This window comes from Hoplias malabaricus, chromosome 2 (assembly GCF_029633855.1).
Source record: "Hoplias malabaricus isolate fHopMal1 chromosome 2, fHopMal1.hap1, whole genome shotgun sequence".
In the NCBI taxonomy this organism is placed as follows: Eukaryota; Metazoa; Chordata; class Actinopteri; order Characiformes; family Erythrinidae; genus Hoplias; species Hoplias malabaricus.
In genome coordinates, this window is record NC_089801.1 from 49,541,747 (window position 1) to 49,613,835 (window position 72,089).

Below are 72,089 nucleotides of genomic sequence, written 5' to 3' on the forward strand. Positions count from 1 at the left end.
TTGTTTCGTAGAGCTTCCCTGTGGGATGCGGGCTTGTATACAGCTTTTGGAAAAGTTACATAGTTTTTGCACAGTAAGCATTTGAAGTTTCGTGTTTTCTCCCATAGGAATGAATAGAGAAATGTCCATAAACTTTTGTCAAACATTCAAACTGCTGTCAAACGCTCAGTTTTCGAGCTAGAGACACCAGAACTCAAACGGGCAGACCCGAGGGTCCACGGTCCCAGCACGTGAAACTATGGGCCGATAGCCCACCCGCTTCATGACCTTTGACCCCGTTTTCCATTCACGGCCTACAGAGCTCCACAGAGTCCAATGTAAACTGCTGTGGGAGAGAGCTCTCTTAACATCCCACTACCAACAGCTTAGCAGTAAACACCTTCACCATAAGCGTCGCCTAGTGACCCACGCGGGTTTACCGTATCGAGGACCTCGCTTTAAGCGGGAAAGACGCGGATCGGGGGGCGGGGCTTTAGGCGGCGCAACATCTCGCGTTTCCTCCTGGAAATGCAGACCTCTAGTGTTACGTTTGCTGCCCTTCATTCTGAGGATCGTTCATTCTTGTCCGGTTAACTCCGCCCACAGTTTTCGAGATATCGACTCCGTTCAAAGTTTGTTTCGTAGAGCTGCCCTGTGGGATGCGGGCTTGTATACAGCTTTTGGAAAAGTTGCATAGTTTTTGCACAGGAAGCCTTTGAACTTTCATCTTTACTCCCATAGGAATGAATGGAAAAATGTCCATAAACTTTTGTCAAACTTTCAAACTGCTGTCACACGCTCAGTTTTCGAGCTAGAGACACCAGAACTCAAAGGGGCAGACCCGAGGGTCCAAGGTCCCGCCACGTAAAATTATAGGCCGATAACCCACCCGCTTCATGACCTTTGACCCCGTTTTCCATTCACGGCCTACACAGCTCCATAGAGTCCAATGTAAACTGCTGTGGGACAGTGCTCTCTTAACATCCCACTACCAACAGCTTAGCAGTAAACTCCTTCACCATAAGCGTCGCCTAGTGACCCACGCGGGTTTACCGTATCGAGGACCTCGCTTTAAGCGGTAAAGACGCGGATCGGGGGGCGGGGGTTTAGGCGGCGCAACATCTCGCGTTTCCTCCTGGAAATGCAGACCTCTAGTGTTACGTTTGCTGCCCTTCATTCTGAGGATCGTTCGTTCTTGTCCGGTTAACTCCGCCCACAGTTTTCGAGATATCGACTCCGTTCAAAGTTTGTTTCGTAGAGCTTCCCTGTGGGATGCGGGCTTGTATACAGCTTTTGGAAAAGTTGCATAGTTTTCGCACAGTAACCATTTGAAGTTTCATCTTTACTCCCATAGGAATGAATGGAAAAATGTCCATAAACTTTTGTCAAACTTTCAAACTGCTGTCACACGGTCAGTTTTCGAGCTAGAGACACCAGAACTCAAACGGGCAGACCCGAGGGTCCACGGTCCCTCCACGTAAAATTATGGGTCGATAGCCCACCCGCTTCATGACCTTTGACCCCGTTTTCTATTCACGGCCTACAGAGCTCCACATAGTCCAATGTAAACTGCTGTGGGAGAGTGCTCTCTTAACATCCCACTACCGACAGCTTAGCAGTAAACTCCTTCACCATAAGCGTCGCCTAGTGACCCACGCGGGTTTACCGTGTCGAGGACCTCGCTTTAAGCGGGAAAGACGCGGATCGGGGGGCGGGGGTTTAGGCGGCGCAACATCTCGCGTTTCCTCCTGGAAATGCAGACCTCTAGTTATGTTGCGCAAGCTGCTTCAGCAGCGCGCAATATACTGTTCTTCTTAAGTCATATTATTATTATTATTATTATTCTTATTATTCCGCGTTTCCTTGTCCGCCTAACTAGTCCCGCAGCTTTCGAGCTATCGACTCCGTTCCACCTGGAAATCGTGCGTCCTATAGCGACGATGTGGGCTTGTATACAGCTTTCCGATACCCGCACTCGTTCGTCCGCTACACTCGTTTATCGCTCCGTTTTTCCCCAGTCATTTCTATGGAATTAATTTTCTAACTGCTCTAACTCGGTCAATTTTCAAGCTACGGACACGAGATTTCAGACGGTCGGACCCGGGCGCACCGTGACCCGTCACTTCCGTTTTTGGACCTCTCGCACTCATCCTTCTCTTTCTATTCCTCCTTGAATATCCCTCCATTCACTTGTATGGAAGACATTTAGAGTGGGTGACATCATAGACACTCTGGGTTCACTGGCCAAAACCGTTTTTTCACTTTTCAGCCGAACAATTCGCCATAACGTCCTCATACTTTCACCTAGAAACTTCATTTAAATTTTAAATGGTAGATAAACTTGTCCTTTCTAGCATCTGTAAATTTGAACATAATCGAAAATACGGTTTTTGAGTTATGAATTTTTGTTCGGCACTAGGGAGGGTTTTGGCTCCCATAGAGTTCAATGTATTTTTGGAGCGGCTCAGAGTGCGGTTTCTAAATTTTTCTCCTGTTTTTAACTCGTCATAACACGGTCAATTCTCGCTCAAACTGCTAATTTTTTATACCAGCTTCTTCCTTAGACTCTCCTTGTCGCAACGGTATATGCAGTTTAGCCATTTGGGATATCATTTCTGAGCTATAAGCATTTGTTCGGAGGGTGGGTACGCTCCCATAGGAATACATTGAAATGAATATGCCTGTCCTTTTTCGATATTCAACTTTTAGCCGAACATTTTGCCATAACTTCCTTATACTTTCACCTACAGACTTCATTTTACTTTCAAATGGTAGAGAAACTTCTCCTTTCTAAAATATGTAGATTTGAAATCATTTGAAGATACGGTTCTGGAGTTATGAAGATTTGTTTGGCAGTAGGACGTTTCGGCTCCCATAGAGTTCAATGTATTTTCAGAAAGCCAAATTTTCTCAAATTTGCCCTTTTTTAACTCATTTTTACACCATCAATTCTCGCTCAAACTGAAAAAATTTTTACACCATCTCGAGCGCCAGACTCTCCTTGTCGCTACGGTATGCTTCGTTCAATTTTGGTTGGGAAAAGTTTTCGAGCTACGGGTCATTTTTTGAAGGGTCCCCCCGGTCGAAATTCATTGAATCCTGAGTCTGTCAGTTGTATTCTGTGAGCGTGCGTGTGAGAGACAGAGAGGGGGGAGGGGGAGGGGCAGAGGCAGACACTGACGGGGAGAGGTGTGAGGGCCACAGAAATACACAGGCAGTCTGTAACACTTTAAAGGTCATTTTTAAGGGGGACGTCTTAATTATCCAGGGTTTCTTAAGGTGGAATTTTTTAAGAATACCTCATTCACAATATACTGCCTGTCTTTTCGACATTTTAAGCTTTATTTCAAGTGGTCATTTTTAAAGGAGGACGTGTCAATACAACTGTGGGTTTCTTAAGGTGGAATTTTTATTAAGGTGGTATTTAAAATGTATTGGCCATCTTTTTTTGCTTTTAAGACTCTTTTGGCCTGTGATGTGGACATTTCAATACAATTCTGGGTTTCTTAAGGTGGAATTGTTTTTAAAGGTGGAATTCAAAATTTATCGTTTTCTTTTCACGCCCTACTGAGCTCCATAGAGTCCAATGTAAACTGCTGTGGGAGAGTGCTCTCTTAACATCCCACTACCAACAGCTTAGCAGTAAACTCCTTCACCATAAGCGTCGCCTAGTGACCCACGCGGGTTTACCGTATCGAGGACCTCGCTTTAAGCGGGAAAGACGCGGATCGGGGGACGGGGGTTTAGGCGGCGCAACATCTCGCGTTTCCTCCTGGAAATGCAGACCTCTAGTGTTACGTTTGCTGCCCTTCATTCTGAGGATCGTTCATTCTTGTCCGGTTAACTCCGCCCACAGTTTTCGAGATATCGACTCCGTTCAAAGTTTCATTCGTAGAGCTTCCCTGTGGGATGCGGGCTTGTATACAGCTTTTGGAATAGTTACATAGTTTTTGCACAGTAAGCGTTTGAAGTTTCGTGTTTTCTCCCATAGGAATGGATGGAGAAATGTCCATAAACTTTTGTCAAACTTTCAAACTGCTGTCACACGGTCAGTTTTCGAGCTAGAGACACCAGAACTCAAACGGGCAGACCCGAGGGTCCACGGTCCCAGCACGTGAAACTATGGGCCGATAGCCCACCCGCTTCATGACCTTTGACCCCGTTTTCCATTCACGGCCTACAGAGCTCCATAGAGTCCAATGTAAACTGCTGTGGGAGAGTGCTCTCTTAACATCCCACTACCGACAGCTTAGCAGTAAACTCCTTCACCATAAGCGTCGCCTAGTGACCCACGCGGGTTTACCGTATCGAGGACCTCGCTTTAAGCGTGAAAGACGCGGATCGGGGGGCGGGGGTTTAGGCGGCGCAACATCTCGCGTTTCCTCCTGGAAATGCAGACCTCTAGTGTTACGTTTGCTGCCCTTCATTCTGAGGATCGTTCATTCTTGTCCGGTTAACTCCGCCCACAGTTTTCGAGATATAGACTCCGTTCAAAGTTTGTTTCGTAGAGCTTCCTTGTGGGATGCGGGCTTGTATACAGCTTTTGGAAAAGTTGCATAGTTTTCGCACAGTAAGCATTTGAAGTTTCATCTTAACTCCCATAGGAATGAATGGAAAAATGTCCATAAACTTTTGTCAAACTTTCAAACTGCTGTCACACGGTCAGTTTTCGAGCTAGAGACACCAGAACTCAAACGGGCAGACCCGAGAGTCCACGGTCCCACCACGTGAAATTATAGGCCGATACCCCGCCCGCTTCATGACCTTTGACCCCGTTTTCCATTCACGGCCTACAGAGCTCCATAGAGTCCAATGTAAACTGCTGTGGGAGAGTGCTCTCTTAACATCCCACTACCGACAGCTTAGCAGTAAACTCCTTCACCATAAGCGTCGCCTAGTGACCCACGTGGGTTTACCGTATCGAGGACCTCGCTTTAAGCGGGAAAGACGCGGATCGGGGGACGGGGGTTTCGGCGGCGCAACATCTCGCGTTTCCTCCTGGAAATGCAGACCTCTAGTGTTACGTTTGCTGCCCTTCATTCTGAGGATCGTTCGTTCTTGTCCGGTTAACTCCGCCCACAGTTTTCGAGATATCGACTCCGTTCAAAGTTTCATTCGTAGAGCTTCCCTGTGGGATGCGGGCTTGTATACAGCTTTTGGAAAAGTTGCATAGTTTTAGCACAGTAAGCATTTGAAGTTTCATCTTTTGTCCCATAGGAATGAATGGAAATATGTCCATAAACTTTTGTCAAACTTTCAAACTGCTGTCACACGCTCAGTTTTCGAGCTAGAGACACCAGAATTCAAACGGGCAGACCCGAGAGTCCAAGGTCCCACCACGTGAAATTATAGGCCGATACCCCGCCCGCTTCATGACCTTTGACCCCGTTTTCCATTCACGGCCTACAGAGCTCCATAGAGTCCAATGTAAACTGCTGTGGGAGAGTGCTCTCTTAACATCCCACTACCGACAGCTTAGCAGTAAACTCCTTCACCATAAGCGTCGCCTAGTGACCCACGCGGGTTTACCGTATCGAGGACCTCGCTTTAAGCGGGAAAGACGCGGATCGGGGGGCAGGGGTTTAGGCGGCGCAACATCTCGCGTTTTCTCCTGGAAATGCAGACCTCTAGTGTTACGTTTGCTGCCCTTCATTCTGAGGATCGTTCCTTCTTGTCCGGTTAACTCCGCCCACAGTTTTCGAGATATCGACTCCGTTCAAAGTTTGTCTCGTAGAGCTGCCCTATGGGATGCGGGCTTGTATACAGCTTTTGGAAAAGTTGCATAGTTTTCGCACAGTAAGCATTTAAAGTTTCATCTTTACTCCCATAGGAATGAATGGAAAAATGTCCATAAACTTTTGTCAAACTTTCAAACTGCTGTCACACGCTCAGTTTTCGAGCTAGAGACACCAGAACTCAAACGGGCAGACCCGAGGGTCCACGGTCCCAGCACGTGAAATTATGGGCCGATAGCCCACCTGCTTAATGACCTTTGACCCCGTTTTCCTTTCACGGCCTACTGAGCTCCATAGAGTCCAATGTAAACTGCTGTGGGAGACTGCTCTCTTAACATCCCACTACCAACAGCTTAGCAGTCAACTCCTTCACCATAGCGTGGCCTAGTGACCCACGAGGGTTTCCGTACCGAGGACCTCGCTTTAAGCGGAAAAGACGCGGATCGGGGGACGGGGGTTTAGGCGGCGCAACATCTCGCGTTTCCTCCTGGAAATGCAGACCTCTAGTGTTACGTTTGCTGTCCTTCATTCTGAGGATCGTTCATTCTTGTCCGGTTAACTCCGCCCACAGTTTTCGAGATATCGACTCCGTTCAAAGTTTCATTCGTAGAGCTTCCCTGTGGGATGCGGGCTTGTATACAGCTTTTGGAAAAGTTGCATAGTTTTCGCACAGTAAGCATTTGAAGTTTCGTGTTTTCTCCCATAGGAATGAATGAAGAAATGTCCATAAACTTTTGTCAAACTTTCAAACTGCTGTCACACGGTCAGTTTTCGAGCTAGAGACACCAGAACTCAAACGGGCAGACCCGAGAGTCCACGGTCCCACCACGTAAAATTATGGGCCGATAGCCCACCCGCTTCATGACCTTTGACCCCGTTTTCCATTCACGGCCTACAGAGCTCCATAGAGTCCAATGTAAACTGCTGTGGGAGAGTGCTCTCTTAACATCCCACTACCAACAGCTTAGCAGTAAACTCCTTGACCATAAGCGTCGCCTAGTGACCCACGCGGGTTTACCGTATCGAGGACCTCGCTTTAAGCGGGAAAGACGCGGATCGGGGGGCAGGGGTTTAGGCGGCGCAACATCTCGCGTTTCCTCCTGGAAATGCAGACCTCTAGTGTTACGTTTGCTGCCCTTCATTCTGAGGATCGTTCATTTTTGTCCGGTTAACTCCGCCCACAGTTTTCGAGATATCGACTCCGTTCAAAGTTTGTTTCGTAGAGCTGCCCTGTGGGATGCGGGCTTGTATACAGCTTTTGGAAAAGTTGCATAGTTTTTGCACAGGAAGCCTTTGAACTTTCATCTTTACTCCCATAGGAATGAATGGAAAAATGTCCATAAACTTTTGTCAAACTTTCAAACTGCTGTCACACGCTCAGTTTTCGAGCTAGAGACACCAGAACTCAAACGGGCAGACCCGAGGGTCCAAGGTCCCACCACGTAAAATTATAGGCCGATAGCCCACCCGCTTCATGACCTTTGACCCCGTTTTCCATTCACGGCCTACACAGCTCCATAGAGTCCAATGTAAACTGCTGTGGGACAGTGCTCTCTTAACATCCCACTACCAACAGCTTAGCAGTAAACTCCTTCACCATAAGCGTCGCCTAGTGACCCACGCGGGTTTACCGTATCGAGGACCTCGCTTTAAGCGGTAAAGACGCGGATCGGGGGGCGGGGGTTTAGGCGGCGCAACATCTCGCGTTTCCTCCTGGAAATGCAGACCTCTAGTGTTACGTTTGCTGCCCTTCATTCTGAGGATCGTTCGTTCTTGTCCGGTTAACTCCGCCCACAGTTTTCGAGATATCGACTCCGTTCAAAGTTTGTTTCGTACAGCTTCCCTGTGGGATGCGGGCTTGTATACAGCTTTTGGAAAAGTTACATAGTTTTTGCACAGTAAGCATTTGAAGTTTCGTGTTTTCTCCCATAGGAATGAATAGAGAAATGTCCATAAACTTTTGTCAAACATTCAAACTGCTGTCAAACGCTCAGTTTTCGAGCTAGAGACACCAGAACTCAAACGGGCAGACCCGAGGGTCCACGGTCCCAGCACGTGAAACTATGGGCCGATAGCCCACCCGCTTCATGACCTTTGACCCCGTTTTCCATTCACGGCCTACAGAGCTCCACAGAGTCCAATGTAAACTGCTGTGGGAGAGAGCTCTCTTAACATCCCACTACCAACAGCTTAGCAGTAAACACCTTCACCATAAGCGTCGCCTAGTGACCCACGCAGGTTTACCGTATCGAGGACCTCGCTTTAAGCGGGAAAGACGCGGATCGGGAGGCGGGGGTTTAGGCGGCGCAACATCTCGCGTTTCCTCCTGGAAATGCAGACCTCTAGTGTTACGTTTGCTGCCCTTCATTCTGAGGATCGTTCGTTCTTGTCCGGTTAACTCCGCCCACAGTTTTCGAGATATCGACTCCGTTCAAAGTTTCATTCGTAGAGCTTCCCTGTGGGATGCGGGCTTGTATACAGCTTTTGGAAAAGTTGCATAGTTTTAGCACAGTAAGCATTTGAAGTTTCATCTTTTGTCCCATAGGAATGAATGGAAATATGTCCATAAACTTTTGTCAAACATTCAAACTGCTGTCAAACGCTCAGTTTTCGAGCTAGAGACACCAGAATTCAAACGGGCAGACCCGAGAGTCCAAGGTCCCACCACGTGAAATTATAGGCCGATACCCCGCCCGCTTCATGACCTTTGACCCCGTTTTCCATTCACGGCCTACAGAGCTCCATAGAGTCCAATGTAAACTGCTGTGGGAGAGTGCTCTCTTAACATCCCACTACCGACAGCTTAGCAGTAAACTCCTTCACCATAAGCGTCGCCTAGTGACCCACGCGGGTTTACCGTGTCGAGGACCTCGCTTTAAGCGGGAAAGACGCGGATCGGGGGGCGGGGGTTTAGGCGGCGCAACATCTCGCGTTTCCTCCTGGAAATGCAGACCTCTAGTTATGTTGCGCCTGCTGCTTTAAGCAGCGGTGCAATATATTGTTATCCGTAAGTCATATTATTATTATTTTTATTATTATTTTTATTATTCCGCGTTTCCTTGTCCGCTTAACTAGTCCCGCAGCTTTCGAGCTATCGACTCCGTTCCACCTGGAAATCGTGCGTCCTATAGCGACGATGTGGGCTTGTATACAGCTTTCCGATACCCGCACTCGTTCGTCCGCTACACTCGTTTTTCGCTCTGTTTTTCCCCAGTCATTTCTATGGAATTAATTTTCAAAGTGCTCTAACTCGGTCATTTTTCAAGCTACGGACACGGGATTTCAGACGGTCGGACCCGGGCGTACCGGCTCCCATCACTTCCGTTTTCGGAATTTTTGCACTCATCCTTCCCTTTCTTTTCCTCCTTCAAAATCCCTCCATTCATTTCAATGGGAGGCTCTTAGAGTGGGGGTGATGTCATCCACTGTAGTTTCAGTGGCAAAAAGCCGTTTTTTCACTTTTCAGCCGAACAAATCGCCATAACTTCCTCATAGTTTCACCTAGAAACTTCATTTAAATTTTAAATGGTAGAGAAACTTGTCCTTTCTGAGACCTCTAAATTTGAACATTATTGAAAATACGGTTTTTGAGTTATGAATTTTTGTTCGGCACTAGGGACGGTTTCGGCTCCCATAGGGTTCAATGTATTTTTGGAGCAGCTCAGAGTGCGGTTTCTAAAATTTTCTCCTGTTTTTAACTCGTCATAACATGCTCAATTCTCACTTAATCTGCAAATTTTTTATACCATATCGATCCCCAGACTCTCCTTGTCGCAACGGTATATACGGTTAAGTGATGTGAGGAAAACTTTCCGAGCTATAAGCATTTGTTCGGAGGGTGGGTACGCTCCCATAGGAACCCATTGAAATTATTTTTTTTCTTTTTCAATTTTCTGCCGAACATTTCACCATAACTTCCTTATACTTTCACCTACAGACTTCATTTAAATTTTAAATGGTAGAGAAATTTCCCCTTTCTCAAACTTGTAAGTTTCAGACCGTTTGAGAATACCGTTCTTGAGTTATGAATTTTTGTTTGACACTTGGGAGGGTTTTCCTCCCATAGAGCTCAATGTATTTTAAGAGCGGGTCGGCACGCAGATTTTCAAAACTTTGCCTGTTTTTAACTCGTAATTACACCATCAAATCTCGCTCAAAGTGCAAAAATTTTTACACCATCTCGAGCACAAGACTCTCCTTGTCGCTACGGTATGCTTTGTTCATTTTTGGTTGGGAAAAGTTTTCGAGCTACGGGTGATTTTTTGGAGGGTGCTCCCCGGTCGAAATTCATTGAATCATGAGTCTGTCAGTTGTATTCTGTGAGCATGCGTGTGAGAGAGACAGAGGGGGGAGGGGGAGGGGCAGAGTCAGAGACTGAGGGGAAGAGCTGTGAGGGCCACAGAAATACACAGGCAGTCTGTAACACTTTAAAGGTCATTTTTAAGGGGGACGTCTTAATTATCCAGGGTTTCTTAAGGTGGAATTTTTAAAAAAGACCTCATTCACAATATACTGGCTGTCTTTTCAACATTTTAAGACGCGGATCGGGGGACGGGGGTTTCGGCGGCGCAACATCTCGCGTTTCCTCCTGGAAATGCAGACCTCTAGTGTTACGTTTGCTGCCCTTCATTCTGAGGATCGTTCATTCTTGTCCGGTTAACTCCGCCCACAGTTTTCGAGATATCGACTCCGTTCAAAGTTTCATTCGTAGAGCTTCCCTGTGGGATGCGGGCTTGTATACAGCTTTTGGAAAAGTTACATAGTTTTCGCACAGTAAGCATTTGAAATTTCATCTTTACTCCCATAGGAATGAATGGAAAAATGTCCATAAACTTTTGTCAAACTTTAAAACTGCTGTCACACGCTCAGTTTTCGAGCTAGACACACCAGAACTCAAACGGTCAGACCCGAGAGTCCACGGTCCCACCACCTGAAATTATAGGCCGATAGCCCACCCGCTTCATGACCTTTGACCCCGTTTTCCATTCACGGCCTACACAGCTCCATAGAGTCCAATGTAAACTGCTGTGGGAGAGTGCTCTCTTAACATCCCACTACCGACAGCTTAGCAGTAAACTCCTTCACCATAAGCGTCGCCTAGTGACCCACGCGGGTTTACCGTACCGAGGACCTCGCTTTAAGCGGGAAAGACGCGGATCGGGGGACGGGGGTTTAGGCGGCGCAACATCTCGCGTTTCCTCCTGGAAATGCAGACCTCTAGTGTTACGTTTGCTGCCCTTCATTCTGAGGATCGTTCATTCTTGTCCGGTTAACTCCGCCCACAGTTTTCGAGATATCGACTCCGTTCAAAGTTTGTTTCGTAGAGCTTCCCTGTGGGATGCGGGCTTGTATACAGCTTTTGGAAAAGTTACATAGTTTTTGCACAGTAAGCATTTGAAATTTCAAATTTTCTCCCATAGGAATGAATGGAAAAGTGTCCATAAACTTTTGTCAAACTTTCAAACTGCTGTCACACGGTCAATTTTCGAGCTAGAGACACCAGAACTCAAACGGGCAGACCCGAGGGTCCACGGTCCCACCACGTAAAATTATGGGCCGATAGCCCACCCGCTTCATGACCTTTGACCCTGTTTTCCATTCACGGCCTACAGAGCTCCATAGAGTCCAATGTAAACTGCTGTGGGACAGTGCTCTATTAACATCCCACTAACGACAGCTTAGCAGTAAACTCCTTCACCATAAGCGTCGCCTAGTGACCCACGCGGCTTTACCGTATCGAGGACCTCGCTTTAAGCGGGAAAGACGCGGATCGGGGGCCGGGGGTTTAGGCGGCGCAACATCTCGGGTTTCCTCCTGGAAATGCAGACCTCTAGTTATGTTGCGCAAGCTGCTTCAGCAGCGCGCAATATACTGTTCTTCTTAAGTCATATTATTATTATTATTATTATTATTATTATTCCGCGTTTCCTTGTCCGCCTAACTAGTCCCGCAGCTTTCGAGCTATCGACTCCGTTCCACCTGGAAATCGTGCGTCCTATAGCGACGATGTGGGCTTGTATACAGCTTTCCGATACCCGCACTCGTTCGTCCGCTACACTCGTTTATCGCTCTGTTTTTCCCCAGTCATTTCTATGGAATTAATTTTCGAACTGCTCTAACTCGGTCAATTTTCAAGCTACGGACACGAGATTTCAGACGGTCGGACCCGGGCGCACCGTGACCCGTCACTTCCGTTTTTGGACCTCTCGCACTCATCCTTCTCTTTCTATTCCTCCTTGAATATCCCTCCATTCACTTGTATGGAAGACATTTAGAGTGGGTGACATCATAGACACTCTGGGTTCACTGGCCAAAACCGTTTTTTCACTTTTCAGCCGAACAATTCGCCATAACGTCCTCATACTTTCACCTAGAAACTTCATTTAAATTTTAAATGGTAGATAAACTTGTCCTTTCTAGCATCTGTAAATTTGAACATAATCGAAAATACGGTTTTTGAGTTATGAATTTTTGTTCGGCACTAGGGAGGGTTTTGGCTCCCATAGAGTTCAATGTATTTTTGGAGCGGCTCAGAGTGCGGTTTCTAAATTTTTCTCCTGTTTTTAACTCGTCATAACACGGTCAATTCTCGCTCAAACTGCTAATTTTTTATACCAGCTTCTTCCTTAGACTCTCCTTGTCGCAACGGTATATGCAGTTTAGCCATTTGGGATATCATTTCTGAGCTATAAGCATTTGTTCGGAGGGTGGGTACGCTCCCATAGGAATACATTGAAATGAATATGCCTGTCCTTTTTCGATATTCAACTTTTAGCCGAACATTTTGCCATAACTTCCTTATACTTTCACCTACAGACTTCATTTTACTTTCAAATGGTAGAGAAACTTCTCCTTTCTAAAATATGTAGATTTGAAATCATTTGAAGATACGGTTCTGGAGTTATGAAGATTTGTTTGGCAGTAGGACGTTTCGGCTCTTAAAGAATTCTTAAATTCTTAAAAAATTCCATCTTAAGAAACCCTGGATAATTAAGACGTCCCCCTTAAAAATGACCTTTAAAGTGTTACAGACTGCCTGTGTATTTCTGTGGCCCTCACAGCTCTTCCCCTCAGTCTCTGCTTCTGCCCCTCCCCCTCCCCCCTCTGTCTCTCTCACACGCACGCTCACAGAATACAACTGACAGACTCATGATTCAATGAATTTCGACCGGGGAGCACCCTCCAAAAAATCACCCGTAGCTCGAAAACTTTTCCCAACCAAAATTGAACGAAGCATACCGTAGCGACAAGGAGAGTCTTGTGCTCGAGATGGTGTAAAGATTTTTTCAGTTTGAGCGAGAATTGATGGTGTAAAGATGAGTTAAAAAAGGGCAAATTTGAGAAAATTTGGCTTTCTGAAAATACATTGAACTCTATGGGAGCCGAAACGTCCTACTGCCAAACAAATCTTCATAACTCCAGAACCGTATCTTCAAATGATTTCAAATCTACATATTTTAGAAAGGGGAAGTTTCTCTACCATTTGAAAGTAAAATGAAGTCTGTAGGTGAAAGTATAAGGAAGTTATGGCAAAATGTTCGGCTAAAAGTTGAATATCGAAAAAGGACAGGCATATTCATTTCAATGTATTCCTATGGGAGCGTACCCACCCTCCGAACAAATGCTTATAGCTCAGAAAAGATATCCCAAATGGCTAAACTGCATATACCGTTGCGACAAGGAGAGTCCAAGGAAGAAGCTGGTATAAAAAATTAGCAGTTTGAGCGAGAATTGACCATGTTATGACGAGTTAAAAACAGGAGAAAAATTTAGAAACCGCACTCTGAGCCGCTCCAAAAATACATTGAACTCTATGGGAGCCAAAACCCTCCCTAGTGCCGAACAAAAATTCATAACTCAAAAACCGTATTATCGATTACGTTCAAATTTACAGATGCTAGAAAGGACAAGTTTCTCTATCATTTAAAATTTAAATGAAGTTTTTAGGTGAAAGTATGAGAACGTTATGGTGAATTGTTCGGGTGAAAAGTGAAAAAACGGTTTTGGCCAGTGAACCCAGAGTGTCTATGATGTCACCCACTCTAAATGTCTTCCATACAAGTGAATGGAGGGATATTCAAGGAGGAATAGAAAGAGAGGGATGAGTGCGAGAGGTCCGAAAACGGAAGTGACGGGTCACGGTGCGCCCGGGTCCGACCGTCTGAAATCTCGTGTCCGTAGCTTGAAAATTGACCGAGTTAGAGCAGTTTGAAAATTAATTCCATAGAAATGACTGGGGAAAAACAGAGCGAAAAACGAGTGTAGCGGACGAACGAGTGCGGGTATCGGAAAGCTGTATACAAGCCCACATCGTCGCTATAAGACGCACGAATTCCAGGTGGAACGGAGTCGATAGCTCGAAAGCTGCGGGACTAGTTAGGCGGACAAGGAAACGCGGAATAATAAAAATAATAATAAAAATAATAATAATAACTAGAGGTCTGCATTTCCAGGAGGAAACGCGAGATGTTGCGCCGCCTAAATCCCTGCCCCCCGATCCGCGTCTTTCCCGCTTAAAGCAAGGTCCTCGATACGGTAAACCCGCGTGGGTCACTAGGCGACGCTTATGGTGAAGGAGTTTACTGCTAAGCTGTTGGTAGTGGGATGTTAAGAGAGCACTCTCCCACAGCAGTTTACATTGGACTCTATGGAGCTCTGTAGGCCGTGAATGGAAAACGGGGTCAAAGGTCATGAAGCGGGTGGGCTATCGGCCCATAAATTCACGTGGTGGGACCGTGGACTCTCGGGTCTGCCCGTTTGAATTCTGGTGTCTCTAGCTCGAAAACTGACCGTGTGACATCAGTTTGAAAGTTTGACAAAAGTTTATGGACATTTTTCCATTCATTCCTATGGGAGAAAACACGAAACTTCAAATGCTTACTGTGCGAAAACTATGTAACTTTTCCAAAAGCTGTATACAAGCCCGCATCCCACAGGGAAGCTCTACGAATGAAACTTTGAACGGAGTCGATATCTCGAAAACTGTGGGCGGAGTTAACCGGACAAGAATGAACGATCCTCAGAATTAAGGGCAGCAAACGTAACACCAGGAGGAAACGCGAGATGTTGCGCCGCCTAAACCCCTGCCCCCCGATCCGCGTCTTTCCCGCTTAAAGCGAGGTCCTCGATACGGTAAACCCGCGTGGGTCACTAGGCGACGCTTATGGTGAAGGAGTTTACTGCTAAGCTGTCGGTAGTGGGATGTTAAGAGAGCACTCTCCCACAGCAGTTTACATTGGACTCTATGGAGCTCAGTAGGGCGTGAATAGAAAACGATACATTTTGAATTCCACCTTTAAAAACAATTCCACCTTAAGAAACCCAGAATTGTATTGAAATGTCCACATCACAGGCCAAAAGAATCTTAAAAGCAAAAAAGATGGCCAATACATTTTAAATACCACCTTAATAAAAATTCCACCTTAAGAAACCCACAGTTGTATTGACACGTCCACCTTTAAAAATGACCACTTTAAATAAAGCTTAAAATGTCGAAAAGACAGGCAGTATATTGTGAATGAGGTATTCTTAAAAAATTCCACCTTAAGAAACCCTGGATAATTAAGATGTCCCCCTTAAAAATGACCTTTAAAGTGTTACAGACTGCCTGTGTATTTCTGTGGCCCTCACACCTCTTCCCCGTCAGTCTCTGCCTCTGCCCCTCCCCCTCCCCCCTCTCTCTCTCTCACACGCACGCTCACAGAATACAACTGACAGACTCAGGATTCAATGAATTTCGACCGGTTGCGCACCTTCCAAAAAACCTCAAATATCTCAAAAACTTTTCCAGGTCCAAAAATGAACGAAGCATACCGTAGCGACAAGGAGAGTCTGGTGCTCGAGATGGTGTAAAAATTTTTGCACTTTGAGCGAGATTTGATGGTGTAATTACGAGTTAAAAACAGGCAAAGTTTTGAAAATCTGCGTGCCGAGCCGCTCTTAAAATACATTGAGCTCTATGGGAGGAAAACCCTCCCAAGTGTCAAACAAAAATTCATAACTCAAGAACGGTATTCTCAAACGGTCTGAAACTTACAAGTTTGAGAAAGGGGAAATTTCTCTACCATTTAAAATTTAAATGAAGCCTGTAGGTGAAAGTATAAGGAAGTTATGGTGAAATGTTCGGCAGAAAATTGAAAAAGAAAAAAAATAATTTCAATGGGTTCCTATGGGAGCGTACCCACCCTCCGAACAAATGCTTATAGCTCGGAAAGTTTTCCTCACATCACTTAACCGTATATACAGTTGCGACAAGGAGAGTCTGGGGATCGATATGGTATAAAACATTTGCAGATTAAGTGAGAATTGAGCATGTTATGACGAGTTAAAAACAGGAGAAAATTTTAGAAACCGCACTCTGAGCTGCTCCAAAAATACATTGAACCCTATGGGAGCCGAAACCGTCCCTAGTGCCGAACAAAAATTCATAACTCAAAAACCGTATTTTCAATAATGTTCAAATTTAGAGGTCTCAGAAAGGACAAGTTTCTCTACCATTTAAAATTTAAATGAAGTTTCTAGGTGAAACTATGAGGAAGTTATGGCGATTTGTTCGGCTGTAAAGTGAAAAAACGGCATTTTGCCACTGAAACTACAGTGGATGACATCACCCCCACTCTAAGAGCCTCCCATTGAAATGAATGGAGGGATTTTGAAGGAGGAAAAGAAAGGGAAGGATGAGTGCAAAAATTCCGAAAACGGAAGTGATGGGAGCCGGTACGCCCGGGTCCGACCGTCTGAAATCCCGTGTCCGTAGCTTGAAAAATGACCGAGTTAGAGCACTTTGAAAATTAATTCCATAGAAATGACTGGGGAAAAACAGAGCGAAAAACGAGTGTAGCGGACGAACGAGTGCGGGTATCGGAAAGCTGTATACAAGCCCACATCGTCGCTATAGGACGCACGATTTCCAGGTGGAACGGAGTCGATAGCTCGAAAGCTGCGGGACTAGTTAAGCGGACAAGGAAACGCGGAATAATAAAAATAATAATAAAAATAATAATAATATGACTTACGGATAACAATATATTGCGCCGCTGCTTAAAGCAGCAGGCGCAACATAACTAGAGGTCTGCATTTCCAGGAGGAAACGCGAGATGTTGCGCCGCCGAAACCCCCGTCCCCCGATCCGCGTCTTTCCCGCTTAAAGCGAGGTCCTCGATACGGTAAACCCGCGTGGGTCACTAGGCGACGCTTATGGTGAAGGAGTTTACTGCTAAGCTGTTGGTAGTGGGATGTTAAGAGAGCACTCTCCCACAGCAGTTTACATTGGACTCTATGGAGCTCTGTAGGCTGTGAATGGAAAACGGGGTCAAAGGTCATGAAGCGGGCGGGGTATCGGCCTATAATTTCACGTGGCGGGACCGTGGACTCTCGGGTCTGCCCGTTTGAATTCTGGTGTCTGTAGCTCGAAAACTGAGCGTGTGACAGCAGTTTGAAAGTTTGACAAAAGTTTATGGACATTTTTCCATTCATTCCTATGAGAGTAAAGATGAAACTTCAAATGCTTACTGTGCAAAAACTATGTAACTTTTCCAAAAGCTGTATACAAGCCCGCATCCCACAGGGAAGCTCTACGAATGAAACTTTGAACGGAGTCGATATCTCGAAAACTGTGGGCGGAGTTAACCGGACAAGAATGAACGATCCTCAGAATGAAGGGCAGCAAACGTAACACGAGATGTTGCGCCGCCTAAACCCCCGCCCCCCGATCCGCGTCTTTCCCGCTTAAAGCGAGGTCCTCGATACGGTAAACCCGCGTGGGTCACTAGGCGACGCTTATGGTGAAGGAGTTTACTGCTAAGCTGTCGGTAGTGGGATGTTAAGAGAGCACTCTCCCACAGCAGTTTACATTGGACTCTATGGAGCTCTGTAGGCCGTGAAAGGAAAACGGGGTCAAAGGTCATGAAGCGGGTGGGCTATCGGCCTATAATTTCAGGTGGTGGGACCGTGGACCCTCGGGTCTGACCGTTTGAATTCTGGTGTCTGTAGCTCGAAAAATGACCGTGTGACAGCAATTTAAAAGTTTGACAAAAGTTTATGGACATTTTTCCATTCATTCCTATGAGAGAAAAGATGAAACTTCAAATGCTTACTGTGCGAAAACTATGCAACTTTTCCAAAAGCTGTATACAAGCCCGCATCCCACAGGGAAGCTCTACGAATGAAACTTTGAACGGAGTCGATATCTCGAAAACTGTGGGCGGAGTTAACCGGACAAGAATGAACGATCCTCAGAATGAAGGGCAGCAAACGTAACACTAGAGGTCTGCATTTCCAGGAGGAAACGCGAGATGTTGCGCCGCCTAAACCCCTGCCCCCCGATCCGCGTCTTTCCCGCTTAAAGCGAGGTCCTCGACACGGTAAACCCGCGTGGGTCACTAGGCGACGCTTATGGTGAAGGAGTTTACTGCTAAGCTGTCGGTAGTGGGATGTTAAGAGAGCACTCTCCCACAGCAGTTTACATTGGACTCTATGGAGCTCTGTAGGCCGTGAAAGGAAAACGGGGTCAAAGGTCATGAAGCGGGTGGGCTATCGGCCCATAAATACACGTGGTGGGACCGTGGACTCTCGGGTCTGCCCGTTTGAATTCTGGTGTCTGTAGCTCGAAAACTGACCGTGTGACAGCAGTTTGAAAGTTTGACAAAAGTTTATGGACATTTTTCCATTCATTCCTATGGGAGTAAAGATGAAAGTTCAAATGCTTACTGTGCGAAAACTATGTAACTTTTCCAAAAGCTGTATACAAGCCCGCATCCCACAGGGCAGCTCTACAAAACAAAGTTTGAACGGAGTCGATATCTCGAAAACTGTGGGCGGAGTTAACCGGACAAGAATGAACGATCCTCAGAATGAAGGGCAGCAAACGTAACACTAGAGGTCTGCATTTCCAGGAGGAAACGCGAGATGTTGCGCCGCCTAAACCCCTGCCCCCCGATCCGCGTCTTTCCCGCTTAAAGCGAGGTCCTCGATACGGTAAACCCGCGTGGGTCACTAGGCGACGCTTATGGTGAAGGAGTTTACTGCTAAGCTGTCGGTAGTGGGATGTTAAGAGAGCACTCTCCCACAGCAGTTTACATTGGACTCTATGGAGCTCTGTAGGCCGTGAATGGAAAACGGGGTCAAAGGTCATGAAGCGGGTGGGCTATCGGCCTATAATTTCACGTGGTGGGACCTTGGACTCTCGGGTCTGCCCGTTTGAATTCTGGTGTCTCTAGCTCGAAAACTGAGCGTGTGACAGCAGTTTGAAAGTTTGACAAAAGTTTATGGACATTTTCCCATTCATTCCTATGGGAGTAAAGATGAAACTTCAAATGCTTCCTGTGCGAAAACTATGCAACTTTTCCAAAAGCTGTATACAAGCCCGCATCCCACAGGGAAGCTCTACGAAACAAACTTTGAACGGAGTCGATATCTCGAAAACTGTGGGCGGAGTTAACCGGACAAGAATGAACGATCCTCAAAATGAAGGGCAGCAAACGTAACACTAGAGGTCTGCATTTCCAGGAGGAAACGCGAGATGTTGCGCCGCCTAAACCCCCGTCCCCCGATCCGCGTCTTTCCCGCTTAAAGGGAGGTCCTCGATACGGTAAACCCGCGTGGGTCACTAGGCGACGCTTATGGTGAAGGAGTTACCTGCTAAGCTGTTGGTAGTGGGATGTTAAGAGAGCACTCTCCCACAGCAGTTTACATTGGACTCTATGGAGCTCTGTAGGCCGTGAATGGAAAACGGGGTCAAAGGTCATGAAGCGGGTGGGCTATCGGCCCATAATTTCACGTGGCGGGACCGTGGACTCTCGGGTCTGCCCGTTTGAATTCTGGTGTGTCTAGCTCGAAAACTGACCGTGTGACAGCAGTTTGAAAGTTTGACAAAAGTTTATGGACATTTTTCCATTCATTCCTATGGGAGAAAACACGAAACTTCAAATGCTTACTGTGCGAAAACTATGCAACTTTTCCAAAAGCTGTATACAAGCCCGCATCCCACAGGGAAGCTCTACGAATGAAACTTTGAACGGAGTCGATATCTCGATAACTGTGGGCGGAGTTAACCGGACAAGAATGAACGATCCTCAGAATGAAGGGCAGCAAACGTAACACTAGAGGTCTGCATTTCCAGGAGGAAACGCGAGATGTTGCGCCGCCTAAACCCCCGTCCCCCGATCCGCGTCTTTCCCGCTTAAAGCGAGGTCCTCGATACGGTAAACCCGCGTGGGTCACTAGGCGACGCTTATGCTGAAGGAGTTTACTGCTAAGCTGTCGGTAGTGGGATGTTAAGAGAGCACTCTCCCACAGCAGTTTACATTGGACTCTATGGAGCTCTGTAGGCCGTGAATGGAAAACGGGGTCAAAGGTCATGAAGCGGGTGGGCTATCGGCCCATAATTTCACGTGGCGGGACCGTGGACTCTCGGGTCTGCCCGTTTGAATTCTGGTGTCTCTAGCTCGAAAACTGAGCGTGTGACAGCAGTTTGAAAGTTTGACAAAAGTTTATGGACATTTTTCCATTCATTCCTATGGGAGAAAAGATGAAACTTCAAATGCTTACTGTGCAAAAACTATGCAACTTTTCCAAAAGCTGTATACAAGCCCGCATCCCACAGGGCAGCTCTACGAAACAAACTTTGAACGGAGTCGATATCTCGAAAACTGTGGGCGGAGTTAACCGGACAAGAACGAACGATCCTCAGAATGAAGGGCAGCAAACGTAACACTAGAGGTCTGCATTTCCAGGAGGAAACGCGAGATGTTGCGCCGCCTAAACCCCTGCCCCCCGATCCGCGTCTTTCCCGCTTAAAGCGAGGTCCTCGATACGGTAAACCCGCGTGGGTCACTAGGCGACGCTTATGGTGAAGGAGTTTACTGCTAAGCTGTTGGTAGTGGGATGTTAAGAGAGCACTCTCCCACAGCAGTTTACATTGGACTCTATGGAGCTCTGTAGGCCGTGAATGGAAAACGGGGTCAAAGGTCATGAAGCGGGCGGGGTATCGGCCTATAATTTCACGTGGTGGGACCGTGGACCCTCGGGTCTGCCCGTTTGAGTTCTGGTGTCTCTAGCTCGAAAACTGACCGTGTGACAGCAGTTTGAATGTTTGACAAAAGTTTATGGACACTTTTCCATTCATTCCTATGGGAGAAAACACGAAAATTCAAATGCTTACTGTGCGAAAACTATGTAACTTTTCCAAAAGCTGTATACAAGCCCGCATCCCACAGGGAAGCTCTACGAAACAAACTTTGAACGGAGTCGATATCTCGAAAACTGTGGGCGGAGTTAACCGGACAAGAATGAACGATCCTCAGAATGAAGGGCAGCAAACGTAACACCAGGAGGAAACGCGAGATGTTGCGCCGCCTAAACCCCTGCCCCCCGATCCGCGTCTTTCCCGCTTAAAGCGAGGTCCTCGATACGGTAAACCCACGTGGGTCACTAGGCGACGCTTATGGTGAAGGAGTTTACTGCTAAGCTGTCGGTAGTGGGATGTTAAGAGAGCACTCTCCCACAGCAGTTTACATTGTACTCTATGGAGCTGTGTAGGCCGTGAATGGAAAACGGGGTCAAAGGTCATGAAGCGGGTGGGCTATCGGCCTATAGTTTCACGTGGTGGGACCGTGGAGTCTCGGGTCTGCCCGTTTGAGTTCTGGTGTCTGTAGCTCGAAAACTGACCGTGTGACAGCAGTTTGAAAGTTTGACAAAAGTTTATGGACATTTTTCCATTCATTCCTATGGGAGAAAAGATGACACTTCAAATGCTTACTGTGCAAAAACTATGTAACTTTTCCAAAAGCTGTATACAAGCCCGCATCCCACAGGGAAGCTCTACGAATGAAACTTTGAACGGAGTCGATATCTCGAAAACTGTGGGCGGAGTTAACCGGACAAGAACGAACGATCCTCAGAATGAAGGGCAGCAAACGTAACACTAGAGGTCTGCATTTCCAGGAGGAAACGCGAGATGTTGCGCCGCCTAAACCCCTGCCCCCCGATCCGCGTCTTTCCCGCTTAAAGCGAGGTCCTTGACACGGTAAACCCGCGTGGGTCACTAGGCGACGCTTATGGTGAAGGAGTTTACTGCTAAGCTGTTGGTAGTGGGATGTTAAGAGAGCACTGTCCCACAGCAGTTTACATTGGACTATGTGGAGCTGTGTAGGCCGTGAATGGAAAACGGGGTCAAAGGTCATGAAGCGGGTGGGCTATCGGCCCATAATTTCACGTGGTGGGACCTTGGACTCTCGGGTCTGCCCGTTTGAGTTCTGGTGTCTCTAGCTCGAAAACTGACCGTGTGACAGCAGTTTGAAAGTTTGACAAAAGTTTATGGACATTTTTCCATTCATTCCTATGGGAGAAAAGATGAAACTTCAAATGCTTACTGTGCGAAAACTATGCAACTTTTCCAAAAGCTGTATACAAGCCCGCATCCCACAGGGAAGCTCTACGAATGAAACTTTGAACGGAGTCGATATCTCGAAAACTGTGGGCGGAGTTAACCGGACAAGAATGAACGATCCTCAGAATGAAGGGCAGCAAACGTAACACTAGAGGTCTGCATTTCCAGGAGGAAACGCGAGATGTTGCGCCGCCTAAACCCCCGTCCCCCGATCCGCGTCTTTCCCGCTTAAAGAGAAGCCGTCGGTACGGTAAACCCTCGTGGGTCACTAGGCGACGCTTATGGTGAAGGAGTTTACTGCTAAGCTGTTGGTAGTGGGATGTTAAGAGAGCAGTCTCCCACAGCAGTTTACATTGGACTCTATGGAGCTCTGTAGGTCGTGAATGGAAAACGGGGTCAAAGGTCATGAAGCGGGTGGGCTATCAGCCTATAATTTCAGGTGGTGGGACCGTGGACCCTCGGGTCTGACCGTTTGAATTCTGGTGTCTGTAGCTCGAAAAATGACCGTGTGACAGCAATTTGAAAGTTTGACAAAAGTTTATGGACATTTTTCCATTCATTCCTATGAGAGAAAAGATGAAACTTCAAATGCTTACTGTGCGAAAACTATGCAACTTTTCCAAAAGCTGTATACAAGCCCGCATCCCACAGGGAAGCTCTACGAATGAAACTTTGAACGGAGTCGATATCTCGAAAACTGTGGGCGGAGTTAACCGGACAAGAACAAACGATCCTCAGAATGAAGGGCAGCAAACGTAACACTAGAGGTCTGCATTTCCAGGAGGAAACGCGAGATGTTGCGCCGCCTAAACCCCTGCCCCCCGATCCGCGTCTTTCCCGCTTAAAACGAGGTCCTCGATACGGTAAACCCACGTGGGTCACTAGGCGACGCTTATGGTGAAGGAGTTTACTGCTAAGCTGTTGGTAGTGGGATGTTAAGAGAGCACTCTCCCACAGCAGTTTACATTGGACTCTATGGAGCTCTGTAGGCCGTGAAAGGAAAACGGGGTCAAAGGTCATGAAGCGGGTGGGCTATCGGCCCATAATTTCACGTGGTGGGACCGTGGACCCTCGGGTCTGCCCGTTTGAGTTCTGGTGTCTCTAGCTCGAAAACTGAGCGTGTGACAGCAGTTTTAAAGTTTGGCAAAAGTTTATGGACATTTTTCCATTCATTCCTATGGGAGTAAAGATGAAAGTTCAAATGCTTACTGTGCGAAAACTATGTAACTTTTCCAAAAGCTGTATACAAGCCCGCATCCCACAGGGCAGCTCTACGAAACAAACTTTGAACGGAGTCGATATCTCGAAAACTGTAGGCGGAGTTAACCGGACAAGAACGAACGATCCTCAGAATGAAGGGCAGCAAACGTAACACTAGAGGTCTGCATTTCCAGGAGGAAACGCGAGATGTTGCGCCGCCTAAACCCCCGTCCCCCGATCCGCGTCTTTCCCGCTTAAAGCGAGGTCCTCGATACGGTAAACCCGCGTGGGTCACTAGGCGACGCTTATGGTGAAGGAGTTTACTGCTAAGCTGTCGGTAGTGGGATGTTAAGAGAGCACTCTCCCACAGCAGTTTACATTGGACTCTATGGAGCTCTGTAGGCCGTGAAAGGAAAACGGGGTCAAAGGTCATGAAGCGGGTGGGCTATCGGCCCATAAATTCACGTGGTGGGACCGTGGACTCTCGGGTCTGCCCGTTTGAATTCTGGTGTCTCTAGCTCGAAAACTGACCGTGTGACAGCAGTTTTAAAGTTTGACAAAAGTTTATGGACATTTTTCCATTCATTCCTATGGGAGAAAAGATGAAACTTCAAATGCTTCCTGTGCGAAAACTATGTAACTTTTCCAAAAGCTGTATACAAGCCCGCATCCCACAGGGCAGCTCTACGAGACAAACTTTGAACGGAGTCTATATCTCGAAAACTGTGGGCGGAGTTAACCGGACAAGAATGAACGATCCTCAGAATGAAGGGCAGCAAACGTAACACTAGAGGTCTGCATTTCCAGGAGGAAACGCGAGATGTTGCGCCGCCTAAACCCCTGCCCCCCGATCCGCGTCTTTCCCGCTTAAAGCGAGGTCCTCGACACGGTAAACCCGCGTGGGTCACTAGGCGACGCTTATGGTGAAGGAGTTTACTGCTAAGCTGTTGGTAGTGGGATGTTAAGAGAGCACTGTCCCACAGCAGTTTACATTGGACTATGTGGAGCTGTGTAGGCCGTGAATGGAAAACGGGGTCAAAGGTCATGAAGCGGGTGGGCTATCGGCCCATAATTTCACGTGGCGGGACCGTGGACTGTCGGGTGTGCCCGTTTGAATTCTGGTGTCTGTAGCTCGAAAACTGACCGTGTGACAGCAGTTTGAAAGTTTGACAAAAGTTTATGGACATTTTTCCATTCATTCCTATGGGAGTAAAGATGAAACTTCAAATGCTTCCTGTGCGAAAACTATGCAACTTTTCCAAAAGCTGTATACAAGCCCGCATCCCATAGGGAAGCTCTACGAAACAAACTTTGAACGGAGTCGATATCTCGAAAACTGTGGGCGGAGTTAACCGGACAAGAATGAACGATCCTCAGAATGAAGGGCAGCAAACGTAACACTAGAGGTCTGCATTTCCAGGAGGAAACGCGAGATGTTGCGCCGCCTAAACCCCTGCCCCCCGATCCGCGTCTTTTCCGCTTAAAGCGAGGCCCTCGATACGGTAAACCCGCGTGGGTCACTAGGCGACGCTTATGGTGAAGGAGTTTACTGCTAAGCTGTTGGTAGTGGGATGTTAAGAGAGCACTCTCCCACAGGAGTTTACATTGGACTCTATGGAGCTCAGTAGGGCGTGAATGGAAAACGGGGTCAAAGGTCATGAAGCGGGTGGGCTATCGGCCCATAATTTCACGTGGTGGGACCGTGGACTCTCGGGTCTGCCCGTTTGAGTTCTGGTGTCTCTAGGTCGAAAACTGACCGTGTGACAGCAGTTTGAAAGTTTGACAAAAGTTTATGGACATTTTTCCATTCATTCCTATGGGAGTAAGGATGAAACTTCAAATGCTTACTGTGCGAAAACTATGCAACTTTTCCAAAAGCTGTATACAAGCCCGCATCCCACAGGGAAGGTCTACGAAACAAACTTTGAACGGAGTCGATATCTCGAAAACTGTGGGCGGAGTTAACCGGACAAGAACAAACGATCCTCAGAATGAAGGGCAGCAAACGTAACACTAGAGGTCTGCATTTCCAGGAGGAAACGCGAGATGTTGCGCCGCCTAAACCCCCGTCCCCCGATCCGCGTCTTAAAATGTTGAAAAGACAGCCAGTATATTGTGAATGAGGTCTTTTTTAAAAATTCCACCTTAAGAAACCCTGGATAATTAAGACGTCCCCCTTAAAAATGACCTTTAAAGTGTTACAGACTGCCTGTGTATTTCTGTGGCCCTCACAGCTCTCCCCGTCAGTGTCTGCCTCTGCCCCTCCCCCTCCCCCCTCTCTGTCTCTCTCACACGCACGCTCACAGAACACAACTGACAGACTCATGATTCAATGAATTTCGACCGGGGAGCACCCTCCAAAAAATCACCCGTAGCTCGAAAACTTTTCCCAACCAAAATTGAACGAAGCATACCGTAGCGACAAGGAGAGTCTTGTGCTCGAGATGGTGTAAAAATTTTTGCACTTTGAGCGAGATTTGATGGTGTAATTACGAGTTAAAAACAGGCAAAGTTTTGAAAATCTGCGTGCCGACCCGCTCTTAAAATACATTGAGCTCTATGGGAGGAAAACCCTCCCAAGTGTGGAACAAAAATTCATAACTCAAGAACGGTATTCTCAAACGGTCTGAAACTTACAAGTTTGAGAAAGGGGACATTTCTCTACCATTTAAAATTTAAATGAAGTCTGTAGGTGAAAGTATAAGGAAGTTATGGTGAAATGTTCGGCAGAAAATTGAAAAAGAAAAAAAATAATTTCAATGGGTTCCTATGGGAGCGTACCCACCCTCCGAACAAATGCTTATAGCTCGGAAAGTTTTCCCCACATCACTTAACCGTATATACCGTTGCGACAAGGAGAGTCTGGGGATCGATATGGTATAAAAAAAATTCAGATTAAGTGAGAATTGAGCATGTTATGACGAGTTAAAAACAGGAGAAAATTTTAGAAACCGCACTCTGAGCTGCTCCAAAAATACATTGAACCCTATGGGAGCCGAAACCGTCCCTAGTGCCGAACAAAAATTCATAACTCAAAAACCGTATTTTCAATAATGTTCAAATTTAGAGGTCTTAGAAAGGACAAGTTTCTCTACCATTTAAAATTTAAATGAAGTTTCTAGGTGAAAGTATGAGGAAGTTATGGTGATTTGTTCGGCTGAAAAGTGAAAAAACGGCTTTTTGCCACTGAAACTACAGTGGATGACATCACCCCCACTCTAAGAGCCTCCCATTGAAATGAATGGAGGGATTTTGAAGGAGGAAAAGAAAGGGAAGGATGAGTGCAAAAATTCCGAAAACGGAAGTGATGGGAGCCGGTACGCCCGGGTCCGACCGTCTGAAATCCCGTGTCCGTAGCTTGAAAAATGACCGAGTTAGAGCACTTTGAAAATTAATTCCATAGAAATGACTGGGGAAAAACAGAGCGAAAAACGAGTGTAGCGGACGAACGAGTGCGGGTATCGGAAAGCTGTATGCAAGCCCACATCGTCGCTATAGGACGCACGATTTCCAGGTGGAACGGAGTCGATAGCTCGAAAGCTGTGGGACTAGTTAAGCGGACAAGGAAACGCGGAATAATAAAAATAATAATAAAAATAATAATAATATGACTTACGGATAACAATATATTGCGCCGCTGCTTAAAGCAGCAGGCGCAACATAACTAGAGGTCTGCATTTCCAGGAGGAAACGCGAGATGTTGCGCCGCCGAAACCCCCGTCCCCCGATCCGCGTCTTTCCCGCTTAAAGCGAGGTCCTCGATACGGTAAACCCGCGTGGGTCACTAGGCGACACTTATGGTGAAGGAGTTTACTGCTAAGCTGTCGGTAGTGGGATGTTAAGAGAGCACTCTCCCACAGCAGTTTACATTGGACTCTATGGAGCTCTGTAGGCCGTGAATGGAAAACGGGGTCAAAGGTCATGAAGCGGGTGGGGTATCGGCCTATAATTTCACGTGGTGGGACCGAGGACTCTCGGGTCTGCCCGTTTGAGTTCTGGTGTCTCTAGCTCGAAAACTGACCGTGTGACAGCAGTTTGAAAGTTTGACAAAAGTTTATGGACATTTTTCCATTCATTCCTATGGGAGTTAAGATGAAACTTCAAATGCTTACTGTGCGAAAACTATGTAACTTTTCCAAAAGCTGTATACAAGCCCGCATCCCACAGGGAAGCTCTACGAAACAAACTTTGAACGGAGTCGATATCTCGAAAACTGTGGGCGGAGTTAACCGGACAAGAATGAACGATCCTCAGAATGAAGGGCAGCAAACGTAACACTAGAGGTCTGCATTTCCAGGAGGAAACGCGAGATGTTGCGCCGCCTAAACCCCTGCCCCCCGATCCGCGTCTTTCCCGCTTAAAGCGAGGTCCTCGATACGGTAAACCCGCGTGGGTCACTAGGCGACGCTTATGGTGAAGGAGTTTACTGCTAAGCTGTTGGTAGGTGGATGTTAAGAGAGCACTCTCCCACAGCAGTTTACATTGGACTCTATGGAGCTCTGTAGGCCGTGAATGGAAAACGATACATTTTGAATTCCACCTTTAAAAACAATTCCACCTTAAGAAACCCAGAATTGTATTGAAATGTCCACATCACAGGCCAAAAGCAAAAAAAGATGGACAATACATTTTAAATACCACCTTAATAAAAATTCCACCTTAAGAAACCCACAGTTGTATTGACACGTCCACCTTTAAAAATGACCACTTTAAATAAAGCTTAAAATGTCGAAAAGACAGCCAGTATATTGTGAATGAGGTATTCTTTAAAAATTCCACCTTAAGAAACCCTGGATAATTAAGACGTCCCCCTTAAAAATGACCTTTAAAGTGTTACAGACTGCCTGTGTATTTCTGTGGCCCTTACAGCTCTTCCCCTCAGTCTCTGCCTCTGCCCCTCCCCCTCCCCCCTCTGTCTCTCTCACACGCATGCTCACAGAATACAACTGACAGACTCATGATTCAATGAATTTCGACCGGGGAGCACCCTCCAAAAAATCACCCGTAGCTCGAAAACTTTTCCCAACCAAAATTGAACGAAGCATACCGTAGCGACAAGGAGAGTCTTGTGCTCGAGATGGTGTAAAAATTTTTGCACTTTGAGCGAGATTTGATGGTGTAATTACGAGTTAAAAACAGGCAAAGTTTTGAAAATCTGCGTGCCGACCCGCTCTTAAAATACATTGAGCTCTATGGGAGGAAAACCCTCCCAAGTGTCAAACAAAAATTCATAACTCAAGAACGGTATTCTCAAACGGTCTGAAACTTACAAGTTTGAGAAAGGGGAAATTTCTCTACCATTTAAAATTTAAATGAAGTCTGTAGGTGAAAGTATAAGGAAGTTATGGTGAAATGTTCGGCAGAAAATTGAAAAAGAAAAAAAATAATTTCAATGGGTTCCTATGGGAGCGTACCCACCCTCCGAACAAATGCTTATAGCTCGGAAAGTTTTCCTCACATCACTTAACCGTATATACCGTTGCGACAAGGAGAGTCTGGGGATCGATATGGTATAAAAAATTTGCAGATTAAGTGAGAATTGAGCATGTTATGACGAGTTAAAAACAGGAGAAAATTTTAGAAACCGCACTCTGAGCTGCTCCAAAAATACATTGAACCCTATGGGAGCCGAAACCGTCCCTAGTGCCGAACAAAAATTCATAACTCAAAAACCGTATTTTCAATAATGTTCAAATTTAGAGGTCTCAGAAAGGACAAGTTTCTCTACCATTTAAAATTTAAATGAAGTTTCTAGGTGAAACTATAAGGAAGTTATGGCGATTTGTTCGGCTGAAAAGTGAAAAACCCGTTTTCTGAGAAGGAATCTACAGTGTATGACGTCACCCACTGTAAGAGCCTCCCATTGAAATGAATGGAGGGATTTTGAAGGAGTGATAGAAAGGGAAGGATGAGTGCAAAAATTCCGAAAACGGAAGTGATGGGAGCCGGTACGCCCGGGTCCGACCGTCTGAAATCCCGTGTCCGTAGCTTGAAAATTGACCGAGTTAGAGCACTTTGAAAATTAATTCCATAGAAATGACTGGGGAAAAACGGAGCGATAAACGAGTGTAGCGGACGAACGAGTGCGGGTATCGGAAAGCTGTATACAAGCCCACATCGTCGCTATAGGATGCACGATTTCCAGGTGGAACGGAGTCGATAGCTCGAAAGCTGCGGGACTAGTTAGGCGGACAAGGAAACGCGGAATAATAAGAATAATAATAATAATAATAATAATATGACTTAAGAAGAACAATATATTGCGCGCTGCTGCTTAAAGCAGCAGGCGCAACATAACTAGAGGTCTGCATTTCCAGGAGGAAACGCGAGATGCTGCGCCGCCGAAACCCCTGCCCCCCGATCCGCGTCTTTCCCGCTTAAAACGAGGTCCTCGATACGGTAAACCCACGTGGGTCACTAGGCGACGCTTATGGTGAAGGAGTTTACTGCTAAGCTGTTGGTAGTGGGATGTTAAGAGAGCACTCTCCCACAGCAGTTTACATTGGACTCTATGGAGCTCTGTAGGCCGTGAAAGGAAAACGGGGTCAAAGGTCATGAAGCGGGTGGGCTATCGGCCCATAATTTCACGTGGTGGGACCGTGGACCCTCGGGTCTGCCCGTTTGAGTTCTGGTGTCTCTAGCTCGAAAACTGAGCGTGTGACAGCAGTTTTAAAGTTTGGCAAAAGTTTATGGACATTTTTCCATTCTTTCCTATGGGAGTAAAGATGAAATTCAAATGCTTCCTGTGCGAAAACTATGCAACTTTTCCAAAAGCTGTATACAAGCCCGCATCCCACAGGGCAGCTCTACGAAACAAACTTTGAACGGAGTCGATATCTCGAAAACTGTGGGCGGAGTTAACCGGACAAGAAGGAACGATCCTCAGAATTAAGGGCAGCAAACGTAACACTAGAGGTCTGCATTTCCAGGAGGAAACGCGAGATGTTGCGCCGCCTAAACCCCTGCCCCCCGATCCGCGTCTTTCCCGCTTAAAGCGAGGTCCTCGATACGGTAAACCCGCGTGGGTCACTAGGCGACGCTTATGGTGAAGGAGTTTACTGCTAAGCTGTCGGTAGTGGGATGTTAAGAGAGCACTCTCCCACAGCAGTTTACATTGGACTCTATGGAGCTCTGTAGGCCGTGAATGGAAAACGGGGTCAAAGGTCATGAAGCGGGTGGGGTATCGGCCTATAATTTCACGTGGTGGGACCTTGGACTCTCGGGTCTGCCCGTTTGAATTCTGGTGTCTCTAGCTCGAAAACTGAGCGTGTGACAGCAGTTTGAAAGTTTGACAAAAGTTTATGGACATATTTCCATTCATTCCTATGGGACAAAAGATGAAACTTCAAATGCTTACTGTGCTAAAACTATGCAACTTTTCCAAAAGCTGTATACAAGCCCGCATCCCACAGGGAAGCTGTACGAATGAAACTTTGAACGGAGTCGATATCTCGAAAACTGTGGGCGGAGTTAACCGGACAAGAATGAACGATCCTCAGAATGAAGGGCAGCAAACGTAACACTAGAGGTCTGCATTTCCAGGAGGAAACGCGAGATGTTGCGCCGCCTAAACCCCCGTCCCCCGATCCGCGTCTTTCCCGCTTAAAGGGAGGTCCTCGATACGGTAAACCCGCGTGGGTCACTAGGCGACGCTTATGGTGAAGGAGTTACCTGCTAAGCTGTTGGTAGTGGGATGTTAAGAGAGCACTCTCCCACAGCAGTTTACATTGGACTCTATGGAGCTCTGTAGGCCGTGAATGGAAAACGGGGTCAAAGGTCATGAAGCGGGTGGGCTATCGACCCATAATTTCACGTGGGGGGACCGTGGACTCTCGGGTCTGACCGTTTGAGTTCCGGTGTCTCTAGCTCGAAAACTGACCGTGTGACAGCAGTTTGAAAGTTTGACAAAAGTTTATGGACATTTTTCCATTCATTCCTATGGGAGTAAAGATGAAAGTTCAAATGCTTACTGTGCGAAAACTATGTAACTTTTCCAAAAGCTGTATACAAGCCCGCATCCCACAGGGCAGCTCTACGAAACAAACTTTGAACGGAGTCGATATCTCGAAAACTGTGGGCGGAGTTAACCGGACAAGAACGAACGATCCTCAGAATGAAGGGCAGCAAACGTAACACTAGAGGTCTGCATTTCCAGGAGGAAACGCGAGATGTTGCGCCGCCGAAACCCCCGTCCCCCGATCCGCGTCTTTCCCGCTTAAAGCGAGGTCCTCGATACGGTAAACCCGCGTGGGTCACTAGGCGACACTTATGGTGAAGGAGTTTACTGCTAAGCTGTCGGTAGTGGGATGTTAAGAGAGCACTCTCCCACAGCAGTTTACATTGGACTCTATGGAGCTCTGTAGGCCGTGAATGGAAAACGGGGTCAAAGGTCATGAAGCGGGCGGGGTATCGGCCTATAATTTCACGTGGTGGGACCGTGGACTCTCGGGTCTGCCCGTTTGAGTTCTGGTGTCTCTAGCTCGAAAACTGACCGTGTGACAGCAGTTTGAAAGTTTGACAAAAGTTTATGGACATTTTTCCATTCATTCCTATGGGAGTAAAGATGAAAGTTCAAATGCTTACTGTGCGAAAACTATGTAACTTTTCCAAAAGCTGTATACAAGCCCGCATCCCACAGGGCAGCTCTACGAAACAAACTTTGAACGGAGTCGATATCTCGAAAACTGTGGGCGGAGTTAACCGGACAAGAATGAACGTTCCTCAGAATGAAGGGCAGCAAACGTAACACTAGAGGTCTGCATTTCCAGGAGGAAACGCGAGATGTTGCGCCGCCTAAACCCCTGCCCCCCGATCCGCGTCTTTCCCGCTTAAAGCGAGGTCCTCGATACGGTAAACCCGCGTGGGTCACTAGGCGACGCTTATGGTGAAGGAGTTTACTGCTAAGCTGTTGGTAGGTGGATGTTAAGAGAGCACTCTCCCACAGCAGTTTACATTGGACTCTATGGAGCTCTGTAGGCCGTGAATGGAAAACGATACATTTTGAATTCCACCTTTAAAAACAATTCCACCTTAAGAAACCCAGAATTGTATTGAAATGTCCACATCACAGGCCAAAAGCAAAAAAAGATGGACAATACATTTTAAATACCACCTTAATAAAAATTCCACCTTAAGAAACCCACAGTTGTATTGACACGTCCACCTTTAAAAATGACCACTTTAAATAAAGCTTAAAATGTCGAAAAGACAGCCAGTATATTGTGAATGAGGTATTCTTTAAAAATTCCACCTTAAGAAACCCTGGATAATTAAGACGTCCCCCTTAAAAATGACCTTTAAAGTGTTACAGACTGCCTGTGTATTTCTGTGGCCCTTACAGCTCTTCCCCTCAGTCTCTGCCTCTGCCCCTCCCCCTCCCCCCTCTGTCTCTCTCACACGCATGCTCACAGAATACAACTGACAGACTCATGATTCAATGAATTTCGACCGGGGAGCACCCTCCAAAAAATCACCCGTAGCTCGAAAACTTTTCCCAACCAAAATTGAACGAAGCATACCGTAGCGACAAGGAGAGTCTTGTGCTCGAGATGGTGTAAAAATTTTTGCACTTTGAGCGAGATTTGATGGTGTAATTACAAGTTAAAAACAGGCAAAGTTTTGAAAATCTGCGTGCCGACCCGCTCTTAAAATACATTGAGCTCTATGGGAGGAAAACCCTCCCAAGTGTCAAACAAAAATTCATAACTCAAGAACGGTATTCTCAAACGGTCTGAAACTTACAAGTTTGAGAAAGGGGAAATTTCTCTACCATTTAAAATTTAAATGAAGTCTGTAGGTGAAAGTATAAGGAAGTTATGGTGAAATGTTCGGCAGAAAATTGAAAAAGAAAAAAAATAATTTCAATGGGTTCCTATGGGAGCGTACCCACCCTCCGAACAAATGCTTATAGCTCGGAAAGTTTTCCCCACATCACTTAACCGTATATACCGTTGCGACAAGGAGAGTCTGGGGATCGATATGGTATAAAAAAAATTCAGATTAAGTGAGAATTGAGCATGTTATGACGAGTTAAAAACAGGAGAAAATTTTAGAAACCGCACTCTGAGCTGCTCCAAAAATACATTGAACCCTATGGGAGCCGAAACCGTCCCTAGTGCCGAACAAAAATTCATAACTCAAAAACCGTATGTTCAATAATGTTCAAATTTAGAGGTCTTAGAAAGGACAAGTTTCTCTACCATTTAAAATTTAAATGAAGTTTCTAGGTGAAAGTATGAGGAAGTTATGGTGATTTGTTCGGCTGAAAAGTGAAAAAACGGCTTTTTGCCACTGAAACTACAGTGGATGACATCACCCCCACTCTAAGAGCCTCCCATTGAAATGAATGGAGGGATTTTGAAGGAGGAAAAGAAAGGGAAGGATGAGTGCAAAAATTCCGAAAACGGAAGTGATGGGAGCCGGTACGCCCGGGTCCGACCGTCTGAAATCCCGTGTCCGTAGCTTGAAAAATGACCGAGTTAGAGCACTTTGAAAATTAATTCCATAGAAATGACTGGGGAAAAACAGAGCGAAAAACGAGTGTAGCGGACGAACGAGTGCGGGTATCGGAAAGCTGTATGCAAGCCCACATCGTCGCTATAGGACGCACGATTTCCAGGTGGAACGGAGTCGATAGCTCGAAAGCTGTGGGACTAGTTAAGCGGACAAGGAAACGCGGAATAATAAAAATAATAATAAAAATAATAATAATATGACTTACGGATAACAATATATTGCGCCGCTGCTTAAAGCAGCAGGCGCAACATAACTAGAGGTCTGCATTTCCAGGAGGAAACGCGAGATGTTGCGCCGCCGAAACCCCCGTCCCCCGATCCGCGTCTTTCCCGCTTAAAGCGAGGTCCTCGATACGGTAAACCCGCGTGGGTCACTAGGCGACACTTATGGTGAAGGAGTTTACTGCTAAGCTGTCGGTAGTGGGATGTTAAGAGAGCACTCTCCCACAGCAGTTTACATTGGACTCTATGGAGCTCTGTAGGCCGTGAATGGAAAACGGGGTCAAAGGTCATGAAGCGGGTGGGGTATCGGCCTATAATTTCACGTGGTGGGACCGAGGACTCTCGGGTCTGCCCGTTTGAGTTCTGGTGTCTCTAGCTCGAAAACTGACCGTGTGACAGCAGTTTGAAAGTTTGACAAAAGTTTATGGACATTTTTCCATTCATTCCTATGGGAGTTAAGATGAAACTTCAAATGCTTACTGTGCGAAAACTATGTAACTTTTCCAAAAGCTGTATACAAGCCCGCATCCCACAGGGAAGCTCTACGAAACAAACTTTGAACGGAGTCGATATCTCGAAAACTGTGGGCGGAGTTAACCGGACAAGAATGAACGATCCTCAGAATGAAGGGCAGCAAACGTAACACTAGAGGTCTGCATTTCCAGGAGGAAACGCGAGATGTTGCGCCGCCTAAACCCCTGCCCCCCGATCCGCGTCTTTCCCGCTTAAAGCGAGGTCCTCGATACGGTAAACCCGCGTGGGTCACTAGGCGACGCTTATGGTGAAGGAGTTTACTGCTAAGCTGTTGGTAGGTGGATGTTAAGAGAGCACTCTCCCACAGCAGTTTACATTGGACTCTATGGAGCTCTGTAGGCCGTGAATGGAAAACGATACATTTTGAATTCCACCTTTAAAAACAATTCCACCTTAAGAAACCCAGAATTGTATTGAAATGTCCACATCACAGGCCAAAAGCAAAAAAAGATGGACAATACATTTTAAATACCACCTTAATAAAAATTCCACCTTAAGAAACCCACAGTTGTATTGACACGTCCACCTTTAAAAATGACCACTTTAAATAAAGCTTAAAATGTCGAAAAGACAGCCAGTATATTGTGAATGAGGTATTCTTTAAAAATTCCACCTTAAGAAACCCTGGATAATTAAGACGTCCCCCTTAAAAATGACCTTTAAAGTGTTACAGACTGCCTGTGTATTTCTGTGGCCCTTACAGCTCTTCCCCTCAGTCTCTGCCTCTGCCCCTCCCCCTCCCCCCTCTGTCTCTCTCACACGCATGCTCACAGAATACAACTGACAGACTCATGATTCAATGAATTTCGACCGGGGAGCACCCTCCAAAAAATCACCCGTAGCTCGAAAACTTTTCCCAACCAAAATTGAACGAAGCATACCGTAGCGACAAGGAGAGTCTTGTGCTCGAGATGGTGTAAAAATTTTTGCACTTTGAGCGAGATTTGATGGTGTAATTACGAGTTAAAAACAGGCAAAGTTTTGAAAATCTGCGTGCAGACCCGCTCTTAAAATACATTGAGCTCTATGGGAGGAAAACCCTCCCAAGTGTCAAACAAAAATTCATAACTCAAGAACGGTATTCTCAAACGGTCTGAAACTTACAAGTTTGAGAAAGGGGAAATTTCTCCACCATTTAAAATTTAAATGAAGTCTGTAGGTGAAAGTATAAGGAAGTTATGGTGAAATGTTCGGCAGAAAATTGAAAAAGAAAAAAAATAATTTCAATGGGTTCCTATGGGAGCGTACCCACCCTCCGAACAAATGCTTATAGCTCGGAAAGTTTTCCTCACATCACTTAACCGTATATACCGTTGCGACAAGGAGAGTCTGGGGATCGATATGGTATAAAAAATTTGCAGATTAAGTGAGAATTGAGCATGTTATGACGAGTTAAAAACAGGAGAAAATTTTAGAAACCGCACTCTGAGCTGCTCCAAAAATACATTGAACCCTATGGGAGCCGAAACCGTCCCTAGTGCCGAACAAAAATTCATAACTCAAAAACCGTATTTTCAATAATGTTCAAATTTAGAGGTCTCAGAAAGGACAAGTTTCTCTACCATTTAAAATTTAAATGAAGTTTCTAGGTGAAACTATGAGGAAGTTATGGCGATTTGTTCGGCTGAAAAGTGAAAAAACGGCTTTTTGCCACTGAAACTACAGTGGATGACATCACCCCCACTCTAAGAGCCTCCCATTGAAATGAATGGAGGGATTTTGAAGGAGGAAAAGAAAGGGAAGGATGAGTGCAAAAATTCCGAAAACGGAAGTGATGGGAGCCGGTACGCCCGGGTCCGACCGTCTGAAATCCCGTGTCCGTAGCTTGAAAAATGACCGAGTTAGAGCACTTTGAAAATTAATTCCATAGAAATGACTGGGGAAAAACAGAGCGAAAAACGAGTGTAGCGGACGAACGAGTGCGGGTATCGGAAAGCTGTATACAAGCCCACATCGTCGCTATAGGACGCACGATTTCCAGGTGGAACGGAGTCGATAGCTCGAAAGCTGCGGGACTAGTTAAGCGGACAAGGAAACGCGGAATAATAAAAATAATAATAAAAATAATAATAATATGACTTACGGATAACAATATATTGCGCCGCTGCTTAAAGCAGCAGGCGCAACATAACTAGAGGTCTGCATTTCCAGGAGGAAACGCGAGATGTTGCGCCGCCTAAACCCCTGCCCCCCGATCCGCGTCTTTCTCGCTTAAAGCGAGATCCTCGATACGGTAAACCCGCGTGGGTCACTAGGCGACGCTTATGGTGAAGGAGTTTACTGCTAAGCTGTTGGTAGTGGGATGTTAAGAGAGCACTCTCCCACAGCAGTTTACATTGGACTCTATGGAGCTGTGTAGGCCGTGAATGGAAAACGGGGTCAAAGGTCATGAAGCGGGTGGGCTATCGGCCTATAGTTTCACGTGGTGGGACCTTGGACTCTCGGGTCTGCCCGTTTGAATTCTGGTGTCTCTAGCTCGAAAACTGAGCGTGTGACAGCAGTTTGAAAGTTTGACAAAAGTTTATGGACATTTTCCCATTCATTCCTATGGGAGTAAAGATGAAACTTAAAATGCTTACTGTGCAAAAACTATGCAACTTTTCCAAAAGCTGTATACAAGCCCGCATCCCACAGGTAAGCTCTACGAAACAAACTTTGAACGGAGTCGATATCTCGAAAACTGTGGGCGGAGTTAACCGGACAAGGAATGAAGATCCTCAGAATGAAGGGCAGCAAACGTAACACTAGAGGTCTGCATTTCCAGGAGGAAACGCGAGATGTTGCGCCGCCTAAACCCCCGTCCCCCGATCCGCGTCTTTCCCGCTTAAAGCGAGGTCCTCGATACGGTAAACCCGCGTGGGTCACTAGGGGACGCTTATGGTGAAGGAGTTTACTGCTAAGCTGTCGGTAGTGGGATGTTAAGAGAGCACTCTCCCACAGCAGTTTACATTGGACTCTATGGAGCTGTGTAGGCCGTGAAAGGAAAACGGGGTCAAAGGTCATGAAGCGGGTGGGCTATCGGCCCATAAATTCACGTGGTGGGACCGTGGACTCTCGGGTGTGCCCGTTTGAATTCTGGTGTCTCTAGCTCGAAAACTGACCGTGTGACAGCAGTTTTAAAGTTTGACAAAAGTTTATGGACATTTTCCCATTCATTCCTATGGGAGAAAAGATGAAACTTCAAAGGCTTACTGTGCGAAAACTATGCAACTTTTCCAAAAGCTGTATACAAGCCCGCATCCCACAGGGAAGCTCTACGAAACAAACTTTGAACGGAGTCGATATCTCGAAAACTGTGGGCGGAGTTAACCGGACAAGAATGAACGATCCTCAGAATGAAGGGCAGCAAACGTAACACTAGAGGTCTGCATTTCCAGGAGGAAACGCGAGATGTTGCGCCGCCTAAACCCCCGTCCCCCGATCCGCGTCTTTCCCGCTTAAAGCGAGGTCCTCGATACGGTAAACCCGCGTGGGTCACTAGGCGACGCTTATGGTGAAGGAGTTTACTGCTAAGCTGTTGGTAGTGGGATGTTAAGAGAGCACTCTCCCACAGCAGTTTACATTGGACTCTATGGAGCTCTGTAGGCCGTGAATGGAAAACGGGGTCAAAGGTCATGAAGCGGGCGGGGTATCGGCCCATAATTTCACGTGGTGGGACCGTGGACCCTCGGGTATACCCGTTTGAGTTCTGGTGTCTCTAGCTCGAAAACTGACCGTGTGACAGCAGTTTGAAAGTTTGACAAAAGTTTATGGACATTTTTCCATTCATTCCTATGGGAGAAAAGTTGAAATTTCAAATGCTTACTGTGCTAAAACTATGTAACTTTTCCAAAAGCTGTATACAAGCCCGCATCCCACAGGGAAGCTGTACGAAACAAACTTTGAACGGAGTCGATATCTCGAAAACTGTGGGCGGAGTTAACCGGACAAGAACGAACGATCCTCAGAATGAAGGGCAGCAAACATAACACTAGAGGTCTGCATTTCCAGGAGGAAACGCGAGATGTTGCGCCGCCTAAACCCCCGTCCCCCGATCCGCGTCTTTCCCGCTTAAAGCGAGGTCCTCGATACGGTAAACCCGCGTGGGTCACTAGGCGACGCTTATGGTGAAGGAGTTTACTGCTAAGCTGTCGGTAGTGGAATGTTAAGAGAGCACTCTCCCACAGCAGTTTACATTGGACTCTATGGAGCTGTGTAGGCCGTGAATGGAAAACGGGGTCAGAGGTCATGAAGCGGGTGGGCTATCGGCCAATAATTGTACGTGGTGGGACCGTGGACCCTCGGGTCTGCCCGTTTGAGTTCTGGTGTCTCTAGCTCGAAAACTGACCGTGTGACAGCAGTTTGAAAGATTGACAAAAGTTTATGGACATTTTTCCATTCATTCCTATGGGAGTAAAGATGAAACTTCAAATGGTTACTGTGCGAAAACTATGCAACTTTTCCAAAAGCTGTATACAAGCCCGCATCTCACAGGGAAGCTCTACGAGACAAACTTTGAACGGAGTCGATATCTCGAAAACTGTGGGCGGAGTTAACCGGACAAGAACGAACGATCCTCAGAATGAAGGGCAGCAAACGTAACACTAGAGGTCTGCATTTCCAGGAGGAAACGCGAGATGTTGCGCCGCCTAAACCCCCGCCCCCCGATCCGCGTCTTTCCCGCTTAAAGCGAGGTCCTCGATACGGTAAACCCGCGTGGGTCACTAGGCGACGCTTATGGTGAAGGAGTTTACTGCTAAGCTGTCGGTAGTGGGATGTTAAGAGAGCACTCTCCCACAGCAGTTTACATTGGACTCTATGGAGCTGTGTAGGCCGTGAATGGAAAACGGGGTCAAAGGTCATGAAGCGGGTGGGCTATCGGCCTATAGTTTCACGTGGTGGGACCTTGGACTCTCGGGTCTGCCCGTTTGAATTCTGGTGTCTCTAGCTCGAAAACTGAGCGTGTGACAGCAGTTTGAAAGTTTGACAAAAGTTTATGGACATTTTCCCATTCATTCCTATGGGAGTAAAGATGAAACTTCAAATGCTTACTGTGCAAAAACTATGCAACTTTTCCAAAAGCTGTATACAAGCCCGCATCCCACAGGTAAGCTCTACGAAACAAACTTTGAACGGAGTCGATATCTCGAAAACTGTGGGCGGAGTTAACCGGACAAGGAATGAAGATCCTCAGAATGAAGGGCAGCAAACGTAACACTAGAGGTCTGCATTTCCAGGAGGAAACGCGAGATGTTGCGCCGCCTAAACCCCCGCCCCCCGATCCGCGTCTTTCCCGCTTAAAGCGAGGTCCTCGGTACGGAAAAACCCGCGTGGGTCACTAGGCGACGCTTATGGTGAAGGAGTTTACTGCTAAGCTGTCGGTAGTGGGATGTTAAGAGAGCACTCTCCCACAGCAGTTTACATTGGACTCTATGGAGCTCTGTAGGCCGTGAATGGAAAACGGGGTCAAAGGTCATGAAGCGGGTGGGCTATCGGCCCATAAATTCACGTGGTGGGACCTTGGACTCTCGGGTCTGCCCGTTTGAATTCTGGTGTCTCTAGCTCGAAAACTGACCGTGTGACATCAGTTTGAAAGTTTGACAAAAGTTTATGGACATTTTTCCATTCATTCCTATGGGAGAAAACACGAAACTTCAAATGCTTACTGTGCGAAAACTATGTAACTTTTCCAAAAGCTGTATACAAGCCCGCATCCCACAGGGAAGCTCTACGAATGAAACTTTGAACGGAGTCGATATCTCGAAAACTGTGGGCGGAGTTAACCGGACAAGAATGAACGATCCTCAGAATTAAGGGCAGCAAACGTAACACCAGGAGGAAACGCGAGATGTTGCGCCGCCTAAACCCCTGCCCCACGATCCGCGTCTTTCCCGCTTAAAGCGAGGTCCTCGATACGGTAAACCCGCGTGGGTCACTAGGCGACGCTTATGGTGAAGGAGTTTACTGCTAAGCTGTCGGTAGTGGGATGTTAAGAGAGCACTCTCCCACAGCAGTTTACATTGGACTCTATGGAGCTCAGTAGGGCGTGAATAGAAAACGATACATTTTGAATTCCACCTTTAAAAACAATTCCACCTTAAGAAACCCAGAATTGTATTGAAATGTCCACATCACAGGCCAAAAGAATCTTAAAAGCAAAAAAGATGGCCAATACATTTTAAATACCACCTTAATAAAAATTCCACTTTAAGAAACCCACAGTTGTATTGACACGTCCACCTTTAAAAATGACCACTTTAAATAAAGCTTAAAATGTCGAAAAGACAGGCAGTATATTGTGAATGAGGTATTCTTAAAAAATTCCACCTTAAGAAACCCTGGATAATTAAGATGTCCCCCTTAAAAATGACCTTTAAAGTGTTACAGACTGCCTGTGTATTTCTGTGGCCCTCACACCTCTTCCCCGTCAGTCTCTGCCTCTGCCCCTCCCCCTCCCCCCTCTCTCTCTCTCACACGCACGCTCACAGAATACAACTGACAGACTCAGGATTCAATGAATTTCGACCGGTTGCGCACCTTCCAAAAAACCTCAAATATCTCAAAAACTTTTCCAGGTCCAAAAATGAACAAAGCATACCGTAGCGACAAGGAGAGTCTGGTGCTCGAGATGGTGTAAAAATTTTTGCACTTTGAGCGAGATTTGATGGTGTAATTACGAGTTAAAAACAGGCAAAGTTTTGAAAATCTGCGTGCCGAGCCGCTCTTAAAATACATTGAGCTCTATGGGAGGAAAACCCTCCCAAGTGTCAAACAAAAATTCATAACTCAAGAACGGTATTCTCAAACGGTCTGAAACTTACAAGTTTGAGAAAGGGGAAATTTCTCTACCATTTAAAATTTAAATGAAGTCTGTAGGTGAAAGTATAAGGAAGTTATGGTGAAATGTTCGGCAGAAAATTGAAAAAGAAAAAAAATAATTTCAATGGGTTCCTATGGGAGCGTACCCACCCTCCGAACAAATGCTTATAGCTCGGAAAGTTTTCCTCACATCACTTAACCGTATATACCGTTGCGACAAGGAGAGTCTGGGGATCGATATGGTATAAAACATTTGCAGATTAAGTGAGAATTGAGCATGTTATGACGAGTTAAAAACAGGAGAAAATTTTAGAAACCGCACTCTGAGCTGCTCCAAAAATACATTGAACCCTATGGGAGCCGAAACCGTCCCTAGTGCCGAACAAAAATTCATAACTCAAAAACCGTATTTTCAATAATGTTCAAATTTAGAGGTCTCAGAAAGGACAAGTTTCTCTACCATTTAAAATTTAAATGAAGTTTCTAGGTGAAACTATGAGGAAGTTATGGCGATTTGTTCGGCTGAAAAGTGAAAAAACGGCTTTTTGCCACTGAAACTACAGTGGATGACATCACCCCCACTCTAAGAGCCTCCCATTGAAATGAATGGAGGGATTTTGAAGGAGGAAAAGAAAGGGAAGGATGAGTGCAAAAATTCCGAAAACGGAAGTGATGGGAGCCGGTACGCCCGGGTCCGACCGTCTGAAATCCCGTGTCCGTAGCTTGAAAAATGACCGAGTTAGAGCACTTTGAAAATTAATTCCATAGAAATGACTGGGGAAAAACAGAGCGAAAAACGAGTGTAGCGGACGAACGAGTGCGGGTATCGGAAAGCTGTATACAAGCCCACATCGTCGCTATAGGACGCACGATTTCCAGGTGGAACGGAGTCGATAGCTCGAAAGCTGCGGGACTAGTTAAGCGGACAAGGAAACGCGGAATAATAAAAATAATAATAAAAATAATAATAATATGACTTACGGATAACAATATATTGCGCCGCTGCTTAAAGCAGCAGGCGCAACATAACTAGAGGTCTGCATTTCCAGGAGGAAACGCGAGATGTTGCGCCGCCTAAACCCCCGTCCCCCGATCCGCGTCTTTCCCGCTTAAAGCGAGGTCCTCGATACGGTAAACCCGCGTGGGTCACTAGGCGACGCTTATGGTGAAGGAGTTTACTGCTAAGCTGTTGGTAGTGGGATGTTAAGAGAGCACTGTCCCACAGCAGTTTACATTGGACTCTATGGAGCTGTGTAGGCCGTGAATGGAAAATGGGGTCAAAGGTCATGAAGCGGGTGGGCTATCGGCCTATAGTTTCACGTGGTGGGACCGTGGACTCTCGGGTCTGCCCGTTTGAGTTCTGGTGTCTCTAGCTCGAAAACTGACCGTGTGACAGCAGTTTAAAAGTTTGACAAAAGTTTATGGACATTTTTCCATTCATTCCTATGGGACAAAAGGTGAAACTTCAAACGCTTACTGTGCGAAAACTATGTAACTTTTCCAAAAGCTGTATACAAGCCCGCATCCCACAGGGAAGCTCTACGAAACAAACTTTGAACGGAGTCGATATCTCAAAAACTGTGGGCGGAGTTAACCGGACAAGAATGAACGATCCTCAGAATGAAGGGCAGCAAACGTAACATAGAGGTCTGCATTTCCAGGAGGAAACGCGAGATGTTGCGCCGCCTAAGCCCCCGCCCCCCGATCCGCGTCTTTCCCGCTTAAAGCGAGGTCCTCGATACGGTAAACCCGCGTGGGTCACTAGGCGACGCTTATGGTGAAGGAGTTTACTGCTAAGCTGTCGGTAGTGGGATGTTAATAGAGCACTGTCCCACAGCAGTTTACATTGGACTCTATGGAGCTGTGTAGGCCGTGAATGGAAAACGGGGTCAAAGGTCATGAAGCGGGCGGGCTATCGGCCCATAATTTTACGTGGTGGGACCGTGGACACTCGGGTCTGCCCGTTTGAGTTCTGGTGTCTCTAGCTCGAAAACTGACCGTGTGACAGCACTTTGAAAGTTTGACAAAAGTTTATGGACATTTTTCCATTCATTCCTATGGGAGAAAAGTTGAAACTTCAAATGCTTACTGTGCTAAAACTATGTAACTTTTCCAAAAGCTGTATACAAGCCCGCATCCCACAGGGAAGCTCTACAAATGAAACTTTGAACGGAGTCGATATCTCGAAAACTGTGGGCGGAGTTAACCGGACAAGAATGAACGATCCTCAGAATGAAGGGCAGCAAACGTAACACTAGAGGTCTGCATTTCCAGGAGGAAACGCGAGATGTTGCGCCGCCTAAACCCCCGTCCCCCGATCCGCGTCTTTCCCGCTTAAAGCGAGGTCCTCGATACGGTAAACCCGCGTGGGTCACTAGGCGACGCTTATGGTGAAGGAGTTTACTGCTAAGCTGTTGGTAGTGGGATGTTAAGAGAGCACTCTCCCACAGCAGTTTACATTGGACTCTATGGAGCTCAGTAGGGCGTGAATAGAAAACGATACATTTTGAATTCCACCTTTAAAAACAATTCCACCTTAAGAAACCCAGAATTGTATTGAAATGTCCACATCACAGGCCAAAAGAATCTTAAAAGCAAAAAAGATGGCCAATACATTTTAAATACCACCTTAATAAAAATTCCACCTTAAGAAACCCACAGTTGTATTGACACGTCCACCTTTAAAAATGACCACTTTAAATAAAGCTTAAAATGTCGAAAAGACAGGCAGTATATTGTGAATGAGGTATTCTTAAAAAATTCCACCTTAAGAAACCCTGGATAATTAAGATGTCCCCCTTAAAAATGACCTTTAAAGTGTTACAGACTGCCTGTGTATTTCTGTGGCCCTCACACCTCTTCCCCGTCAGTCTCTGCCTCTGCCCCTCCCCCTCCCCCCTCTCTCTCTCTCACACGCACGCTCACAGAATACAACTGACAGACTCAGGATTCAATGAATTTCGACCGGTTGCGCACCTTCCAAAAAACCTCAAATATCTCAAAAACTTTTCCAGGTCCAAAAATGAACAAAGCATACCGTAGCGACAAGGAGAGTCTGGTGCTCGAGATGGTGTAAAAATTTTTGCACTTTGAGCGAGATTTGATGGTGTAATTACGAGTTAAAAACAGGCAAAGTTTTGAAAATCTGCGTGCCGAGCCGCTCTTAAAATACATTGAGCTCTATGGGAGGAAAACCCTCCCAAGTGTCAAACAAAAATTCATAACTCAAGAACGGTATTCTCAAACGGTCTGAAACTTACAAGTGTGAGAAAGGGGAAATTTCTCTACCATTTAAAGTTTAAATGAAGTCTGTAGGTGAAAGTATAAGGAAGTTATGGTGAAATGTTCGGCAGAAAATTGAAAAAGAAAAAAAATAATTTCAATGGGTTCCTATGGGAGCGTACCCACCCTCCGAACAAATGCTTATAGCTCGGAAAGTTTTCCCCACATCACTTAACCGTATATACCGTTGCGACAAGGAGAGTCTGGGGATCGATATGGTATAAACAATTTGCAGATTAAGTGAGAATTGAGCATGTTATGACGAGTTAAAAACAGGAGAAAATTTTAGAAACCGCACTCTGAGCTGCTCCAAAAATACATTGAACCCTATGGGAGCCGAAACCCTCCCTAGTGCCGAACAAAAATTCATAACTCAAAAACCGTATTCTCAATAATGTTGAAATTTAGAGGTGTTAGAAAGGACAAGTTTCTCTACCATTTAAAATTTAAATGAAGTTTCTAGGTGAAAGTATGAGGAAGTTATGGTGAATTGTTCGGCTGAAAAGTGAAAAACCCGTTTTCTGAGAAGGAATCTACAGTGTATGATGTCACCCACTCTAAGAGCCTCCCATTGAAATGAATGGAGGGATTTTGAAGGAGTGATAGAAAGGGAAGGATGAGTGCAAAAATTCCGAAAACGGAAGTGATGGGAGCCGGTACGCCCGGGTCCGACCGTCTGAAATCCCGTGTCCGTAGCTTGAAAAATGACCGAGTTAGAGCACTTTGAAAATTAATTCCATAGAAATGACTGGGGAAAAACGGAGCGATAAACGAGTGTAGCGGACGAACGAGTGCGGGTATCGGAAAGCTGTATACAAGCCCACATCGTCGCTATAGGACGCACGATTTCCAGGTGGAACGGAGTCGATAGCTCGAAAGCTGCGGGACTAGTTAGGCGGACAAGGAAACGCGGAATAATAAGAATAATAATAATAATAATATGACTTACGGATAACAATATATTGCGCCGCTGCTTAAAGCAGCAGGCGCAACATAACTAGAGGTCTGCATTTCCAGGAGGAAACGCGAGATGTTGCGCCGCCTAAACCCCTGCCCCCCGATCCGCGTCTTTCCCGCTTAAAGCGAGGTCCTCGATACGGTAAACCCGCGTGGGTCACTAGGCGACGCTTATGGTGAAGGAGTTTACTGCTAAGCTGTCGGTAGTGGGATGTTAAGAGAGCACTCTCCCACAGCAGTTTACATTGGACTCTATGGAGCTGTGTAGGCCGTGAATGGAAAACGATACATTTTGAATTCCACCTTTAAAAACAATTCCACCTTAAGAAACCCAGAATTGTATTGAAATGTCCACATCACAGGCCAAAAGCAAAAAACGATGGCCAATACATTTTAAATACCACCTTAATAAAAATTCCACCTTAAGAAACCCACAGTTGTATTGACACGTCAACCTTTAAAAATGACCACTTTAAATAAAGCTTAAAATGTCGAAAAGACAGCCAGTATATTGTGAATGAGGTATTCTTTAAAAATTCCACCTTAAGAAACCCTGGATAATTAAGACGTCCCCCTTAAAAATGACCTTTAAAGTGTTACAGACTGCCTGTGTATTTCTGTGGCCCTCACAGCTCTTCCCCTCAGTCTCTGCCTCTGCCCCTCCCCCTCCCCCCTCTGTCTCTCTCACACGCATGCTCACAGAATACAACTGACAGACTCATGATTCAATGAATTTCGACCGGGGAGCACCCTCCAAAAAATCACCCGTAGCTCGAAAACTTTTCCCAACCAAAATTGAACGAAGCATACCGTAGCGACAAGGAGAGTCTTGTGCTCGAGATGGTGTAAAAATTTTTGCACTTTGAGCGAGATTTGATGGTGTAATTACGAGTTAAAAACAGGCAAAGTTTTGAAAATCTGCGTGCCGACCCGCTCTTAAAATACATTGAGCTCTATGGGAGGAAAACCCTCCCAAGTGTCAAACAAAAATTCATAACTCAAGAACGGTATTCTCAAACGGTCTGAAACTTACAAGTGTGAGAAAGGGGAAATTTCTCTACCATTTAAAGTTTAAATGAAGTCTGTAGGTGAACGTATAAGGAAGTTATGGTGAAATGTTCGGCAGAAAATTGAAAAAGAAAAAAAATAATTTCAATGGGTTCCTATGGGAGCGTACCCACCCTCCGAACAAATGCTTATAGCTCGGAAAGTTTTCCTCACATCACTTAACCGTATATACCGTTGCGACAAGGAGAGTCTGGGGATCGATATGGTATAAAAAATTTGCAGATTAAGTGAGAGTTGTGACGAGTTAAAAACAGGAGAAAATTTTAGAAACCGCACTCTGAGCTGCTCCAAAAATACATTGAACCCTATGGGAGCCGAAACCGTCCCTAGTGCCGAACAAAAATTCATAACTCAAAAACCGTATTTTCAATAATGTTCAAATTTAGAGGTCTTAGAAAGGACAAGTTTCTCTACCATTTAAAATTTAAATGAAGTTTCTAGGTGAAAGTATGAGGAAGTTATGGCAATTTGTTTGGCTGAAAAGTGAAAAAACGGCTTTTTGCCACTGAAACTACAGTGGATGACATCACCCCCACTCTAAGAGCCTCCCATTGAAATGAATGGAGGGATTTTGAAGGAGGAAAAGAAAGGGAAGGATGAGTGCAAAAATTCCGAAAACGGAAGTGATGGGAGCCGGTAGGCCCGGGTCCGACCGTCTGAAATCCCGTGTCCGTAGCTTGAAAAATGACCGAGTTAGAGCACTTTGAAAATTAATTCCATAGAAATGACTGGGGAAAAACGGAGCGAAAAACGAGTGTAGCGGACGAACGAGTGCGGGTATCGGAAAGCTGTATACAAGCCCACATCGTCGCTATAGGACGCACGATTTCCAGGTGGAACGGAGTCGATAGCTCGAAAGCTGCGGGACTAGTTAGGCGGACAAGGAAACGCGGAATAATAAGAATAATAATAATAATAATAATAATAATATGACTTAAGAAGAACAATATATTGCGCGCTGCTGCTTAAAGCAGCAGGCGCAACATAACTAGAGGTCTGCATTTCCAGGAGGAAACGCGAGATGTTGCGCCGCCTAAACCCCTGCCCCCCGATCCGCGTCTTTCCCGCTTAAAGTGAGGTCCTCGACACGGTAAACCCGCGTGGGTCACTAGGCGACGCTTATGGTGAAGGAGTTTACTGCTAAGCTGTCGGTAGTGGGATGTTAAGAGAGCACTCTCCCACAGCAGTTTACATTGGACTCTATGGAGCTGTGAAGGCCGTGAAAGGAAAACGGGGTCAAAGGTCATGAAGCGGGCGGGCTATCGGCCCATAATTTTACGTGGTGGGACCGTGGACCCTCGGGTCTACCCGTTTGAATTCTGGTGTCTGTAGCTCGAAAACTGACCGTGTGACAGCACTTTGAAAGTTTGACAAAAGTTTATGGACATTTTTCCATTCATTCCTATGGGAGTAAAGATGAAACTTCAAATGGTTACTGTGCGAAAACTATGCAACTTTTCCAAAAGCTGTATACAAGCCCGCATCCCACAGGGCAGCTCTACGAAACCAACTTTGAACGGAGTCGATATCTCGAAAACTGTGGGCGGAGTTAACCGGACAAGAATGAACGATCCTCAGAATGAAGGGCAGCAAACGTAACACTAGAGGTCTGCATTTCCAGAAGGAAACGCGAGATGTTGCGCCGCCTAAACCCCTGCCCCCCGATCCGCGTCTTTACCGCTTAAAGCGAGGCCCTCGATACGGTAAACCCGCGTGGGTCACTAGGCGACGCTTATGGTGAAGGAGTTTACTGCTAAGCTGTTGGTAGGTGGATGTTAAGAGAGCACTCTCCCACAGCAGTTTACATTGGACTCTATGGAGCTCAGTAGGGTGTGAATAGAAAACGATACATTCTGAATTCCACCTTTAAAAACAATTCCACCTTAAGAAACCCAGAATTGTATTGAAATGTCCACATCACAGGCCAAAAGAGTCTTAAAAGCAAAAAAAGATGGCCAATACATTTTAAATACCACCTTAATAAAAATTCCACCTTAAGAAACCCACAGTTGTATTGACACGTCCACCTTTAAAAATGACCACTTGAAATAAAGCTTAAAATGTCGAAAAGACAGGCAGTATATTGTGAATGAGGTATTCTTAAAAAATTCCATCTTAAGAAACCCTGGATAATTAAGACGTCCCCCTTAAAAATGACCTTTAAAGTGTTACAGACTGCCTGTGTATTTCTGTGGCCCTCACAGCTCTTCCCCTCAGTCTCTGCTTCTGCCCCTCCCCCTCCCCCCTCTGTCTCTCTCACACGCACGCTCACAGAATACAACTGACAGACTCATGATTCAATGAATTTCGACCGGGGAGCACCCTCCAAAAAATCACCCGTAGCTCGAAAACTTTTCCCAACCAAAATTGAACGAAGCATACCGTAGCGACAAGGAGAGTCTTGTGCTCGAGATGGTGTAAAGATTTTTTCAGTTTGAGCGAGAATTGATGGTGTAAAGATGAGTTAAAAAAGGGCAAATTTGAGAAAATTTGGCTTTCTGAAAATACATTGAACTCTATGGGAGCCGAAACGTCCTACTGCCAAACAAATCTTCATAACTCCAGAACCGTATCTTCAAATGATTTCAAATCTACATATTTTAGAAAGGGGAAGTTTCTCTACCATTTGAAAGTAAAATGAAGTCTGTAGGTGAAAGTATAAGGAAGTTATGGCAAAATGTTAGGCTAAAAGTTGAATATCGAAAAAGGACAGGCATATTCATTTCAATGTATTCCTATGGGAGCGTACCCACCCTCCGAACAAATGCTTATAGCTCAGAAAAGATATCCCAAATGGCTAAACTGCATATACCGTTGCGACAAGGAGAGTCCAAGGAAGAAGCTGGTATAAAAAATTAGCAGTTTGAGCGAGAATTGACCATGTTATGACGAGTTAAAAACAGGAGAAAAATTTAGAAACCGCACTCTGAGCCGCTCCAAAAATACATTGAACTCTATGGGAGCCAAAACCCTCCCTAGTGCCGAACAAAAATTCATAACTCAAAAACCGTATTATCGATTACGTTCAAATTTACAGATGCTAGAAAGGACAAGTTTCTCTATCATTTAAAATTTAAATGAAGTTTTTAGGTGAAAGTATGAGAACGTTATGGTGAATTGTTCGGGTGAAAAGTGAAAAAACGGTTTTGGCCAGTGAACCCAGAGTGTCTATGATGTCACCCACTCTAAATGTCTTCCATACAAGTGAATGGAGGGATATTCAAGGAGGAATAGAAAGAGAGGGATGAGTGCGAGAGGTCCGAAAACGGAAGTGACGGGTCACGGTGCGCCCGGGTCCGACCGTCTGAAATCTTCTCGTGTCCGTAGCTTGAAAATTGACCGAGTTAGAGCAGTTCGAAAATTAATTCCATAGAAATGACTGGGGAAAAACAGAGCGAAAAACGAGTGTAGCGGACGAACGAGTGCGGGTATCGGAAAGCTGTATACAAGCCCACATCGTCGCTATAGGACGCACGAATTCCAGGTGGAACGGAGTCGATAGCTCGAAAGCTGCGGGACTAGTTAGGCGGACAAGGAAACGCGGAATAATAAAAATAATAATAAAAATAATAATAATAATAATATGACTTAAGAAGAACAATATATTGCGCGCTGCTGCTTAAAGCAGCAGGCGCAACATAACTAGAGGTCTGCATTTCCAGAAGGAAACGCGAGATGTTGCGCCGCCTAAACCCCCGTCCCCCGATCCGCGTCTTTACCGCTTAAAGCGAGGTCCTCGGTACGGTAAACCCGCGTGGGTCACTAGGCGACGCTTATGGTGAAGGAGTTTACTGCTAAGCTGTTGGTAGGTGGATGTTAAGAGAGCACTCTCCCACAGCAGTTTACATTGGACTCTATGGAGCTCAGTAGGGTGTGAATAGAAAACGATACATTCTGAATTCCACCTTTAAAAACAATTCCACCTTAAGAAACCCAGAATTGTATTGAAATGTCCACATCACAGGCCAAAAGAGTCTTAAAAGCAAAAAAAGATGGCCAATACATTTTAAATACCACCTTAATAAAAATTCCACCTTAAGAAACCCACAGTTGTATTGACACGTCCACCTTTAAAAATGACCACTTGAAATAAAGCTTAAAATGTCGAAAAGACAGGCAGTATATTGTGAATGAGGTATTCTTAAAAAATTCCACCTTAAGAAACCCTGGATAATTAAGACGTCCCCCTTAAAAATGACCTTTAAAGTGTTACAGACTGCCTGTGTATTTCTGTGGCCCTCACAGCTCTTCCCCTCAGTCTCTGCTTCTGCCCCTCCCCCTCCCCCCTCTGTCTCTCTCACACGCACGCTCACAGAATACAACTGACAGACTCATGATTCAATGAATTTCGACCGGGGAGCACCCTCCAAAAAATCACCCGTAGCTCGAAAACTTTTCCCAACCAAAATTGAACGAAGCATACCGTAGCGACAAGGAGAGTCTTGTGCTCGAGATGGTGTAAAAATTTTTTCAGTTTGAGCGAGAATTGATGGTGTAAAGATGAGTTAAAAAAGGGCAAATTTGAGAAAATTTGGCTTTCTGAAAATACATTGAACTCTATGGGAGCCGAAACGTCCTACTGCCAAACAAATCTTCATAACTCCAGAACCGTATCTTCAAATGATTTCAAATCTACATATTTTAGAAAGGGGAAGTTTCTCTACCATTTGAAAGTAAAATGAAGTCTGTAGGTGAAAGTATAAGGAAGTTATGGCAAAATGTTCGGCTAAAAGTTGAATATCGAAAAAGGACAGGCATATTCATTTCAATGTATTCCTATGGGAGCGTACCCACCCTCCGAACAAATGCTTATAGCTCAGAAAAGATATCCCAAATGGCTAAACTGCATATACCGTTGCGACAAGGAGAGTCCAAGGAAGAAGCTGGTATAAAAAATTAGCAGTTTGAGCGAGAATTGACCATGTTATGACGAGTTAAAAACAGGAGAAAAATTTAGAAACCGCACTCTGAGCCGCTCCAAAAATACATTGAACTCTATGGGAGCCAAAACCCTCCCTAGTGCCGAACAAAAATTCATAACTCAAAAACCGTATTATCGATTACGTTCAAATTTACAGATGCTAGAAAGGACAAGTTTCTCTATCATTTAAAATTTAAATGAAGTTTTTAGGTGAAAGTATGAGAACGTTATGGTGAATTGTTCGGGTGAAAAGTGAAAAAACGGTTTTGGCCAGTGAACCCAGAGTGTCTATGATGTCACCCACTCTAAATGTCTTCCATACAAGTGAATGGAGGGATATTCAAGGAGGAATAGAAAGAGAGGGATGAGTGCGAGAGGTCCGAAAACGGAAGTGACGGGTCACGGTGCGCCCGGGTCCGACCGTCTGAAATCTCGTGTCCGTAGCTTGAAAATTGACCGAGTTAGAGCAGTTCGAAAATTAATTCCATAGAAATGACTGGGGAAAAACAGAGCGAAAAACGAGTGTAGCGGACGAACGAGTGCGGGTATCGGAAAGCTGTATACAAGCCCACATCGTCGCTATAGGACGCACGAATTCCAGGTGGAACGGAGTCGATAGCTCGAAAGCTGCGGGACTAGTTAGGCGGACAAGGAAACGCGGAATAATAAAAATAATAATAAAAATAATAATAATAATAATATGACTTAAGAAGAACAATATATTGCGCGCTGCTGCTTAAAGCAGCAGGCGCAACATAACTAGAGGTCTGCATTTCCAGGAGGAAACGCGAGATGTTGCGCCGCCTAAACCCCCGTCCCCCGATCCGCGTCTTTACCGCTTAAAGCGAGGTCCTCGGTACGGTAAACCCGCGTGGGTCACTAGGCGACGCTTATGGTGAAGGAGTTTACTGCTAAGCTGTTGGTAGGTGGATGTTAAGAGAGCACTCTCCCACAGCAGTTTACATTGGACTCTATGGAGCTCAGTAGGGTGTGAATAGAAAACGATACATTCTGAATTCCACCTTTAAAAACAATTCCACCTTAAGAAACCCAGAATTGTATTGAAATGTCCACATCACAGGCCAAAAGAGTCTTAAAAGCAAAAAAAGATGGCCAATACATTTTAAATACCACCTTAATAAAAATTCCACCTTAAGAAACCCACAGTTGTATTGACACGTCCACCTTTAAAAATGACCACTTGAAATAAAGCTTAAAATGTCGAAAAGACAGGCAGTATATTGTGAATGAGGTATTCTTAAAAAATTCCACCTTAAGAAACCCTGGATAATTAAGACGTCCCCCTTAAAAATGACCTTTAAAGTGTTACAGACTGCCTGTGTATTTCTGTGGCCCTCACAGCTCTTCCCCTCAGTCTCTGCTTCTGCCCCTCCCCCTCCCCCCTCTGTCTCTCTCACATGCACGCTCACAGAATACAACTGACAGACTCATGATTCAATGAATTTCGACCGGGGAGCACCCTCCAAAAAATCACCCGTAGCTCGAAAACTTTTCCCAACCAAAATTGAACGAAGCATACCGTAGCGACAAGGAGAGTCTTGTGCTCGAGATGGTGTAAAAATTTTTTCAGTTTGAGCGAGAATTGATGGTGTAAAGATGAGTTAAAAAAGGGCAAATTTGAGAAAATTTGGCTTTCTGAAAATACATTGAACTCTATGGGAGCCGAAACGTCCTACTGCCAAACAAATCTTCATAACTCCAGAACCGTATCTTCAAATGATTTCAAATCTACATATTTTAGAAAGGGGAAGTTTCTCTACCATTTGAAAGTAAAATGAAGTCTGTAGGTGAAAGTATAAGGAAGTTATGGCAAAATGTTCGGCTAAAAGTTGAATATCGAAAAAGGACAGGCATATTCATTTCAATGTATTCCTATGGGAGCGTACCCACCCTCCGAACAAATGCTTATAGCTCAGAAAAGATATCCCAAATGGCTAAACTGCATATACCGTTGCGACAAGGAGAGTCCAAGGAAGAAGCTGGTATAAAAAATTAGCAGTTTGAGCGAGAATTGACCATGTTATGACGAGTTAAAAACAGGAGAAAAATTTAGAAACCGCACTCTGAGCCGCTCCAAAAATACATTGAACTCTATGGGAGCCAAAACCCTCCCTAGTGCCGAACAAAAATTCATAACTCAAAAACCGTATTATCGATTACGTTCAAATTTACAAATGCTAGAAAGGACAAGTTTCTCTATCATTTAAAATTTAAATGAAGTTTTTAGGTGAAAGTATGAGAACGTTATGGTGAATTGTTCGGGTGAAAAGTGAAAAAACGGTTTTGGCCAGTGAACCCAGAGTGTCTATGATGTCACCCACTCTAAATGTCTTCCATACAAGTGAATGGAGGGATATTCAAGGAGGAATAGAAAGAGAGGGATGAGTGCGAGAGGTCCGAAAACGGAAGTGACGGGTCACGGTGCGCCCGGGTCCGACCGTCTGAAATCTCGTGTCCGTAGCTTGAAAATTGACCGAGTTAGAGCAGTTCGAAAATTAATTCCATAGAAATGACTGGGGAAAAACAGAGCGAAAAACGAGTGTAGCGGACGAACGAGTGCGGGTATCGGAAAGCTGTATACAAGCCCACATCGTCGCTATAGGACGCACGAATTCCAGGTGGAACGGAGTCGATAGCTCGAAAGCTGCGGGACTAGTTAGGCGGACAAGGAAACGCGGAATAATAAAAATAATAATAAAAATAATAATAATAATAATATGACTTAAGAAGAACAATATATTGCGCGCTGCTGCTTAAAGCAGCAGGCGCAACATAATAATATGACTTAAGAAGAACAATATATTGCGCGCTGCTGCTTAAAGCAGCAGGCGCAACATAACTAGAGGTCTGCATTTCCAGGAGGAAACGCGAGATGTTGCGCCGCCTAAACCCCCGTCCCCCGATCCGCGTCTTTACCGCTTAAAGCGAGGTCCTCGATACGGTAAACCCGCGTGGGTCACTAGGCGACGCTTATGGTGAAGGAGTTTACTGCTAAGCTGTCGGTAGTGGGATGTTAAGAGAGCACTCTCCCACAGCAGTTTACATTGGACTCTATGGAGCTCAGTAGGCCGTGAATGGAAAACGGGGTCAAAGGTCATGAAGCGGGCGGGGTATCGGCCTATAATTTCACGTGGGTGGACCGTGGACTCTCGGGTCTGACCGTTTGAGTTCTGGTGTCTCTAGCTCGAAAACTGACCGTGTGACAGCAGTTTGAAAGTTTGACAAAAGTTTATGGACATTTTTCCATTCATTCCTAAGGGAGTTAAGATGAAACTTCAAATGCTTACTGTGCGAAAACTATGTAACTTTTCCAAAAGCTGTATACAAGCCCGCATCACACAGGGCAGCTCTACGAAACAAACTTTGAACGGAGTCGATATCTCGAAAACTGTGGGCGGAGTTAACCGGACAAGAACGAACGATCCTCAGAATGAAGGGCAGCAAACGTAACACTAGAGGTCTGCATTTCCAGGAGGAAACGCGAGATGTTGCGCCGCCTAAACCCCCGTCCCCCGATCCGCGTCTTTCCCGCTTAAAGCGAGGTCCTCGATACGGTAAACCCGCGTGGGTCACTAGGCGACGCTTATGGTGAAGGAGTTTACTGCTAAGCTGTTGGTAGTGGGATGTTAAGAGAGCACTGTCCCACAGCAGTTTACATTGGACTCTATGGAGCTGTGTAGGCCGTGAATGGAAAACGGGGTCAAAGGTCATGAAGCGGGTGGGCTATCGGCCTATAGTTTCACGTGGTGGGACCGTGGACTCTCGGGTCTGCCCGTTTGAGTTCTGGTGTCTCTAGCTCGAAAACTGACCGTGTGACAGCAGTTTGAAAGTTTGACAAAAGTTTATGGACATTTTTCCATTCATTCCTATGGGAGAAAAGATGAAATTTCAAATGCTTACTGTGCAAAAACTATGCAACTTTTCCAAAAGCTGTATACAAGCCCGCATCCCACAGGGCAGCTCTACGAAACAAACTTTGAACGGAGTCGATATCTCGAAAACTGTGGGCGGAGTTAACCGGACAAGAACGAACGATCCTCAGAATGAAGGGCAGCAAACGTAACACTAGAGGTCTGCATTTCCAGGAGGAAACGCGAGATGTTGCGCCGCCTAAAGCCCCGCCCCCCGATCCGCGTCTTTCCCGCTTAAAGCGAGGTCCTCGATACGGTAAACCCGCGTGGGTCACTAGGCGACGCTTATGGTGAAGGAGTTTACTGCTAAGCTGTCGGTAGTGGGATGTTAAGGGAGCACTCTCCCACAGCAGTTTACATTGGACTCTATGGAGCTCTGTAGGCCGTGAAAGGAAAACGGGGTCAAAGGTCATGAAGCGGGTGGGCTATCGGCCCATAAATTCACGTGGTGGGACCGTGGACTCTCGGGTCTGCCCGTTTGAATTCTGGTGTCTCTAGCTCGAAAACTGACCGTGTGACAGCAGTTTTAAAGTTTGACAAAAGTTTATGGACATTTTTCCATTCATTCCTAAGGGAGAAAAGATGAAACTTCAAATGCTTACTGTGCGAAAACTATGTAACTTTTCCAAAAGCTGTATACAAGCCCGCATCCCACAGGGCAGCTCTACGAGACAAACTTTGAATGGAGTCTATATCTCGAAAACTGTGGGCGGAGTTAACCGGACAAGAATGAACGATCCTCAGAATGAAGGGCAGCAAACGTAACACTAGAGGTCTGCATTTCCAGGAGGAAACGCGAGATGTTGCGCCGCCTAAACCCCTGCCCCCCGATCCGCGTCTTTCCCGCTTAAAGTGAGGTCCTCGATACGGTAAACCCGCGTGGGTCACTAGGCGACGCTTATGGTGAAGGAGTTTACTGCTAAGCTGTTGGTAGTGGGATGTTAAGAGAGCAGTCTCCCACAGCAGTTTACATTGGACTCTATGGAGCTCTGTAGGCCGTGAATGGAAAACGGGGTCAAAGTTCATGAAGTGGGTGGGCTATCGGCCTATAGTTTCACGTGGTGGGACCGTGGACCCTCGGGTCTGCCCGTTTGAGTTCTGGTGTCTCTAGCTCGAAAACTGAGCGTGTGACAGCAGTTTTAAAGTGTGACAAAAGTTTATGGACATTTTTCCATTCATTCCTATGGGAGTAAAGATGAAACTTCAAATGCTTACTGTGCGAAAACTATGTAACTTTTCCAAAAGCTGTATACAAGCCCGCATCCCACAGGGAAGCTCTACGAATGAAACTTTGAACGGAGTCGATATCTCGAAAACTGTGGGCGGAGTTAACCGGACAAGAACGAACGATCCTCAGAATGAAGGGCAGCAAACGTAACACTAGAGGTCTGCATTTCCAGGAGGAAACGCGAGATGTTGCGCCGCCTAAACCCCCGCCCCCCGATCCGCGTCTTTACCGCTTAAAGCGAGGTCCTCGATACGGTAAACCCGCGTGGGTCACTAGGCGACGCTTATGGTGAAGGAGTTTACTGCTAAGCTGTCGGTAGTGGGATGTTAAGAGAGCACTCTCCCACAGCAGTTTACATTGGACTCTATGGAGCTGTGTAGGCCGTGAATGGAAAACGGGGTCAAAGGTCATGAAGCGGGTGGGCTATCGGCCTATAATTTTACGTGGTGGGACCTTGGACCCTCGGGTCTGCCCGTTTGAGTTCTGGTGTCTCTAGCTCGAAAACTGAGCGTGTGACAGCAGTTTGAAAGTTTGACAAAAGTTTATGGACATTTTTCCATTCATTCCTATGGGAGTAAAGATGAAAGTTCAAAGGCTTCCTGTGCAAAAACTATGCAACTTTTCCAAAAGCTGTATACAAGCCCGCATCCCACAGGGCAGCTCTACGAAACAAACTTTGAACGGAGTCGATATCTCGAAAACTGTGGGCGGAGTTAACCGGACAAGAATGAACGATCCTCAGAATGAAGGGCAGCAAACGTAACACCAGGAGGAAACGCGAGATGTTGCGCCGCCTAAACCCCTGCCCCCCGATCCGCGTCTTTCCCGCTTAAAGCGAGGTCCTCGACACGGTAAACCCGCGTGGGTCACTAGGCGATGCTTATGGTGAAGGAGTTTACTGCTAAGCTGTTGGTAGTGGGATGTTAAGAGAGCAGTCACCCACAGCAGTTTACATTGGACTCTATGGAGCTGTGTAGGCCGTGAATGGAAAACGGGGTCAAAGGTCAAGAAGCGGGTGGGCTATCGGCCCATAGTTTCACGTGCTGGGACCGTGGACCCTCGGGTCTGCCCGTTTGAGTTCTGGTGTCTCTAGCTCGAAAACTGACCGTGTGACAGCAGTTTTAAAGTTTGACAAAAGTTTATGGACATTTTTCCATTCATTCCTATGGGAGAAAAGATGAAACTTCAAATGCTTACTGTGCGAAAACTATGTAACTTTTCCAAAAGCTGTATACAAGCCCGCATCCCACAGGGCAGCTCTACGAGACAAACTTTGAATGGAGTCTATATCTCGATAACTGTGGGCGGAGTTAACCGGACAAGAATGAACGATCCTCAGAATGAAGGGCAGCAAACGTAACACTAGAGGTCTGCATTTCCAGGAGGAAACGCGAGATGTTGCGCCGCCTAAACCCCCGTCCCCCGATTCGCGTCTTTCCCGCTTAAAGCGAGGTCCTCGATACGGTAAACCCGCGTGGGTCACTAGGCGACGCTTATGGTGAAGGAGTTTACTGCTAAGCTGTCGGTAGTGGGATGTTAAGAGAGCACTCTCCCACAGCAGTTTACATTGGACTCTGTGGAGCTCAGTAGGCCGTGAATGGAAAACGGGGTCAAAGGTCATGAAGCGGGTGGGCTATCGGCCTATAGTTTCACGTGGTGGGACCGTGGACCCTCGGGTCTGCCCGTTTGAATTCTGGTGTCTGTAGCTCAAAAACTGACCGTGTGACAGCACTTTGAAAGTTTGACAAAAGTTTATGGACATTTTTCCATTCATTCCTATGGGAGAAAAGTTGAAACTTCAAATGCTTACTGTGCTAAAACTATGTAACTTTTCCAAAAGCTGTATACAAGCCCGCATCCCACAGGAAAGCTCTACGAAACAAACTTTGAACAGAGTCGATATCTCGAAAACTGTGGGCGGAGTTAACCGGACAAGAATGAACGATCCTCAGAATGAAGGGCAGCAAACGTAACACTAGAGGTCTGCATTTCCAGGAGGAAACGCGAGATGTTGCGCCGCCTAAACCCCTGCCCCCCGATCCGCGTCTTTCCCGCTTAAAGTGAGGTCCTCGATACGGTAAACCCGCGTGGGTCACTAGGCGACGCCTATGGTGAAGGAGTTTACTGCTAAGCTGTTGGTAGTGGGATGTTAAGAGAGCAGTCTCCCACAGCAGTTTACATTGGACTCTATGGAGCTGTGTAGGCCGTGAATGGAAAACGGGGTCAAAGGTCATGAAGCGGGTGGGCTATCGGCCTATAATTTTACGTGGTGGGACCTTGGACCCTCGGGTCTGCCCGTTTGAGTTCTGGTGTCTCTAGCTCGAAAACTGAGCGTGTGACAGCAGTTTGAAAGTTTGACAAAAGTTTATGGACAGTTTTCCATTCATTCCTACGGGAGTAAAGATGAAAGTTCAAAGGCTTCCTGTGCAAAAACTATGCAACTTTTCCAAAAGCTGTATACAAGCCCGCATCCCACAGGGCAGCTCTACGAAACAAACTTTGAACGGAGTCGATATCTCGAAAACTGTGGGCGGAGTTAACCGGACAAGAATGAACGATCCTCAGAATGAAGGGCAGCAAACGTAACACCAGGAGGAAACGCGAGATGTTGCGCCGCCTAAACCCCTGCCCCCCGATCCGCGTCTTTCCCGCTTAAAGCGAGGTCCTCGACACGGTAAACCCGCGTGGGTCACTAGGCGATGCTTATGGTGAAGGAGTTTACTGCTAAGCTGTTGGTAGTGGGATGTTAAGAGAGCAGTCACCCACAGCAGTTTACATTGGACTCTATGGAGCTGTGTAGGCCGTGAATGGAAAACGGGGTCAAAGGTCATGAAGCGGGTGGGCTATCGGCCCATAGTTTCACGTGCTGGGACCGTGGACCCTCGGGTCTGCCCGTTTGAGTTCTGGTGTCTCTAGCTCGAAAACTGACCGTGTGACAGCAGTTTGAAAGTTTGACAAAAGTTTATGGAAATTTTTCCATTCATTCCTATGGGACAAAAGGTGAAACTTCAAACGCTTACTGTGCGAAAACTATGTAACTTTTCCAAAAGCTGTATACAAGCCCGCATCCCACAGGGAAGCTCTACGAAACAAACTTTGAACGGAGTCGATATCTCAAAAACTGTGGGCGGAGTTAACCGGACAAGAATGAACGATCCTCAGAATGAAGGGCAGCAAACGTAACACTAGAGGTCTGCATTTCCAGGAGGAAACGCGAGATGTTGCGCCGCCTAAACCCCTGCCCCCCGATCCGCGTCTTTCCCGCTTAAAGCGAGGTCCTCGACACGGTAAACCCGCGTGGGTCACTAGGCGACGCTTATGGTGAAGGAGTTTACTGCTAAGCTGTTGGTAGTGGGATGTTAAGAGAGCACTGTCCCACAGCAGTTTACATTGGACTATGTGGAGCTGTGTAGGCCGTGAATGGAAAACGGGGTCAAAGGTCATGAAGCGGGTGGGCTATCGGCCCATAATTTCACGTGGTGGGACCTTGGACTCTCGGGTCTGCCCGATTGAGTTCTGGTGTCTCTAGCTCGAAAACTGAGCGTGTGACAGCAGTTTGAAAGTTTGACAAAAGTTTATGGACATTTTTCCATTCATTCCTATGGGAGAAAAGATGAAACTTCAAATGCTTACTGTGCGAAAACTATGCAAATTTTCCAAAAGCTGTATACAAGCCCGCATCCCACAGGGAAGCTCTACGAATGAAACTTTGAACGGAGTCGATATCTCGAAAACTGTGGGCGGAGTTAACCGGACAAGAATGAACGATCCTCAGAATGAAGGGCAGCAAACGTAACACTAGAGGTCTGCATTTCCAGGAGGAAACGCGAGATGTTGCGCCGCCTAAACCCCCGCCCCCCGATCCGCGTCTTTACCGCTTAAAGCGAGGTCCTCGATACGGTAAACCCGCGTGGGTCACTAGGCGACGCTTATGGTGAAGGAGTTTACTGCTAAGCTGTTGGTAGTGGGATGTTAAGAGAGCACTGTCCCACAGCAGTTTACATTGGACTCTATGGAGCTGTGTAGGCCGTGAATGGAAAACGGGGTCAAAGGTCATGAAGCGGGTGGGCTATCGGCCTATAATTTTACAAGGTGGGACCTTGGACCCTCGGGTCTGCCCGTTTGAGTTCTGGTGTCTCTAGCTCGAAAACTGAGCGTGTGACAGCAGTTTGAAAGTTTGACAAAAGTTTATGGACATTTTTCCATTCATTCCTAAGGGAGTAAAGATGAAAGTTCAAAGGCTTCCTGTGCAAAAACTATGCAACTTTTCCAAAAGCTGTATACAAGCCCGCATCCCACAGGGAAGCTCTACGAAACAAACTTTGAACGGAGTCGATATCTCGAAAACTGTGGGCGGAGTTAACCGGACAAAATGAACGATCCTCAGAATGAAGGGCAGCAAACGTAACACTAGAGGTCTGCATTTCCAGGAGGAAACGCGAGATGTTGCGCCGCCTAAACCCCCGTCCCCCGATCCGCGTCTTTCCCGCTTAAAGCGAGGTCCTCGATACGGTAAACCCGCGTGGGTCACTAGGCGACGCTTATGGTGAAGGAGTTTACTGCTAAGCTGTCGGTAGTGGGATGTTAAGAGAGCACTCTCCCACAGCAGTTTACATTGGACTCTGTGGAGCTCTGTAGGCCGTGAATGGAAAACGGGGTCAAAGGTCATGAAGCGTGTGGGCTATCGGCCCATAATTTTACGTGGTGGGACCGTGGACCCTCGGGTCTACCCGTTTGAGTTCTGGTGTCTCTAGCTCGAAAACTGACCGTGTGATAGCAGTTTGAAAGTTTGACAAAAGTTTATGGACATTTTTCCATTCATTCCTAAGGGAGTAAAGATGAAACTTCAAATGCTTACTGTGCGAAAACTATGTAACTTTTCCAAAAGCTGTATACAAGCCCGCATCCCACAGGGAAGCTCTACGAAACAAACTTTGAACGGAATCGATATCTCGAAAACTGTGGGCGGAGTTAACCGGACAAGAATGAACGATCCTCAGAATGAAGGGCAGCAAACGTAACACTAGAGGTCTGCATTTCCAGGAGGAAACGCGAGATGTTGCGCCGCCTAAACCCCCGCCCCCCGATCCGCGTCTTTCCCGCTTAAAGCGAGGTCCTCGATACGGTAAACCCGCGTGGGTCACTAGGTGACGCTTATGGTGAAGGAGTTTACTGCTAAGCTGTCGGTAGTGGGATGTTAAGAGAGCACTCTCCCAGAGCAGTTTACATTGGACTCTATGGAGCTGTGTAGGCCGTGAATGGAAAACGGGGTCAAAGGTCATGAAGCGGGTGGGCTATCGGCCTATAGTTTCACGTGGTGGGACCGTGGACCCTCGGGTCTGCCCGTTTGAATTCTGGTGTCTCTAGCTCGAAAACTGAGCGTGTGACAGCAGTTTGAACGTTTGACAAAAGTTTATGGACATTTTTCCATTCATTCCTATGGGAGTAAAGATGAAACTTCAAATGCTTACTGTGCAAAAACTATGCAACTTTTCCAAAAGCTGTATACAAGCCCGCATCCCACAGGGCAGCTCTACGAATGAAACTTTGAACGGAGTCGATATCTCGAAAACTGTGGGCGGAGTTAACCGGACAAGAATGAACGATCCTCAGAATGAAGGGCAGCAAACGTAACACTAGAGGTCTGCATTTCCAGGAGGAAACGCGAGATGTTGCGCCGCCTAAACCCCTGCCCCCCGATCCGCGTCTTTCCCGCTTAAAGCGAGGTCCTCGATACGGTAAACCCGCGTGGGTCACTAGGCGACGCTTATGGTGAAGGAGTTTACTGCTAAGCTGTCGGTAGTGGGATGTTAAGAGAGCACTCTCCCACAGCAGTTTACATTGGACTCTATGGAGCTCTGTAGGCCGTGAATGGAAAACGGGGTCAAAGGTCATGAAGCGGGTGGGCTATCGGCCTATAGTTTCACGTGGTGGGACTGTGGACCCTCGGGACTGCCCGTTTGAGTTTTGGTGTCTCTAGCTCGAAAACTGAGCGTGTGACATCAGTTTTAAAGTTTGACAAAAGTTTATGGACATTTTTCCATTCATTCCTAAGGGAGAAAAGATGAAACTTCAAATGCTTACTGTGCGAAAACTATGTAACTTTTCCAAAAGCTGTATACAAGCCCGCATCCCACAGGGCAGCTCTACGAGACAAACTTTGAACGGAGTCTATATCTCGAAAACTGTGGGCGGAGTTAACCGGACAAGAATGAACGATCCTCAGAATGAAGGGCAGCAAACGTAACACTAGAGGTCTGCATTTCCAGGAGGAAACGCGAGATGTTGCGCCGCCTAAACCCCCGCCCCCCGATCCGCGTCTTTCCCGCTTAAAGCGAGGTCCTCGGTACGGTAAACCCGCGTGGGTCACTAGGCGACGCTTATGGTGAAGGAGTTTACTGCTAAGCCGTTGGTAGTGGGATGTTAAGAGAGCACTGTCCCACAGCAGTTTACATTGGACTCTATGGAGCTCAGTAGGCCGTGAATGGAAAACGGGGTCAAAGGTCATGAAGCGGGTGGGCTATCGGCCTATAATTTCACGTGGTGGGACCTTGGACTCTCGGGTCTGCCCGTTTGAATTCTGGTGTCTCTAGCTCGAAAACTGACCGTGTGACAGCAGTTTTAAAGTTTGACAAAAGTTTATGGACATTTTTCCATTCATTCCTAAGGGAGAAAACACGAAACTTCAAATGCTTACTGTGCGAAAACTATGTAACTTTTCCAAAAGCTGTATACAAGCCCGCATCCCACAGGGCAGCTCTACGAAACAAACTTTGAACGGAGTCGATATCTCGAAAACTGTGGGCGGAGTTAACCGGACAAGAATGAACGATCCTCAGAATGAAGGGCAGCAAACGTAACACTAGAGGTCTGCATTTCCAGGAGGAAACGCGAGATGTTGCGCCGCCTAAATCCCTGCCCCCCGATCCGCGTCTTTCCCGCTTAAAGCAAGGTCCTCGATAAGGTAAACCCGCGTGGGTCACTAGGCGACGCTTATGGTGAAGGAGTTTACTGCTAAGCTGTTGGTAGTGGGATGTTAAGAGAGCACTGTCCCACAGCAGTTTACATTGGACTCTATGGAGCTGTGTAGGCCGTGAATGGAAAACGGGGTCAAAGGTCATGAAGCGGGTGGGCTATCGGCCCATAGTTTCACGTGCTGGGACCGTGGACCCTCAGGTCTGCCCGTTTGAGTTCTGGTGTCTCTAGCTCGAAAACTGACCGTGTGACAGCAGTTTGAAAGTTTGACAAAAGTTTATGGAAATTTTTCCATTCATTCCTAGGGGACAAAAGGTGAAACTTCAAACGCTTACTGTGCGAAAACTATGTAACTTTTCCAAAAGCTGTATACAAGCCCGCATCCCACAGGGAAGCTCTACGAATGAAACTTTGAACGGAGTCGATATCTCGAAAACTGTGGGCGGAGTTAACCGGACAAGAACGAACGATCCTCAGAATGAAGGGCAGCAAACGTAACACTAGAGGTCTGCATTTCCAGGAGGAAACGCGAGATGTTGCGCCGCCTAAACCCCCGTCCCCCGATCCGCGTCTTTCCCGCTTAAAGCGAGGTCCTCGATACGGTAAACCCGCGTGGGTCACTAGGCGACGCTTATGGTGAAGGAGTTTACTGCTAAGCTGTTGGTAGTGGGATGTTAAGAGAGCACTGTCCCACAGCAGTTTACATTGGACTCTATGGAGCCAATGTGTAGGCCGTGAATGGAAAACGGGGTCAAAGGTCATGAAGCGGGTGGGCTATCGGCCTATAATTTTACGTGGTGGGACCTTGGACCCTCGGGTCTGCCCGTTTGAGTTCTGGTGTCTCTAGCTCGAAAACTGAGCGTGTGACAGCAGTTTGAAAGTTTGACAAAAGTTTATGGACATTTTTCCATTCATTCCTAAGGGAGTAAAGATGAAAGTTCAAAGGCTTCCTGTGCAAAAACTATGCAACTTTTCCAAAAGCTGTATACAAGCCCGCATCCCACAGGGAAGCTCTACGAAACAAACTTTGAACGGAGTCGATATCTCGAAAACTGTGGGCGGAGTTAACCGGACAAAATGAACGATCCTCAGAATGAAGGGCAGCAAACGTAACACTAGAGGTCTGCATTTCCAGGAGGAAACGCGAGATGTTGCGCCGCCTAAACCCCCGTCCCCCGATCCGCGTCTTTCCCGCTTAAAGCGAGGTCCTCGATACGGTAAACCCGCGTGGGTCACTAGGCGACGCTTATGGTGAAGGAGTTTACTGCTAAGCTGTCGGTAGTGGGATGTTAAGAGAGCACTCTCCCACAGCAGTTTACATTGGACTCTGTGGAGCTCTGTAGGCCGTGAATGGAAAACGGGGTCAAAGGTCATGAAGCGTGTGGGCTATCGGCCCATAATTTTACGTGGTGGGACCGTGGACCCTCGGGTCTACCCGTTTGAGTTCTGGTGTCTCTAGCTCGAAAACTGACCGTGTGATAGCAGTTTGAAAGTTTGACAAAAGTTTATGGACATTTTTCCATTCATTCCTAAGGGAGTAAAGATGAAACTTCAAATGCTTACTGTGCGAAAACTATGTAACTTTTCCAAAAGCTGTATACAAGCCCGCATCCCACAGGGAAGCTCTACGAAACAAACTTTGAACGGAATCGATATCTCGAAAACTGTGGGCGGAGTTAACCGGACAAGAATGAACGATCCTCAGAATGAAGGGCAGCAAACGTAACACTAGAGGTCTGCATTTCCAGGAGGAAACGCGAGATGTTGCGCCGCCTAAACCCCCGCCCCCCGATCCGCGTCTTTCCCGCTTAAAGCGAGGTCCTCGATACGGTAAACCCGCGTGGGTCACTAGGTGACGCTTATGGTGAAGGAGTTTACTGCTAAGCTGTCGGTAGTGGGATGTTAAGAGAGCACTCTCCCAGAGCAGTTTACATTGGACTCTATGGAGCTGTGTAGGCCGTGAATGGAAAACGGGGTCAAAGGTCATGAAGCGGGTGGGCTATCGGCCTATAGTTTCACGTGGTGGGACCGTGGACCCTCGGGTCTGCCCGTTTGAATTCTGGTGTCTCTAGCTCGAAAACTGAGCGTGTGACAGCAGTTTGAACGTTTGACAAAAGTTTATGGACATTTTTCCATTCATTCCTATGGGAGTAAAGATGAAACTTCAAATGCTTACTGTGCAAAAACTATGCAACTTTTCCAAAAGCTGTATACAAGCCCGCATCCCACAGGGCAGCTCTACGAATGAAACTTTGAACGGAGTCGATATCTCGAAAACTGTGGGCGGAGTTAACCGGACAAGAATGAACGATCCTCAGAATGAAGGGCAGCAAACGTAACACTAGAGGTCTGCATTTCCAGGAGGAAACGCGAGATGTTGCGCCGCCTAAACCCCTGCCCCCCGATCCGCGTCTTTCCCGCTTAAAGCGAGGTCCTCGATACGGTAAACCCGCGTGGGTCACTAGGCGACGCTTATGGTGAAGGAGTTTACTGCTAAGCTGTCGGTAGTGGGATGTTAAGAGAGCACTCTCCCACAGCAGTTTACATTGGACTCTATGGAGCTCTGTAGGCCGTGAATGGAAAACGGGGTCAAAGGTCATGAAGCGGGTGGGCTATCGGCCTATAGTTTCACGTGGTGGGACTGTGGACCCTCGGGACTGCCCGTTTGAGTTTTGGTGTCTCTAGCTCGAAAACTGAGCGTGTGACATCAGTTTTAAAGTTTGACAAAAGTTTATGGACATTTTTCCATTCATTCCTAAGGGAGAAAAGATGAAACTTCAAATGCTTACTGTGCGAAAACTATGTAACTTTTCCAAAAGCTGTATACAAGCCCGCATCCCACAGGGCAGCTCTACGAGACAAACTTTGAACGGAGTCTATATCTCGAAAACTGTGGGCGGAGTTAACCGGACAAGAATGAACGATCCTCAGAATGAAGGGCAGCAAACGTAACACTAGAGGTCTGCATTTCCAGGAGGAAACGCGAGATGTTGCGCCGCCTAAACCCCCGCCCCCCGATCCGCGTCTTTCCCGCTTAAAGCGAGGTCCTCGGTACGGTAAACCCGCGTGGGTCACTAGGCGACGCTTATGGTGAAGGAGTTTACTGCTAAGCCGTTGGTAGTGGGATGTTAAGAGAGCACTGTCCCACAGCAGTTTACATTGGACTCTATGGAGCTCAGTAGGCCGTGAATGGAAAACGGGGTCAAAGGTCATGAAGCGGGTGGGCTATCGGCCTATAATTTCACGTGGTGGGACCTTGGACTCTCGGGTCTGCCCGTTTGAATTCTGGTGTCTCTAGCTCGAAAACTGACCGTGTGACAGCAGTTTTAAAGTTTGACAAAAGTTTATGGACATTTTTCCATTCATTCCTAAGGGAGAAAACACGAAACTTCAAATGCTTACTGTGCGAAAACTATGTAACTTTTCCAAAAGCTGTATACAAGCCCGCATCCCACAGGGCAGCTCTACGAAACAAACTTTGAACGGAGTCGATATCTCGAAAACTGTGGGCGGAGTTAACCGGACAAGAATGAACGATCCTCAGAATGAAGGGCAGCAAACGTAACACTAGAGGTCTGCATTTCCAGGAGGAAACGCGAGATGTTGCGCCGCCTAAATCCCTGCCCCCCGATCCGCGTCTTTCCCGCTTAAAGCAAGGTCCTCGATAAGGTAAACCCGCGTGGGTCACTAGGCGACGCTTATGGTGAAGGAGTTTACTGCTAAGCTGTTGGTAGTGGGATGTTAAGAGAGCACTGTCCCACAGCAGTTTACATTGGACTCTATGGAGCTGTGTAGGCCGTGAATGGAAAACGGGGTCAAAGGTCATGAAGCGGGTGGGCTATCGGCCCATAGTTTCACGTGCTGGGACCGTGGACCCTCAGGTCTGCCCGTTTGAGTTCTGGTGTCTCTAGCTCGAAAACTGACCGTGTGACAGCAGTTTGAAAGTTTGACAAAAGTTTATGGAAATTTTTCCATTCATTCCTATGGGACAAAAGGTGAAACTTCAAACGCTTACTGTGCGAAAACTATGTAACTTTTCCAAAAGCTGTATACAAGCCCGCATCCCACAGGGAAGCTCTACGAATGAAACTTTGAACGGAGTCGATATCTCGAAAACTGTGGGCGGAGTTAACCGGACAAGAACGAACGATCCTCAGAATGAAGGGCAGCAAACGTAACACTAGAGGTCTGCATTTCCAGGAGGAAACGCGAGATGTTGCGCCGCCTAAACCCCCGTCCCCCGATCCGCGTCTTTCCCGCTTAAAGCGAGGTCCTCGATACGGTAAACCCGCGTGGGTCACTAGGCGACGCTTATGGTGAAGGAGTTTACTGCTAAGCTGTTGGTAGTGGGATGTTAAGAGAGCACTGTCCCACAGCAGTTTACATTGGACTCTATGGAGCCAATGTGTAGGCCGTGAATGGAAAACGGGGTCAAAGGTCATGAAGCGGGTGGGCTATCGGCCTATAGTTTCACGTGGTGGGACCGTGGACTCTCGGGTCTGCCCGTTTGAGTTCTGGTGTCTCTAGCTCGAAAACTGACCGTGTGACAGCAGTTTGAAAGTTTGACAAAAGTTTATGGACATTTTTCCATTCATTCCTATGGGAGTAAAGATGGAACTTCAAATGCTTACTGTGCAAAAACTATGTAACTTTTCCAAAAGCTGTATACAAGCCCGCATCCCACAGGGCAGCTCTACGAATGAAACTTTGAACGGAGTCGATATCTCGAAAACTGTGGGCGGAGTTAACCGGACAAGAATGAACGATCCTCAGAATGAAGGGCAGCAAACGTAACACTAGAGGTCTGCATTTCCAGGAGGAAACGCGAGATGTTGCGCCGCCTAAACCCCTGCCCCCCGATCCGCGTCTTTCCCGCTTAAAACGAGGTCCTCGATACGGTAAACCCACGTGGGTCACTAGGTGACGCTTATGGTGAAGGAGTTTACTGCTAAGCTGTTGGTAGTGGGATGTTAAGAGAGCACTGTCCCACAGCAGTTTACATTGGACTCTATGGAGCTCTGTAGGCCGTGAAAGGAAAACGGGGTCAAAGGTCATGAAGCGGGTGGGCTATCGGCCCATAATTTCACGTGGTGGGACCGTGGACCCTCGGGTCTGCCCGTTTGAGTTCTGGTGTCTCTAGCTCGAAAACTGAGCGTGTGACAGCAGTTTTAAAGTTTGGCAAAAGTTTATGGACATTTTTCCATTCTTTCCTATGGGAGTAAAGATGAAATTCAAATGCTTCCTGTGCGAAAACTATGCAACTTTTCCAAAAGCTGTATACAAGCCCGCATCCCACAGGGCAGCTCTACGAAACAAACTTTGAACGGAGTCGATATCTCGAAAACTGTGGGCGGAGTTAAACGGACAAGAATGAACGATCCTCAGAATTAAGGGCAGCAAACGTAACACTAGAGGTCTGCATTTCCAGGAGGAAACGCGAGATGTTGCGCCGCCTAAACCCCTGCCCCCCGATCCGCGTCTTTCCCGCTTAAAGCGAGGTCCTCGACACGGTAAACCCGCGCGGGTCACTAGGCGACGCTTATGGTGAAGGAGTTTACTGCTAAGCTGTTGGTAGTGGGATGTTAAGAGAGCACTCTCCCACAGCAGTTTACATTGGACTCTATGGAGCTCTGTAGGCCGTGAATGGAAAACGGGGTCAAAGGTCATGAAGCGGGTGGGCTATCGGCCTATAATTTCACGTGGTGGGACCTTGGACTCTCGGGTCTGCCCGTTTGAGTTCTGGTGTCTCTAGCTCGAAAACTGAGCGTGTGACAGCAGTTTGAAAGTTTGACAAAAGTTTATGGACATTTTTCCCTTCATTCCTATGGGAGTAAAGATGAAACTTCAAATGGTTACTGTGCGAAAACTATGCAACTTTTCCAAAAGCTGTATACAAGCCCGCATCCCACAGGGAAGCTGTACGAAACAAACTTTGAACGGAGTCGATATCTCGAAAACTGTGGGCGGAGTTAACCGGACAAGAATGAACGATCCTCAGAATGAAGGGCAGCAAACGTAACACCAGGAGGAAACGCGAGATGTTGCGCCGCCTAAACCCCTGCCCCCCGATCCGCGTCTTTCCCGCTTAAAGCGAGGTCCTCGATACGGTAAACCCGCGTGGGTCACTAGGCGACGCTTATGGTGAAGGAGTTTACTGCTAAGCTGTTGGTAGTGGGATGTTAAGAGAGCATTCTCCCACAGCAGTTTACATTGGACTCTATGGAGCTCTGTAGGCCGTGAATGGAAAACGATAGATTTTGAATTCCACCTTTAAAAACAATTCCACCTTAAGAAACCCAGAATTGTATTGAAATGTCCACATCACAGGCCAAAAGAGTCTTAAAAGCAAAAAAAGATGGCCAAAACATTTTAAATATCACCTTAATAAAAATTCCACCTTAAGAAACCCACAGTTGTATTGACACGTCCACCTTTAAAAATGACCACTTTAAATAAAGCTTAAAATGTCGAAAAGACAGCCAGTATATTGTGAATGAGGTATTCTTTAAAAATTCCACCTTAAGAAACCCTGGATAATTAAGACGTCCCCCTTAAAAATGACCTTTAAAGTGTTAGACACTGCCTATGTCCTTCATACCTCTCCCCCTCGGTCTCTGACTCTGCCCCTCCCCCTCCCCTCTCTGTTTCTCTCACACGCACGCTCACAGAATACAACTGACAGACTCACGATTCAATGAATTTCGACCGGGGAGCACCCTCCAAAAAATCACCCGTAGCTCGAAAACTTTTCCCAACCAAAATTGAACGAAGCATACCGTAGCGACAAGGAGAGTCTTGTGCTCGAGATGGTGTAAAAATTTTTGCACTTTGAGCGAGATTTGATGGTGTAATTACGAGTTAAAAACAGGCAAAGTTTTGAAAATCTGCGTGCAGACCCGCTCTTAAAATACATTGAGCTCTATGGGAGGAAAACCCTCCCAAGTGTCAAACAAAAATTCATAACTCAAGAACGGTATTCTCAAACGGTCTGAAACTTACAAGTGTGAGAAAGGGGAAATTTCTCTACCATTTAAAGTTTAAATGAAGTCTGTAGGTGAAAGTATAAGGAAGTTATGGTGAAATGTTCGGCAGAAAATTGAAAAAGAAAAAAAAAAATTTCAATGGGTTCCTATGGGAGCGTACCCACCCTCCGAACAAATGCTTATAGCTCGGAAAGTTTTCCCCACATCACTTAACCGTATATACCGTTGCGACAAGGAGAGTCTGGGGATCGATGTGGTATAAAAAAATTGCAGATTAAGTGAGAATTGAGCATGTTATGACGAGTTAAAAACAGGAGAAATTTTTAGAAACCGCACTCTGAGCTGCTCCAAAAATACATTGAACCCTATGGGAGCCGAAACCCTCCCTAGTGCCGAACAAAAATTCATAACTCAAAAACCGTATTTTCAATAATGTTCAAATTTAGAGGTCTTAGAAAGGACAAGTTTCTCTACCATTTAAAATTTAAATGAAGTTTCTAGGTGAAAGTATGAGGAAGTTATGGCGATTTGTTAGGCTGAAAAGTGAAAAAACGGCTTTGGCCACTGAAACTACAGTGGATGACATCACCCCTACTCTAAGGGCCTCCCATTGAAATGAATGGAGGGATTTTGAAGGAGGTATAGAAAGGGAAGGATGAGTGCAAAAATTCCGAAAACGGAAGTGATGGGAGCCGGTACGCCCGGGTCCGACCGTCTAAAATCCCGTGTCCGTAGCTTGAAAAATGACCGAGTTAGAGCACTTTGAAAATTAATTCCATAGAAATGACTGGGGAAAAACGGAGCGATAAACGAGTGTAGCGGACGAACGAGTGCGGGTATCGGAAAGCTGTATACAAGCCCACATCGTCGCTATAGGACGCACGATTTCCAGGTGGAACGGAGTCGATAGCTCGAAAGCTGCGGGACTAGTTAGGCGGACAAGGAAACGCGGAATAATAAGAATAAAAATAATAATAATATGACTTAAGAAGAACAATATATTGCGCGCTGCTAAAGCAGCTGGCGCAACATAACTAGAGGTCTGCATTTCCAGGAGGAAACGCGAGATGTTGCGCCGCCTAAACCCCTGCCCCCCGATCCGCGTCTTTCCCGCTTAAAGCGAGGTCCTCGATACGGTAAACCCACGTGGGTCACTAGGCGACGCTTATGGTGAAGGAGTTTACTGCTAAGCTGTTGGTAGTGGGATGTTAAGAGAGCACTCTCCCACAGCAGTTTACATTGGACTCTATGGAGCTGTGTAGGCCGTGAATGGAAAACGGGGTCAAAGGTCATGAAGCGGGTGGGCTATCGGCCTATAATTTCACGTGGTGGGACCGTGGACTCTCGGGTCTGCCCGTTTGAGTTCTGGTGTCT